This window comes from Triticum aestivum, chromosome 4B, assembly GCF_018294505.1.
Source record: "Triticum aestivum cultivar Chinese Spring chromosome 4B, IWGSC CS RefSeq v2.1, whole genome shotgun sequence".
Taxonomy (NCBI): Eukaryota; Viridiplantae; Streptophyta; class Magnoliopsida; order Poales; family Poaceae; genus Triticum; species Triticum aestivum.
In genome coordinates this window covers 412968971-413041059 of record NC_057804.1, presented here as the reverse complement: position 1 = coordinate 413041059, position 72089 = coordinate 412968971, and the positions used below count along the sequence as shown (strand labels likewise).

Genomic DNA, 72089 nt, shown 5'->3' with positions numbered 1-72089 from the left:
ACAGGGGGCGCCCCCCCTAGGGAGCGCCCTCCTATCTCGTGGGCCCTATGGACCTCCTCCGACCTCAACTCCAACTCCATATATACCGTCTCGGGGAGAAAAAAATAAAGGAGAAAGTTTCATCGCATTTTACGACACGGAGCCGCCGCCAAGCCCTAATCTCTCTCGGGAGGGCTGATCTGGAGTCCGTTCGGAGCTCCGGAGAGGGGGATTCGTCGCTGTCATCATCATCAACCATCCTCCATCACCAATTTCATGATGCTCACCGCCGTGCGTGAGTAATTCCATCGTAGGATTGTTGGATGGTGATGGGTTGGATGAGATTTACCATGTAATCAAGTTAGTTTTGTTAGGGTTTGATCCCTAGTATCCACTATGTTCTGAGATTGATGTTGCTATGACTTTGCTATGCTTAATGCTTGTCACTAGGGCCCGAGTGCCATGATTTCAGATCTGAACCTATTATGTTTTCATGAATATATGTGTGTTCTTGATCCTATCTTGCAAGTCTATAGTCACCTATTATGTGTTATGATCCGACAACACCGAAGTGACAATAATTGGGATACTTCTCGGTGATGACCGTAGTTTGAGGAGTTCATGTATTCACCATGTGTTAATGCTTTGGTCCGGTTCTCTATTAAAAGGAGGCCTTAATATCCCTTAGTTTCTGCTAGGACCCCACTGCCACGAGAGGGTAGGACAAAAGATGTCATGCAAGTTCTTTTCCATAAGCACGTACTATTTACGGAATACATGCCTACATTACAAATATGAATTGGAGCTAGTTATAAATCACCCTATGTTATAACTATTGCATGAGGAATCGCATCCGGCATAATTATCCATCAGTGATCCATTGCCTACAAGCTTTTCACATATTGTTCTTCCCTTATTTACTTTTCCGTTGCTACTGTTACAACTACTACAAAAACCCAAAAACATTTATCTTTACTGTTGCTACTGTTACCATTATTATCATACCACGTTTGTTATTAAACACTTTGCTACAGATACTAAGTTATCTAGGTGTGGTTGAATTGACAACTCAACTACTCAAGAATATTCTTTGGCACCCCTTGTGTCGAATCAATAAATTTGGGTTGTACTTCACCCTCGAAAGCTATTGCGATCCCCTACACTTGTGCGTTATCAGAGACCAAGTCAGAAGAGCCATGAGGTGGCGACAAGGGGGGAGGGCGCGCCCAGGGGGTAGGGCATGCCCCCTACCTAGTGGGCCCTTCGGTGACCCCTTGACCCACATCTTCCTCCTATATATTCACATATATTCCCAAACCACTAGAGGCATCCACAAAAACACTTTTCCACCATCGCAACCTTCTGTTCCCGTGAGATCCCATCTAAGGGCCTTTTCAGGCATCCTGTCGGAGGGGGGATCGATCATGGAGGGCTTCCACATCAACTCTATTGCCCTTTCGATGAAGCGTGAGTAGTTTACCTCAAACCTACGGGTCCATAGCTAGTAGCTAGATGGCTTCTTCTCTCTCTTTGATTCTCAATACCATGTTCTCCTCGATGTTCTCGGAGATCTATCCGATGCAATCTTATTTTCTGGTGTGTTTGTTGAGATCCGATGAATTGTGGATTTATGATCAGTTTATATATGAATATTATTTGAATCTTCTCTGAATTCTTATATGCATGATTTGATATCTTTGTAATTCTCTTCGAACTATCGGTTTAGTTTGGACAACTAGATTGGTTTTTCTTGAAATGGGGGAAGTGCATAGCTTTGGGTTCAATCTTGCGGTGTCCTTTCCCACTGATAGTAGGGGAAGCAAGGCACATATTGTATTGTTGCCATCGAGGATAAAAAGATGGGGTTTACATCATATTGCTTGACTTTATTCCTCTACATCATGTCATCTTACTTAAAGTGTTACTCTGTTCTTCATGAACTTAATACTCTAGATGCAGGTAGGAGTCAGTCGATGTGTGGAGTAATAGTAGTAGATGCAGGCAGGAGTTGGTATACTTGACACGGACGTGATGCCTATATTTCATAATCATTGCCTTGGATTCATCATAACTTTGCGCTTTTCTATCAATTGCTCGACAGTAATTTGTTCACCCACCATATTATTTGCCTTCATCAGAGAAGCCTCTAGTGAAAGCTATGGTCCCCGGGTCTATTTTCCATCATATTAGTTTCCGATCTACTATTTTGCAATATTTTACTTTCGGATCTATAAACCAAAAACCCAAATATTTTATCTTTTGTTTATCTATCTCTATCAGATCTCACTTTTGCAAGTGACCGTGAAGGGATTGACAACCCCTTTATCGCGTTGGGTGCAAGTTATTTGATTGTTTGTGCAAGTATTGGTGGCTTGTGCGTTGTCTCCTACTGGATTGATACCTTGGTTCTCTAACTGAGGGAAATACTTATATCTACTTTGCTGCATCACCCTTTCCTCTTCAAGGGAAAAACTAACGCAAGCTCAAGAAGTAGAAAGGGCTTGAGGGCCCCTCGGAGGTCTCCTAACCCTAACTATTGCTTTATAAATTCACAAATATTCCCAAACCACCAGAAGCATCCACCAAAATACTTTTCTGCCGTCGCAGGCCTCTGACCTCGTGATATCCCATCTTGGGACATTTTCCGACGATCTGCCGGAGGGGGATTCGATCATGGAGGGCCTCTACATCAAACCTATCACCCTATCGATCATGCGTGAGTAGTTTGCCACAGACCTACGGGTTGACAACTAGTAGCTAGATGCCTTTTTCTCTCTCTTTGATCTTCAATGCAAAGTTCTCCTCGATGTTCTTGGAGTTCTATCCGATGTAATACTTTTTTGTGGTGTGTTTGTTGAGACCCGATGAATTGTGGATTTATGATCAGATTATCTAAGAATATTATTTGAGTCTCCTCTGAATTCTTATATGCATGATTTGATATCTTTGTATTTCCCTTCGAACTATCGATTTGGTTTGGCCAACTAGATTGGTTTTTCTTGCAATGGGAGAGGTGCTTAGTTTTGGGTTCAATCTTGCGGTGTCCTGTCCAGTGACATAGTAGGGGTAGCGAGGCACATATTGTATTGTTGCCATCAAGGATAAAAAGATGGGGTTTACATCATATTGCTTGAGTTTATCCCTTTACATCATGTTGTCTTACTTAAAGAGTTACTCTGTTCTTAGGAACTTAATACTCTAGATGCATGCTGGATAGAAGTCGATGTGTGGAGTAATAGTAGTATATGCAGGCAGGAGTCAGCCTACTTATCACAGATGTGATGCCTATATTCATGATAATTAACTTAGATATCATCATAACTTTGCGCTTTTCTATCAATTGCTCAACAGTAATTTGTTTACTCATCGTATGCTTTCTTAAGAGAGAAGCCTCTAGTAGTGAAACCTATGGTCCCGGGGTCTATTTTTCATCATATATTTTCATATCTATAAACCAAAAAAACAAAAATACCCTGCTTAGTTTTATTTTCTTTTATTTTGTTTTACATTTTAGTAATCTTTTATATCTATCATATCTCATCCTTGCAAGTGACCATGAAGGGATTGACAACCCCTTTATCATGTTGGGTGCAAGTATTTGATTGTTTGTGCAGGTGCATAGATTGGAGACTTGCTTGTACCTCCTACTGGATTGATAGCTGGTTCTCAAACTGAGGGAAATACTTATCTCTACTTTGTTGCATCACCCTTTCCTCTTCAAGGGAAAAAACAACGGAAGATCAAGAACTAGCAGGAATAATTTCTGGCACCATTGCCGGGGAGGTTCTATATCAAGCTACCAAGTACCCATCATAAACTCTCATCTCTTGCATTACATTATTTGCCATTTGCCTCTCGTTTTCCTCTACCCCGGTTCTAAAACGTTTTCAGAAAAACACAAAAATATTTGCCTTTTTATTTGCCCTTCTTTTGTTCGTCTTTTCATTTGCTTGTGTGCTAGATTGTTTGTTTTGCTTCCATGGCTAGATGTGCTATCGTAATTGATACCCCAGAAAATGAAGTTCTTAATTTTAAACAAAGGGGTGGGGAGAATCTAAAAGATGCTTGGTATAGAATTTGCAGTACTCAAAATAGATCGACTCGTAAGCAATCCACTACCGTTCTTCTTAGAAATTTTTATGTGGGTGTTACTACTTGGTATAGATACGTGCTAGACACCATTACTGGGGGTAATTTCTTGGGTAGTCACCCGATGGATGCTTAAAATGCTATGATAAATGTAGTGGGATCACCACCACTTATGGTTAATGAAACAATTTTAACTCTGGAACATGTGATGCAACGGCTTGATATTATTAAAAATAAAATTTCCATCATAGATTTTATTGAGAATTTGGATTAAAAGATCCATAATCACATCACTCAACTTGGATCAAAGGTAGGGATTACCTTGAAATTTTTTGAGGAAAAAGAACCCATAGTCAATGAGAAAATTGATTAAGAATCTACTAGAATTGATAAATTAGAAGATATTATTACCAACTTGGGTTCCTCTCTTGCCGCTGTCAAAACTACTCTAAAACTTCCCTCTATTAAAAATACCAACTTTATTTATGTTCCTAAAAATAAGGGTAAATCATCTAGTAAAGCAAACGAAGATCTTAAGATGATAAGTATTTACCCTAACCTTATCAATATCATTAAGGAACCCATTGCTACAAGTGAATTTCTTGATTTCTTACCTAGGAGTGTTATTACCAGTAAACCTAAAGAATCTCCTAGGGGTTATAAATTTTCAATTGAAGGAGGAAATACCAAAGAGGACAATACCTAGATCGTTGCAATATGCCTAGCTAGGGGTGTTAAACAATAGCGCTTGTTGGGAGGAAACCCAATTTTAATTTTGTTTCTACTTTTTGTTCATGTTTTCCAACAAATATATCTGCTAGCCTCTGGTTATAGGTGTTTTCATTTTTTAAATTAGTGTTTGTTCCAAGTAAGACCTTTGGGATGATTTGGAAGATAGTTGATTTGATTTTGCTGAAAAACAAAAACTTTTGCATCCAGTAAACTAATTTTGATAATTCATAGGAACGTGATCTGGTTATGAATTTTTTACACAAGATTTATATACAAATTTACTAGATTTTCCTATTTTTCAGAATTTTTGGAGTTACAGCAGTATAGGAAGTTACCTGATTACTACAGACTGTTCTGTTTTAAACATATTTTGTTTTTATTGTGTTCTTTGCTTATTTTGATGAATCTATGGGTATTATCGGGGGTATGAACCATGGAGAAGTTGGAATACAATGGATATAACACCATATTAAATCTAGAATGAGATCACAACAGTACATAATTGGTGATTTACTTTTCTTATACTAATAGAGCTTATGAGTTTTCTGTTGAGTTTTGTGTTCTGAAGTTTTTCAAGTTTTGGGTAAAGATTTGATGGACAATAGAATAAGGAGTGGCAAGAGCCTAAGCTTGGGGATTCCCAAGGCACCCCAAGGTAATATTGAAGGACAACCAAGCATCTAAGCTTGAGGATGCCCTGGATGGCATCCCCTCTTTCGTCTTCAATCCATCGGTAAATTGACTTGAGGCTATATTTTTATTCACCACATGATATGTGTTTTGCTTGGAGAATCTTGTATGATATGAGTCTTTGCTTTTTAGTTTGTCACAATCATCCTTGCTGTACACACCTTTTGAGAGGGACACGCATTAATCGTGAATTTATTAGAATACTCTATGTGCTTCACTTATATCTTTTGAGCTAGGCAGTTTTGCTCCCATGCTTCACTTATACTCCCTCCGTTCCATATTGTACTAAATCAGTGACGAGTAATATGGAACGGAGGGAGTATCTTTTTAGAGCACGGCGGTGGCTTTATTTTATAAAAATTGATGAACTCTCATGCTTCACTTATTTTATTTTGAGTCTTAAAAGCGTGATAATTTGCTTAGGATATGAATTTAGTCCTAATATGATGGGCATCCAAGAGGGATATAATAAAAACTTTCATATAGAGTCAACTGAATATAACAGAAGTTGATTCCTTCCATTTGTTTTGAGATATAAAGATGGTGATAATAGAGTCATGCTAGTGAGTAATTGTGGATTTGTAGAAATACTTGTGTTAAAGTTTGTGATTCACATAGCATGCACGTAAGGTGAACCGTTATGTGATGAAGTTGGAGCATGATTTATTTTTTAATTGCCATACTTTGTGTGGAGGTCGGGATCGCGCGATGGTTAACTCCTACCAACCCTTCCCCTAGGAGCGTGCGTGTAGTACTTTGTTTCGATAACTAATAGACTTATGCAATAAGTATGTCAGTTCTTTATGAGTAATGTTGAGTCTATGGATTATACACACTCTCAGCCTTCCGCTATTTCTAGCCTCTCTAGTGCCATGCAACTTTCGTCGGTGCATTAAACCCACCATATATCCTTCCTCAAAACAGCCACCATAGCTACTTATTATGGCATTTCCATAGCCATTCCGAGATATATTGCCATGCAACTTCCACTGTTCCGTTTATTATGACACACACCATCATTGTCATATTGTTCTCATATGCATGAGGCATTCATATAGAGTCATATTTTGTTCTGCTATTGAGTTGTAAGAAAATAAAAGTCTGATGATCATCATTATTAGAGCATTGTCCCATGTGAGGAAATGATGATGGAAGCTATGACTCCCTCGCAAGTTGGGATGAGTCTCCGGACTTTAAAGAAAATAAAAGAGGCCAAAGAAGCCCAAATAAAAAAAGAGGCCAAAGAAGCCCAAACAAAAAAGAGAGAGAAAAAAGGGGAAAATTAGAGAAAAAGAGAGAAGGGAAAATGTTACCATCCTTTGTGCTTCAAAGTAGCACCATGATCTTCATGATAGAGTGTCTCCTATTTTGTCACTTTTATATACTAGTGGGATTTTTTCATTATATAACTTGGCTTGTATATTCCAATGATGGGCTTCCTCAAATTGCCCTAGGTCTTCATGAGCAAGCGAGTTGGATGCACACCCACTTAGTTTCTTCTTGAGCTTTCATAAACTTATAGCTCTAGTGCATCCGTTGCATGGCAATCCCTACTCACTCGCATTGATATCAATTGATGGGCATCTCCATAGCCCATTAATTTGCCTAGTTGATGTGATACTTTCTCCTTCTTTTTGCCTTCTCCGGAACCATCATATTCTATTCCACCCATAGTGCTATATCCATGGCTCATGGTCATGTATTGCGTGAAAGTTGAAAAAAATTTAGAACATAAAAGTGTGAAACAATTTCTTGGCTAATACGTGGGTTGTGCATGATGAAATACTTTGTGTGATGAAGATGGAGCATATCCAGACCAGATGATTTTGTAGGGATAACTTTCTTTGGTCATGTTATTAAGAGAAGACAAGATTGCCTTATTAGTATGCTTGAAGTATTATTGTTTTTATGTCAACATTAAACTTTTGTTTTGAATCTCATGGATCTGAACATTCATGCCATAATAAAGAAGATTACATTGATAAACATGTTAGGTAGCATTTCACATCAAAAAATTTGTTTTTATCATTTACCTATTCGAGGACGAGCAGGAATTAAGCTTGGGGATACTTGATACGCCTCCAACGTATCTATAATTTTTGATTGTTCCATGCTATTATATTATCTATTTTGGATGTTTTATATGCATTAATATACTATTTTATGTAATTTCTTGGGACTAACCTATTAACCTAGTGCCAAGTGCCAATTGTTGTTTTTCCCTTATTTTTTGGCTTTTTCATAGAGGTATATCAAACAGAGTCCAAACGGAATAAAATTTTCACGATGATTTTTCTTGGACCAGAAGACACCCATAGGACTTGGAGAGGGGGGCCAGAGCTTCCCAAGGAAGCCACAAGCCAGGGAGGCGCCCCGGGGGAGCGCCCGGAGGGCTTGTGAGCCCCTTGGAGGTCGCCTAACCCTAATTCTTGCTCTAAAATTCACAAATATTCCCAAACCACGAGAAGCGTCCATCAAAATACTTTTCTGCCGCCGCAAGCCTTTTACCTCATGAGATCCCATCTTGTGACCTTTTTTGGCGATCTGCCGGAGGGGGATTCGATCACGGAGAGCCTCTACATCAATCATATTGCCCTACCGATGATGTGTGAGTAGTTTACCACAGACCTACGGGTCCATAGCTAGTAGCTAGATGGCTTCTTCTCTCTCTTTTATCTTCACTACAAAGTTCTCCTCGATGTTCTTGGAGTTCTATCTGGTGTAATACTTTTTTGCGGTGTGTTTCTTGAGATCCGACGAATTGTGGATTTATGATCAGATTATCTATGCATATTATTTGAGTCTCCTCTGAATTCTTATGTGCATGATTTGATATCTTTTATTTATCTTCGAATGATCGATTTGGTTTGGCCAATTAGATAGGTTTTCTTGCAATAGGAGAGGTGCTTAGTTTTGGGTTCGATCTTGTGGTGTCCTAACCCAGTGACATAGTAGGGGTAGCGAGGCACATATTGTATTGTTGCCATTAAGGATAAAAAGACGGGGTTTATGTCATATTGCTTGGGTTTATCTCTCTACATCATGTCATCTTACTTAAAGCGTTACTCCGTTCTTATGAACTTAATACTCTAGATGCATGCTGGATAGAGGTCGATGTGTGGAGTAATACTAGTAGGTGCAGGCAGGAGTCGGCCTACTTATCACAGACGTGATGCCTATATTCATGATCATTCCCTTAGATATCTTCATAACACTACAAACAAAAGACACATCCGTGACATTTTGGGCCAAACGAAAAAAAAATCTGTCATACTTATGACACTTCTATGACGATAATTTTGAAAAAAAATCGGTATCATCATAGATGTGGTGGGCTCCTACTTCTATGACAAAAAATCATGACAGAAAATGGGTTTTTCGTCCTGGGCGGGCCGGAGACGCGGCTGCATGACATTCTTTGGGCCGTCCACGACGGAAAAAACCATGGTAGAAGCGAGGGCGAGGAAAATTTCGGGGAGTTCCCGGTTACGGTGGGTGGTCGGGGGCCGAGCGATGCGCGTTTCTCTCGTACACGTACACGCGTGTGTGCGAGGCGTTGGGCTCTAACTGAACCCGAGCGAGGCGTCGCCTAACTGAACCCGAGCGATTGCACTGCAGGCTACGCGTTACTGAACCCGAGCAATCAAGCGATTCCTTCGCTACTGCTGCTAACAGAAGCCGATCGATGCTTCCTCAGTGAGCATTGCAGGGGGGTTTGGATGAACAGTTAGCGTTGCGGGGGGTGGATGAACAGTGAGCGGTGGGGGTGGATGAACAGGACCCTGTGGCATTGCCTCTGGATGAACAGGACCCCGATCGATCGAGCCGGTTGGGGCTGGATGAACAGGACCCCGTGGAGGACTGGATGAATAGGATGACCCTGTGGAGGGCTGGATGAACAGTAGACGGTGGAGGGGTGGATGAACAGTAGCCTATGGAGGGGTGGTTGAACAGGAGCCCGTGGAGGGGTGGTTGAACAGTAGCCGGTGGAGTAGCGCGCGGTGGAGGATGGATGAACAGGAGCCCGTGGAGGCTGGAGGAGGTCGACGGTGGATGAATAGTAGCCCGTGGAGGCTGGAGGAGGTCGACGGTGGAGATGAACAGTATCCCGTGGAGTCCCGTTTTGCGGTACGCCACACCCCTCTTGATGAACAGGACCCTCGTTTCGACCGTAGCGCTCCAACACAAGTCTATTTCGTCCGTTTTGTGGTACGCCACACCCCTCCCGGTCAACAGGACCCCCGTTTCAACCATAGGAAGCCCGTTTCCTCCGTTCTGCGGTATGCCAGACCCCTCCCGATGAACAGGATCCTGTTTCGAACGTGGCCGGTCGAACACAAGGTCGTTTCCTCCGTTCTGCGGTATGCCAGGCCTCGTTTCCATCGCCTGTTCCGTCCAAGCCCTCCCGATGAACACGACGACGCATTCCGTTTCGACCCAGCCGGTTGGCTCCCCATGAACATGATGACGACGCTGTTTCTCCGTTCTGACCCAGCCATGTACACGAGCCCTAGCCGTACGTATGCGCGAGTAGGCGTTTGAGACCCCGCCCGTATGTATACATACGTGGCTGTATTTTCTTTCTTGCACACTGGCCGCTATACGTACGTGTACATGCTACGTGCACGCCTCTACTACGACACGTGTGCGCCTCTACATCCACCAGTATGTACGTACACATTCACGACCAGAATGACAACGCTACGTACGCTTCGACCAGGTGGGTCCTGACTGTCAGGCACTTCCTTGTGTGCGAAGATGTAGCTAGTGGGTCCCAGCAGTCAGGGGGGCGAATCGTTTTTTTTTCGGACGCTCTTCCTTGCATGCGAAGATGTAGCTGGTGGGTCCCAGCAGTCAGGGGGAAACGTTTTTTTCATGAAATATGGTGGCCTGTCCGGTGGGTCCCCGCTGTCAGGTGGAGGAATAATTATTTTGCACGTAATAAGGAGGCACTTCCTTGCTGCGGCCGCGGACCCAGCTGTCAGCCTCTCCAAGTACAGTCCACGTCCGATGGAAGCCATTCCTTCACCATGTTGACCACGCCGCACCAAGAGCACTAGGACAGTGGACGACGACGAGGCCTAGGAAGGGGACGACGTGGAGCCGGGGAAGACGCGGCAATGGATGCCCACACGTAGAGGAGTATGAGGGTTCACTGGTTCGGCTGCGGTGTGAGGCTGTCATCACCGCAGAATAACAGGGGGTGTGGGTGAGTAGAGGGATGGCCTGGCCAGCGGTGGGAGTAGTATGGGGGCGGTGACGCCTCCGCGGCCGCACAGCTGGTCACGGGAGGCAGGAGCCGGTGGCACGACTGGCGCTGCTTTGGGCGGCTGGAGCAAGAAGACCAGAGGTTGAAGAAGCACTATGGACGTTGGATGGACATCATACGGTCACTGGAGTATTGACTAAGTTGACAAAGCCCTCCATCCCCGTCAACTTAGTAGGCCCACAAGTCAGCCGCCCACTATGGTGGGTCCCAGCTAGCAAGGGGTTATTCATTTTTTTGTGCGTAATAAGGAGACACTTCCTTGCGTGCAAAGATATAGCTGGTGGGTCCGACTTGTCAGCGGGGGGAACGTTTTTTCGCGAAATACAGAGGCCCTTTCGGTGGGTCCCAGATGTCAGCTAGAGGAATCATTATTTTGCGCGTAATAAGGAGGCATTTCCTTGTGTGCGGCCATGGACCCAGCTGTCAGCCTCTCCACGTACAGTCCACGTTCAATGGAAGTCGTTCCATGACCATGTTGACCACGTCGCGCCGAGAGCACCGGGGCGATGGACAACGGCGAGGCCTAGGAAGGGGACGACGTGGAGCCAGGGAAGACGCGGCAGTCGATGCCCACACGGAGAGGAGTACGAGGGTTCACTGGTTCGGCTGCGGTTTGAGGCTGTCGTCGCCGCAGGGCCTGGCTAGCGGCGGGAGTAGTAGGGAGCGGTGAGGCCTCAACGGCAGCACAGCTGGCCATTGGAGGCAGGAGCAAGCGGTCTCGCCGGCGCTGGTTTGGGCGTCTGGTGCAAGAAGAGCAGCACTTGAAGAAGCAGCAGGACCGTTCGATTCAAATCCAACGGTTACTGCTGCTACAATTGTTTGTTGACTAAGTTGACAAGCCCTGCGTACGCGTCAACTTAGTAGGCCCACAGGTCAGCCTCCCAACCGGTGCGCCCCAGATGTCAGTGGGGGGAATCATTTTTTCGCGTAATAAGGAGGCAGTTGTTTGCGTGCGGCCAGGCCAGTGGAGGGAGTAGGGTGGGCCGGGGAAGCCTGTGCAGCATCACAGCGGGCAACAAGAGGAGGGAGCAGGCAATCCCGCCGGCGCTAGTTTAGGCGGCTGGAGCAGGAAGATCAGAGATTGAAGAAGCACGTCGGCCGTTGGATGGACATCCAACAGTCACTGCTGCTAGAATCGTGTGTTGACTGACAAAGCCTTGCGTAAACAAGTCAGCCTCGAAATCTGTGGCATGTACAGCCCATTTGCTATTATTTTTATAATTTTTACTCATTTTCTAATTCATATGGAAATTATTGCAGCCCGTTTTCCATTTTTAGAATTACTGCCCATTTTCTGGTGAGTACCAGGGTTAAAAATTAACTAAATATGTGCGAAATTTTAAAAATTCGCAAATTTTGGCTGGGGAACAAAATATTCCTAATCCAAAAATTAGTAGCCATACTAAAACAAATTTAAAAATAAATTAGTACTATGTCATGTTAAATCCAATGAAATACTATAAAATATCAGTGAAGAACAAAAACAAAAAAGAAACTAATATCCCATTTGCTATAATTTTTTTTGGAATTTTCAACCCCTTTGATATTACTTTTAACAGACACTGACCATACTCTTTGGCCAGGCCGGAATGCATCCCTCCTCGTCTTGAAAGATTTGCAGCCCAGTAAGTCGAAGAAAACAAATAGGCCTAGCTTGGGTATTCTTCAAAAAGAAATACTGGGCTACCTATTTTCCCAAAGAAAAACCTGCTGGGCTGGTCATGTTGTTAGACGGGCCACAGAGACCGCACAACCCAGTTTATAGCCTGCTCCTCCGAATTACTACTCAAAAAAAGTTGTGCAATTCTGTCGTTAATTGACTATACATTAAAAATGATGTGGGTCCCGGATATCAGCAGGGTGGATTAGAGTAAAAAAACGAGGGGTGCATCTGAGTAGTAAAAGAGGCGCTTGCTTGTGTTCGGGAGTGGACCTGGTGGGTCCGTACTGTCATACTCACAACTACAGTTCTCTCCCGATTCACTATGTTGACAGGGACCGTTTCGAGAAAAAACTATGTTGACAGGGCCGGACGGCGGCGCCGCGGCGAGCGCACCAAGGCGGAGGATAAAGTGTTGTCGCCAATGTGCTGGGCTGGGTTGGACATTCTTATTGAAAAATAAAAATGGACCAGAACTATTTACGACGTTGACTACGATTTGCATGGGTCCGCTGGTTGCAGGAAGAAAATGCTGGGAGAAAGAAGACTGGTCGCTATCTTTGCCTAAGAATAATATCGACTGAATGTAATGACACTATCATAGGAAATAATATCCTCCTGTTAAATCATGAATTTAAAGAACTGGTGCATGAGCATTTAGCTTTATTTATTTATTTACTTATTTATGTTTAGGGGACCATGAGCATGTACCTGGGCCGGATTCATGTGAGAGCCTCCCTTCCAGTTAATTATGGGCTCCTCTATTGGGCCTTCATCAGTGGGCTGCATGTTATCAACAAGTGGAAAATGTGTTCCATACAAAAAATAGTATGCGTTACGTACGGTACGGGGCACTAAGGATCGAACCGTGCAACGACTTCCAAAACATTGTGTTTGTCGTTCTAACAACACATTTATTCAACCAACAGACGAAATATACTACTGATTGTACATTGAAAACAGCAGCAGCAGCAACCAGGGCTGGGGGTGCAACAGAAGCAGTAAGCAGGCCAGAAGAGTGAAGACGCAGCTCTCTCTTCCAAACCAAACATCAGCCATTATTACAAAAGGGCTACCAAAAAAGAACAAGTGTATGCATCAAACTAAATAAAGATCCTACTACACCAAGTGTACGCATCTAACTAACTGGCTCAGTTAGATGTTACTATTTATTAAGCTGTAGAGATTGGCTGCCGGCTTGAACCATATGGGTGCCTGATGGGGGAAACTCCAGCCAGCAGGTCAAATTCTGATACTTGCGACCCTCTCTCCTACTTTGGGCAGCAGAGCGTGGCGGCACATATCAGGGTATGGTGCATGCAGAGACGCATGGTACGCTGTTTACACACAGTTTTGCCTGATGAACGAAACCGTGTTGCCATCATGATCATTGCCGTCGGTTATCTCCTGGTTAATCGGATAATTCGGCGACAAACAGAGAGCGTGTACCAAGGCTACTTACCAGCCTCCAGTCAAAAGTTCCTGAAGGCCCAGGAAGCTGGGATCCTGCTCAAAGACCTTGCAGTGACTGTGATTGTATTCCGTGAAACAACACGTCCGGTACGTGCGAACGATCATCAATTGTTCGCCGTCGTCTAATCGAGCCAGGAACCACCTGCAACTGTCATGCCACTTTTCTTTGAAAGGTTTTGGGATTAGGAAGGGTAGGGACACCAGGCGGCCTACAACATCATATCAAGTTGGAGTCAAATAAAAATGGGCTCTTGATGTAGTCAATCTTAAGAACAACATGTTATGAGTATGGATATTTTTCCAGTAAATGTTGACAATAATATAAGCAAGCCATCATGATATCATAGGAAAGTAACATACTGTTGTAACAGCCGATTGTAGCGATGAATGGAGTAGGCCAGCAATACGTCCAGCCATAGAAGGAGTCGACAGCGTAAATGAAGCCCTTGTGTTCAATGGCATCATAGAACCATGGAGGATGTATGATCCTGCGATGGACGTGCAGATTTATCCACTTATCGCAGTGACATGTCAGATAGGCGAGACCACGGTTGAAGAACCTAATTAGCCTGAAGTCTTTATAATTCGCAGATCTTGTGGGCACTTGGCAGATTACAACCTTGAGCAAATCAAACTTGGTATCATGTTGGCTACTCTAAGATTCTGAGTATTCTGGGCCACGGTGCCAAAGCAGTGCAGTGTTAATCGAAGGAAGGGGGATCAATCGCCGGGTGTAGACCTCCACGAGCATCCAGTTGCCGCGACCGTCGACGAGCACCATCCAAGACGTGTTCATGCCGACCAAGTACATTACCGTTAATGTAGTTGAGGATGACGGGGATCGGATCACAGTCAAGGGGGTTGATGCTCGCCACCCTATGATTGTTATGCTGCGTGACATGCCATTTCTGAAGATCAGGCGGCATCAGCAAGCAAGGAGCAGGCTTAAAAAGCTCCGACCTGAGGGCTTTGAGTAAACGGTACAGCCCCGATGAGCACGCGGCGAGCGGCATGGTACTGAGATTGTCCACACGCGAAACAATGATCTTGATTACCTCTGTGGGGAGCGAATTCCAGCCAGTCTTTAGGTTGACGATGCTCGGTTCTGCCCTTGTTAGTGCTTGGGTTTCGGATGAGGGGGAGGCGCCTTAGCGGGGATGGAAGATTGGACGAGATTATGTGTGGACAAAGATGGAGAAGCGAATATGTGCTGCGGGAAGTGGACATGTGATGATGACTACAGAACGCCGCTTGACTTACAAGACACATACCAGCAGCGTAGGTTCATATCGATGCGAGACAACTTGCTTGAGTGATCACAGTACTGGTACTCCCTACAGTACCTACTACTATGCCCTAACTTGCTTGATTAGAGTAGTAGAGTAGGACTCTGCTCTACTACTAGCATCAGAGGAGTAGTATATTCTAATCTAAAATAGTTACAAACTTCAATGCCCGAGCATGGAACGACTATGAACCATGCTCAAAGACCGTGTCTACGTGGTGTTTGGAATTATATGCAAAAAAATAGCAAGATGCCCGTGCATTGCACGGTACACCATCATCACCAACTCGTTTTTTTCTCTACTCCTACTCCTATAAAAGACTTAGTTGGTGATGATGGAGGCGAGGATGCGTGTTCATCCGGGTGTGCAGCAGACAGTGCAGTACTATTTGATTTGTTATAAAAACGAAAGAAGAGTAGTAGAGATAGAGATAAGAGTAGAGATAGAGACTTAGGGAGGAGCACGAGGTTGTGGGAGATAAGGATGAACGAGGCAAGGCCTTATCTGTAAATGTGGAGAGAGGTGCGGGTATCTTTTGTAAAATTGTCATAGTTGGCTTTCTATCCGTCAGATATAGATCAGATGGTCTATATTACAAGATGGCAGGCACACCATCATCACCAACTCGGTTTTCTATAAGAGTATATATAGATAGATAGAGACTAGGGAGTACTAGTAAGGACACCATCTACCGCTTCGTGCGCTACTCCTGCACTCCATTCGGCGGCCGCAACGTCCCCTACAGCCACTCCCTCCTGCGCTCCATTCGGCGGGCGCTGTTCAAATTTGGGGAGCGCACTCTCGCAACTGCTAGTAGCCACGACTTCACCGACGATGATTTCTTCCCCGACCTCAGCAACCTCTTCCTCAACGACATGGGCGACAACCTCAACGCCAACGGTGCTGCTCTCGTTGCATCGTATGTGTTTTTGTCCTTCCTGTTCTAAATCATGGTAGAATTCATGTTTATACTCTATATCCTACTACTATGCTAGTCCACATGATTAGTTTCATCTCTGTTATAGCCGTCATGATTTATTTTGTGCTTATTCGGATTAAATCTCGTAGTAACTTGCTCATATATTCAATTGGCGCAACGTCCCCTACAGCCACTCTCGTTCCATGGACGGCCTGGTCGATGCCTCCAAGGAGCCCTTCGTCTACTGCTATGAGTGCCTGATGCCGTTTTGGGGCTCGCCGGCGGACATGGTGCATCACCTCATGGATGCGTGCAGCGGTCACTACTGGCCCTTGGCGGAGAACATCAAGTACGAGACGTGCTACCCGTTCACCATGCCGGAGTCGCTGTAGGATCACCACCGCCTGCTAGTCTCGGAGGAGGACGACAACGTCTTCCTCTTGATCGTGGGCACCGGCGAGGCCCGCGTAGGCTGCCTCCCCGTCTCTGTAGTGTGCGTCAGGGACGACGCCGCTGACACTGACATTGACACGAGGCCGATGTACGGGTGCATGCTCAGTGTTACTACCCCTACGGGTCAGTGGGCGGCCATACCGGCCTCATTGAACGGACTTGGACTCTGCGGAGCTGGGACTTTCCCGCCGATGTGGACTTGGAAAACCAATGGTCTCCTTTACCCACCAACGCGGTGCACGGGACTCCAAGGAGGTTCACCTGGACATACGCATTATCAAGTTAAATGTTGATCATTAGTCTTCGCTCAATGTAATGTGCCGTTTAAGCATGTGGAGACTTCCATGCATGATCTTGCTCTATTGGAGTATCGTGCATGAATAAAAGTGTATCCTTTTATGGTTTAGTCTAGAATCTTCCATGTATGAACTTTTACTACAGTACTGGTGAAAGACTTACTATGAACCATTTCTTACATCTCCTCTGCCCCTTCCAAGTCATCCTGATTTAATCCCTCTGTCTAGGTGTATAAGGGCATGGTTAATACTTCATAGTATAGCCAATGGTTGACTACAAGAAAGTGCCATGTCATCTGTAGCCAACATGTATAACAATCGATACTCAAAAACTAATTCTTAAAGCCAACGGTGCTGCTCCCGTTGCACCGTATGTGTTTCTGTCCTTCCTGTTTGAAATCGTGGTAGAATTCATGTTTCTACTCTGTATCCTACTAGATTATATATGTTCATCTACTATGCTAGTCCACATGATTAGTTTCATCTCTGTTATAGCCATCATGATTTATTTTGTGCTTATTCGAATTAAATCTAGTAGTAACTTGCTCATATATTCAACTGGCGCAACGTCCCCTACAGCCACTCCCATTTCATGGATGGCCTGGTCGATGCCTCCAAGGAGCCCTTCATCTATTGCTATGAGTGCCCGATGCCGTTTTGGGGCACGCCGACGGACATGGTGCATCACCTCACGGATGCGTGCAGCGGTCACTACTGGCCCTTGGCGGAGAACATCAAGTATGAGACGTGCTACCCATTCACCATGCCGGAGTCGCTGGAGGATCACAACCGCCTGCTAGTCTCGGAGGAGGACGGCAACGTCTTCCTCTTGATCGTGGGCACCGGTGAGGCCCAGGCCGCCGCCCCGTCTCTGTAGTGTGCGTCAGGGGCGACGCCGCTGACGCTGACACTGACATGAGGCTGATGTATGGGTGCGTGCTCACTATTACTACCCCTCAGAGGTACGTGTGTGGCGACACCAGCTCCGTCATGCTGACTAGGACTATGCAGAACTGGGATCTTACCACCGATGTGGACATGGAAGACGCATGGTATAATTTACCCCGCAACACGGTGCACGGGGACTCCAAGGAGGTTCACCTGGACATATGCATTACCAAGTTAAATGTTGATCATTAGTCTTCGCTCAATGAAATCCGCTGTCTAAGCACGTAGAGACTTCCATGCATGATCTTGCTCTATTGGAGTATCGCGCATGAATAAAAGTGTATCCATTTATGGTTTAGTCTAGAGTCTTCCATGTATGAATTTTTACTACAGTACTGGTGAAAGACTTACGATGAACCATTTCTTACATCTCTCTGCCCCCTTCTGAGTCATCCTGATTTAATCCCTCTGTCTAGGTGTATAAGGGCATGGTTAATACTTAATACTATAGCCAACTATTGACTATAAGAAAGTTTCATGTCATCTGTAGCCAACATGTATAACAATCGATACTCAAAAACTAATTCTTAAAGATCATTTCTTGCAAAGCACAATAAGTGTTATTTCTTCACAAGTTTTGGATGCAGGTTGAACAGTTGAACGCTTTTGTTTGCAAAAGATACCTTTTTATCTATTTCACCCGGATGTTTGTGAGCTCTAGAGATGAAATAATATCCGAAGAAACCTATCGATACCCATTACACATGAGATGACCCCCACATCCTTTGTCAAAATAGACAACTCCCCGATCAATGCATTTCACTCTTCCATGCAACGCACGGGGACCTTACTATAGATTAGTATGACCAAAAATTGAACTAACATTATATATAGTACGATAAATGCTGATGCATGTCAACAAAATTATATCATTGAAAACTATGTTCAAATACGAATCCAACGATATAGTTTTTGTTGACATGCACTAACATTTTGTCAGTTAAATCTTCAGTCAAGTTACATGGGAGACTAATAAACCACGACTGAGGTAGTACTAGGGCGGCACTGCACGGGAGTCTCACCCCGCTTGTGGCGCGGCAGTAAAGCCGTCATATCACAAAACCCAACCACTGCTAGTAATAAGTGGCCTGGTAAAATAAACGGACAAGCAACCATCACATCCCTCCGTCTTTTTTGCATTTCATCTCTCTGCATTTACTTTCTCCGGTTCATCTCGCACACTCGATCCCTGGCTACTACTCCTAGTATCCCTAGCTACTACTCCTAGGGCCAGTTCTTTTGGCGGCTTAAAAAATAAGTCGTCTCTTTCGCGGCTTTTCCCATAAGACTAGTCATAGTGGAGAGTAACATTAAGGTGCCTCACTCATTTATTTGGGCTTTTAAACTACTAGTACTACTAGTACTCCCTTCATTTTATATACAAGGCCACAAACTCAAATTATAGGTACCAAGATAAAAATCAATGTGTGCTTTACAAGTCAATTTATTTTCTCGTTTACTGGGTTAATTAATAGGGTGCATGCACATTAGAAGAAATTGAGTGGCCGTGAGAGAGGAAGTAGATGAGTTTGTCATTATCATCCACTACATGCATGCTAGTAATTAGCCACGGGTTACTAGTACGAAGAAACATCATTAATATTTGTCTCGATTACTATTGGTGGCCTTGTATAGATGCAAAATGTATTTTTTATAGTGGCCTTGTATACAAAAATGGAGGGAGTACATCCGTCCTGGTTTATTCGTCACCATTGTAATTTGTGGTAAATTTTGACCAAAGATTTAACTGATAAAATGTTAGTGCATGTGACATCACAAACATTTCATTAGTTAAATTTATGATCAAAATTTGACACAGATTACAATGGGGACCAATAAACCAGGACGGAGCTAGTAGTAAAGGGATTAGTACTAATCTAGAAGCCTAAACGAACTGGCCCTTGGTACTCCTACTAGTAGTACTAGTACTCAAGTTGGAATTCCAATTGCACGGCACAACTTGTTAGGCAAAAAATTCGATACAGGGTGTAGGAAGCGGTTTGGGAATTTGCATGCCTTTCCGACCAGTGAGATACTCCATACAAAGTACGACAGAGAAATAACCACAGAGAAGGAAGCTAAAAGTAAACAATCAAACGAGCATTTTTTCATTTGTTTTGCATTGAATCGTTTGACAAGCTTGACTAGTGTTGTTTTTTTACTTTTACAAAAAAACGCATCGTAATGTTAAAACGTGCATTTGCCCGTACATAAGTAATAGTAGTAATCCCTCCGTCTAGGTGTATAAAGTCTTCCCTCCTACTTGGTCACGGTGCACAACCAAAGATGACTTATTCACCTTGACGGAGGGAGTAGCACAGTCTGCAAGCATATATAGAGAGAGACGTGTAGTGCGATAGTATATAGTACTAAAGTTTGTGTTGTATGCACCTACTTACAAAATGCGTATGGATACACAAGGTTTCCAAACTTTCCCTCTTACATACTTAATTAAGGACGCTAATAATTCCCGAACGTTCGGGATTTACCATTTGCGTCCCAAAACTAATGAGATCACCTTATGAAACTAAATTATACTCCCTACTAAAAGCCACAGCGCTCGCAGGAGCGCTTGCGGCGCGCCACGAGTGCCCTGGTACATGGCCATATTCCAGCGCGCCGACACAACGCCTCTTCCTCATCCTCGCAACTCGCGAGGTGCTGATTGGTGGCTTGCCGGCGGGCGAGCACGATCTCACCGGTGTGGTGATCCGGCGCCAGCAGGTACTCCTCCTTGCTGGAAGCGTGCACCCGGTCCATGTACCGCCAAGCGTATATGAGGCGCTTCGGCCCGACGGCACTCAAGGCTTTGGCACGGGCGTCCTCCGCCACCCTCACAGCCCTTGCACGAGCCTTCTGCCAAAGAGCCAATTGCCTCACTCTCTCGGACATGACATAGAGATGTCAGGCAGCTTGCCCCGCGGCGCGCTTCTCTTCCTCAACCTTCTTCTATGCCTCCATTTTGGCGTGCTCTGCCAGCGGCAAAGCCTCCCACATGGCGACATCCATTTCTTTCCAAAGCTCCTCAAGGCTGGGGGGGCACGGCGGGCGGCACAGCATTCTCCTCGTAGAGGGGAGCCGACGCGCGTGCTGGCGAGATTGGGAACATCGACGCGTCCACCTCGACGCGTCGCGACGAGGAGTGGAACACCGACGCGTCCTCCTCGACTAGTGGCGGCGAGGAATGGAATGGCGACGCGTGACCATCCGGGCGGTGCAGGGAGGGGCGCTTAGGGCTTGGGAGGGGCGATGCCATGGTGTTCGACATGAGAGGAAGGGGGAGGAGATAGCGATGAACATGAGCATTCTTCCGAATGCCATGGGAGGTGCAATATTTATAGTGAGCAATGGCACACCTACGTAAGATACGGACTGAGCTACACTGACTTAACTGCAGGTCCAGTTGCATCACTGACATGTGGGCCAGACCCTTGTTGGGCCCATATGTCAATGACCCAATGCACCTGCAGTTAAGTAACTGAAGCAGCGTCCCGGATGATATGTTGCGTGATTAATGTAACAACTACGTGGGCATATTTGTTGGAGTAAATTACGGGGGAGGGAAGGGATGGAATGTTGGTCACAATGGATTGGACGATCGTCGGGGGAGGAGAGTCATGCATGCAGATTTTTTCACACGGGGTGGAGTGGTGGGACCGCCGGAGGGAGAAGGAGAGTCTGGCAGGCATATTGTTTCCACACATGGAGAGGAAAAGATTTGGAGACGAATGGGCTTCCTGCAGGTATGAGGAACTGTGCATAATAAGTCATCTTGCATGTTGGGCTAGGTATAGTCTCAAGTCATTAAAAACATACACGCCCCATACATGTTCATATTTCAAGGTGCACTAAATTATTGCATGCGATGATTAAGGCTGGCCATAATGGTGGTATCTTAGCTGGTATCATGCACACGGGAATAGCAAACATGCTGATGTGCAAAGAATTAAAGAAGAGAGGGGGGTTAGAGTAACTAGTGTTCATGCAAGCATTGGTAAACACATTTTTTTGTGAAGAACGACAGCATTAGTTGAGTACTTTTGCAGACTTCAAAAACTATTCCACCGCCTCTACTATCTTGCTAAGAGTAGGTTTAATTTTTGAATCGAGCCCTTTAAGCTAGAAGGGAGGTAGTAGTACTCTAATAGCTAACCTTGTTGTGATGACAAGATAGGACATGGCACACACCTGGACGGAGGAACTAGTCTGCATTGTGCATTTAAGTTTTGTCTGAAGTCAATGTACCTCTACTTTCACCAAACCTATAGAAAAATGTATCAACATTCACATGTCAAATTAATATTTTTACACTCATTATAAAACATAGTTCTTATACTCATTATAATCAGTATTGTAGATATTGATATTTTTAGTATAAATTTGGTCAAACACTTTACAAACGGTTGACGGGAGTAAAAAGGACCAGAGGGAGTATCATGCATGCGGAGTAGGCAAAAAAATTGCTCATTTATAGCCGGTCGAAGTCTCAAAGGGCGCGACCGCACGAGGGGGGCGAAGGTCGTGGGAGGAGCGACGGTTGATGGAATTAAGTGAAGTTACATCCACGCGCCGGCATGGCGTGCGAACAGGCAGAAGCTATACCATCAGGCCTACGAGATGGGTCTAGTAGACATGACATCTAGTTGGTCCTGCATAGTTCTCGAGAAATCTTTGGGGGCTTGTAGCCATTTATCCACCGGGCAAGCCAGCAACCCCACGTCGTTCACATGCCCTACTTGTCCCCGTATTCTATCTTACAACAGTTCGCTCCCAGTCGTCCTGTCCTTTCACATTAGTTCGCTCCCAGTTTTTTTTGCGGGGTATAACAGTTCAACTTCTCCTAACCCTCCTCCAAAATCCATGGCCTCCCAAATCTCCATAGTCGCCGCTGAGTACCAGGTTAGAGCCATCACCGGCGATGAGTTCATTGTCATCTACACGCATAGATCCGCGATGGTGAAAGCATGGCTTGCTCGCTTCCTACGCATGTTCAACAGTTCAACGGATGAGTGGGTCGCTGGGCTAGATGTTGAGTACACCACAGTCCTGGAAAGAGAGAAGATTCTAGAGGAGGAAGAGAGCAAGAAGCCCGATGTGATCCAGGTTTGCGTACATAACGTTTCCTTGGTCTACCACATATGCCATGCCGACGTTGAGTGCCAGGATTTTAAGAACTTCCTCAAGGACAAAAGAGTGAAATTCGTTACTGTAGACTTTAAGAACGACAGGGATGTCCTGCGTCGGATAGGTCTCGTTGTAGGCCAGCCCTTCGATCTCCAAAAGGCAAGCCTGGTTGTAACGCCCCAGATTCGATGCGCCAGGTGTCTGCCAGTTATTCACCGTCGTTGCTATGTCATTTACTTGCGTGTTTCATTTTACCATGTCATCATGTGCATCTCATTTTGCATACGTGTTCGTCTCATGCATCCGAGCATTTTCCCCGTTGTCCGTTTTGCAATCCGGCACTCCTATGCCCTCCGGCGTCCCCCTTTTGTCTCTCGTTGTGAGCGGGTATTAAACATTCTCGAAATAGACCGAATCTTGCCAAGCGGCCTTGGTATAGCACCGGTAGACCGCCTGTCAAGTTTCGTTCCATTTGGAGTCGGTTTGATACTCCAACGGTTAACCGCGTAGCCCGAAACCCCTCTTTGTGTTGCAGCCCAACACCCCTCCAAAGTGGCCCAAAACCCATTCTAACCCCTCCATGCTCTCGGTCATTCGATCACTATCGTGTGGGCGAAAACCGCTCCTCATTTGGACTCTCCTAGCTCCCTCTACCTATAAATATGTGCTCCTCGTCCAAATTCCGGATCAAATCCACCCTAACCTAAAAAATCGCCCTCCATCGCCACCGGACGCGTCCGCCCCGCGCCGGACACGTCCGCTGCCGCCCCCTCGTCCAACCACAGCGCGACAAGTGTCCCCACCGGCCTCTCTCTCTCCTCCCGCCGCCGTCGGCCCGCCCGAGCCCACGCGGGGCCCGCCGAAGCCCATCTGGGCCCGGGTCAGCCGAGCGCGCGCCGCCCCACCCGTCCTCTTCGCTGCCGGCGGCGATCTGCCCTGCCGCGGTGTGCTCTGGCGCCGAGCACGCGCCGCCGCCCGGGCGCATGGCTTCGGCGTCACCACGCGCCCGCCGCCGTCCGCGACCGCCTCCGTCTCCCCGCGCCGCCTGTCTTCGTTCTCGCCGGACCCCGCCGCCTGCTCCGCCCGCTCGCCGACGCCGCCCGCGCCCCGAGCGCGCCGCCGCCTCCGCCTGTGCACCCCCGCGCCGGATCCGCGCCCTTCCCAAGGTCTGTCCGACCTTTTCCCCGACCACGCTACCCCGTCGCCTCTTCTTCCTCTCCGGTGGAAATCCGGCGACCTCCCCGGCGATCCTCGGTTCCGTGGCGCCCGGATCCAGATCTGGAAGACAAAGGTTGACCCTGTTTTTTGCCCAAGTCCCGAAATATTTTAGCATAATGTTGCCCTGTTCATCACATCATAACTTGTTGCATACTGCTCCGTTTTGTGCGTGTATATGTCAAATCGTTCATTGAGGGATGCTCTTCATTTTGTTCCATTGCACCATGTTCATTTGAGTTCATCTTGATGCCTGAATCATCGTTGCAAGAGTGCTATATAATGTTGTCTGCTGTCTGTTAACAGAACTTGCTCATTTGTCATTTTTGCCATGTTTGATGTGTGCATCCTATGAGGTTGATGTCTACATGTGTTTTGTGCAACATCATGCTATCTTTACAGGTGTGTATGCCATGTATTTTTGTGATCAATGTGGTTATTAGAACAAGCATGCAAACTAGGCTTCGTGATGTTGCTGATTTCAGTCCCTGTTCTGCTGTTATTTTTATGTCATGTAAACTTGATGCTACAGAAATATCCAAGAATATTTTGAGATACTTCAGTAAGGATGTTTTGAACATATGGTTATTAGCTATCCATTCATGCCCTTGTTTGCAATTATGGAATAGTCTAGCATGTCATTTTCTTGCTCTACTTTTGCTATAAAATGTTTCCTGGTAGATTGTTTACATATTCAATTTTACCAAGGTTGTTGTAGTTGGTCCTTGCATGCTATCAACTTGTTCTTGCCTTGGTTAGTTTCATAAACATGTCTTATTTCTTATGCTATGCTTATCTTGTCATGCAATGGCTTGTGGTGAGTGATTCGAGCTCGTTAAGTAGTGTACTTGTTGTTACTGTTTTGCTAGGCTGAATCTGTTATTTTGTGATGCTATGTAAACCTGCTCCTACGAGTCATTCCATGCATAATCTGGAGATGTTCACTAAGGATGTTTTGTTATAAATGTCATGCTATATCCATAAATGCCTCTGGTTGCATTTATAGCTTGTCGTAACTTGTTGTATTCTTGCTCCAAATTTGCTAAATAATGTTGCTGTCAGCCTGTTAACATTAAGTTCAGTTTTGCCATGTGTTTTGCTAGTGATACAGGCACCCTATGAACTTGATCTTGCCATTCTTAGCTTCATAAATATGCCATCTTACTATTGGTTGCCTTGTCATGCCATGTATTGCTCTGTGGTGAGTTGCACGAGCTCACCAACATGCCTACTTATCATTGTTCCTGCCATGTATGAATCTGTCATATCTTATGCCATGTTTACATGGGTGCCATCATATCTTCTGATCATTTTTGGCTCATGGTCAGTAAAGGACTTTTGTTCTATGCAATTAGTAGATTCATTCCATGCCTTTGTTTGCCATGATAATTTCCTGTAACATGTTGTTTGATAGCTCTAAACATTGCAACCTGATGTTATTTCTGCAAAGTCTGGAACTGTTATTATTTGCAATCTTGCCATGTCCTTTGGAGCATGTTCTAGTGATTTCTGGAGATAGCTCAGTGTTCATGTTTTGTAATGCTTTACCTATACATAATGCCCATGCCTTTTGTTTTCATATTATGGTGATGTAGCATGTTGTTTTGATGCTTGCAATATGCCTAGTTGCTGTTTTGGACAGATTGTTGCTATAACTTGTATAGTGTATGTGTTGCACCGTTGCTCCGTTTTGAGTGTGCTCTATATGAAACTTGCTTGATTTTGCATGTAGTTTCATATTATCGTGTTGAATCTTTGATTTTAGGTGTTTGCTTGATGTTTGTATGCATTTTGCATCAATGCCATGTTTATCTTGTTTTGCTCATATCTTCTAGGTCGTAGCTCCGAATTAAATGAACTTTATATGTAACTTGACTAGAATCTTGTGTAGATCATCTTGGTGCATCTCAACTTGCTGTTTAACAACTTGAACATAAGTTTTATTCAGATCTGGACCAATTTCGAAATTTGCATATGAGGACTTACCGGAATTGTTATATGTTGTTTCCGGCCTCATTTAAACTTGCCTTGATGTGTTGCTCTTGTTTGCATCATCTCTTGCCATGAGTACCTTCATGTAGCCTTGTCTTGCATCATGCTTGGTTGAGCATTATGCCTTGTTCATGTGTGGTGTGTTTACCATGTTGTGTGCTTCTTCTCGATAGTTCCCGTTTCGTTGCGATCGTGAGGATTCGTTCGTCTACACTTGGTTCAGCTTGATCCGTTCATCTTCTTCATGGACTCGTTCTTCTTCCTAGTGGGATTTCAGGCAAGATGACCGCTACCCTGGATCTCACTACTATCATTGCTATACTAGTTGCTTCGTTCTATCGCTTTGCTACGCTACCTATCATTTACTCTTCAAGCCTCCCTATTTGCCATGTCAGCCTCTAACCTTTTTCACCCTTCCTAGCAAACTGTTGTTTGGCTATGTTACCGCTTTGCTCAGCCCTCTTATAGCGTTGCTAGTTGCAGGTGAAGTTGAAGATTGCTCCATGGTGGACAGGATTATGTTGGTATATCACAGTATCTCTTATTTAATTAATGCATCTATATACTTGGTAAAGGGTGGAAGGCTCGGCCTTATGCCTGGTATTTTGTTCCACTCTTTCTGCCCCTAGTTTCCATCATACCGGTGTTATGTTTCTGGATTTTGTGTTCCTTACGCGGTTGGGTGATTTATGGGACCCCCTTGACAGTTCGCTTTGAATAAAACTCCTCCAGCAAGGCCCAACCTTGGTTTTACCATTTGCCTCACCTAGCCCTTTTTCCCTTGGGAGTCGCGCTCTCGAGGGTCATCTTTATTTTACCCCCCCCCCCCGGGCCAGTGCTCCTCCGAGTGTTGGTCCAAACTAGAGCACCATGCAGGACCATTCCTTGGCAACTTGGATTACGTCGGTACCTGTACGCTTAGCTTATCCGGTGTGCCCTGAGAACGAGATATGTGCAGCTCCTATCGGGATTTGTCAGCACATCCGGGCGGTCTTGCTGGTCTTGTTTTACCATTGTCGAAATGTCTTGTAACCGGGATTTCGAGTCTGATCGGGTCTTCTTGGGAGAAGGAATATCCTTCGTTGATCGCGAGAGCTTATCATGGGCTAAATTGGGACACCCCTGCAGGGTATAAACTTTCGAAAGCCGTGCCCGCAGTTATGGGCAGATGGGAGTTTGTTAATGTCCGGTTGTAGATAACTTGACACCAGATCCGAATTAAAACGCATCAACCGCGTGTGTAGCCGTGATGGTCTCTTCTCGGCGGAGTTCGGAAAGTGAACATGGTCTTTGGGTTATGTTTGATGTAAGTAGGAGTTCAGGATCACTTCTTGATCATTGCTAGTTTCATGACCGTTCCGTTTGCTCTCTTCTCGCTCTTATTTGCGTACGTTAGCCACCATATATGCTTAGTCGCTGCTGCAACCTCACCACTTTACCCCTTCCTTTCCCATTAAGCTTTGCTAGTCTTGATACCCATGGTAATGGGATTGCTGAGTCCTCGTGGCTCACAGTTTACTACACCAATAGTTGCAGGTACAGGTTATGCGATGATCTTGACGCGAGAGCGATGTTACTTGTTTTGGAGTTCTTCTTCTGCTTCTTCTTCGATCAGGGGATAGGTTCCAGGTCGGCAACCTAGGCTAGCAGGGTGGATGTCGTTTGAGTTTCTGTTTGTGTTTCATCTGTAGTCGGATGATGCTCTCTTGTATTGTGATGTTGTATTCGTGTGGCATTGTATGCCTCTTGTATGTATCCCCATCTATTATGTAATGTTGGTGTAATGTTATCCACCTTCAAAAGCGTTTCAATATGCGGTTCTATCCTTGGTGGGACCTTCAAGTCTCTTTAGGATAGTATCGCATATTGGGCGTGACAAGTTGGTATCAGAGCCTCGACCGACCTTAGGAGCCCCCTTGATTGTTCGTGTAGTTTGATCGTTGTTGAGTCTAGAAGAAAACTATTTTCGGAGTCTAGTTATATCGAGAGTAGGAATTCTTTTTTACTCCTCAGCCCCTTCGTCGCTCTGGTAAGGAATCTTGACATAGATGTTTTGAATTATTCCTCTTCCCTTTCAAACTTTATTTAGGATCACGCAGTTGGTTTTCCGATCGTTGGTTCTCAGCTCTTTTCATCCGGTGCATTTCTCGTCAAGTCGACTCGAGCCTCTTCATCTTTGCAAGTTCAATCCTCAGTTGTTTTCTTTTCCCACCCGCCCACCCTTTTTCATCTCGGAACCGGAGTCTGTAATCGAGTATCCATCCTACTCGTGTGAAGCCTTTGCCTTCTTTCTACCGGTGTTTTCTCTTCAAGATATTCGTCGGTTCTCCCTTCCAGGTGCCTTTGTTTTTCCCACCCTCCCACCCTTTTCGTCCCAGAGTCTGAGTCTCTTTCGACCATCAATTTCATTCGTGTGGAGCCTCTTTAGCCTTTCGTCAATTGTTTCAACCGGTGAATTCTCTTTTGTTTGACATTCTTCATCTCTTTTTCTTCTCTGGTTGATTCAATTCTAATTTTTGGTAGTGATTATATTATTTTCCTTCGATCAAGTGTTCTCCCTGCTTGTTCGCCTCTCGCCATTTTATCCTTCCGGAGTGTTCAGGACATCTCAGGAGATTCGTCAATGTTCCAATTAATTCGAGGTTGTCACCTCATTCAAATATTTCAATTGTTCCGGTGCTTCATCTATCTGTTCATCATCCCTTTCCAACGGTGTTTTTCTCTCTAGTGTGCCCTAACCCACAGGTCTTTTCCCAGGATCTTACCTGACTCTTCTAATTTCCCGGAGCTATTCTCAAATCCGTTTTGAAGTTTGACGTAAGTATGAATTTCATCAGTCAGATGCTTTTCCAAGATCAATTTCAAATTCTTTTCATTGTTAGCTCAACATCTTCGCTTTTCATTCTCCCGGAGTATCTTAGTAATTTTGGTGGTGTTTCCCGTTGTCTTTTGAAGACTGAAGAAGAGTTTTTCCTCTAAATCTTGTCCGTTCTCTCGAAGATTCATGGTTCTAGCTTCATGTTATCAGTCTTGAATTATTCCATTTGTCAGATATTCTTTTCATCCATCCGGAGTACTTCAGAAGTTGTTCTCCCGTTTCTTTTCACCGGAGGCCATCTTTCCATAAGAATTCTTCGTCCTCACATTTTAGCTACCATTATCCAATTATCCCGGTGCTTCGTTCAAGTGTTCTTCAATCAGCTCATGATCTCCCTGTTCTTTTGCATCTAAATCCCCTCAAGCATATTTGTTCCTCTAATTCTTCCCGGTGATTCATTCTCTTTCGTCAGTCATTTTTGAATTCTTACGATGGTTCATTCAAGATTCTTTTTCCTTGATTATCATTTTAATTCATTCGTTCTTTTCAATCCTACCGGTGGTTCATGAAGACTTTCTCAAGTTTTGCGGCATATTCCCCTTAATCATTTGCAATAAGAATATGTAGTATGCAAAATCCATTGCTTGTCATCAATTTAATTTGATGAAGGATAAGCATACAATAAATCTTATTCTTATTTCCTCAAAATGAGTAATCCCTTCCTTCGGAGTTTGTTCTTGAGGAACAAATTCTAGTTCCAAGTGTTTTCATCTTTTCTTTTCCGGAGTTCAAATTTCCTCGGCCATTTTGTCGGAACCTCCATCTAAGTCACCGCAAGGCTAATCTTATCCATTTCATCCTTCAATTTTATCTCGCCACCCTTTTTGTCACCGGAGTTCTTCATGGTGGATCTTCATGATTTTAATCATTCTTCAAGTGTTCATCAAGATTCTTGTCGGTGGAGTTCAAGTATCTTTACTTCTCGCATCTCGAAGTGCAATTAATTCTCCGTATTCTTTTGAAGTGGAGTTTTGCATTTCTTTGTTATTCCCAGATATTTAAGCATTTGGTTGTGGCGTAATTTCACCTCAAGTTTTTGAGTTGTTTTTGGATAAGACCACAACAAGCTTATTCTTTTCGTTGTTGATTTTCTCAACAACTCCGTTTAAACCTCCCGTCTAAAGATGCTTTCTATTTCATTCGTGGCACAAGCTGTCATTTTCTTCTACGTTCTTTCATTAAACTCTTTCAATTCTTTCCGGAGGTTTTGTGTCATGCCTTAATCAAGTATCATTCCATCCTCTCAAGTTCATGTTCTATTCCTTCCATTTGCAGCCAGAGTGCTGCCTAAATCGTTTCAGTCTTATTTGTTTCTTATCTCGTTCTAACCGGAGTGGTTTCATAGTCTATCTGATTCCGTGAGCTTTTGATTCTCGTCATTCTCGTCGTTCCTTTCTTCTTCTCGAGTGCTCTCGATTCTTTGCTTCTTCTCTTGATTTCTTGTTTCACCTCATCCCTTTTCCCTTCCGTCTCGGTCCTAAGATCTCGGGACGAGATCTCTTGCTAGTGGAGGAGTGTTGTAACGCCCCAGATTCGATGCGCCTGGTGTCTGCCAGTTATTCGCCGTCATTGCCATGTCATTTACTTGCGTGTTTCATTTTGCCATGTCATCATATACATCTCATTTTGCATACGTGTTCGTCTCATGCATCCGAGCATTTTCCCCGTTGTCCGTTTTGCAATCCGGCACTCCTATGCCCTCCGGCGTCCCCCTTTTGTCTCTCGCTGTGAGCGGGTGTTAAACATTCTCGGAATGGACCGAGTCTTGCCAAGCGGCCTTGGTATAGCACCGGTAAACCGCCTGTCAAGTTTCATTCCATTTGGAGTCCGTTTGATACTCCAACGGTTAACCGCGTAGCCTGAAACCCCTCTTTGTGTTGCAGCCCAACACCCCTCCAAAGTGGCCCAAAACCCATTCTAACCCCCTCCATGCTCTCGGTCGTTCGATCATGATCGTGTGGGCGAAAACCGCTCCTCATTTGGACTCTCCTAGCTCCCTCCACCTATAAATATGTGCTCCTCATCCAAATTCTGGATCAAATCCACCCTAACCCTAAAAAATCGCCCTCCGCCGCCACCGGACGCATCCGCCCCGCGCCGGACACGTCCGCCGCCGCCCCCTCGTCCAACCACAGCGCGACAAGTATCCCCGCCGGCCTCTCTCTCTCCTCCCGCCGCCGCCGGCCCGCCCGAGCCCGCGCGGGGCCTTCTGAAGCCCATCTGGGCCCAAGTCGACCCGAGCGCGTGCCGCCGCCCCGCCCGTCCTCTCCGCCGCCGGCGGCGATCTGCCCCGCCGCCCGGGCGCCTGGCTCCGGCTTCGCCCGCGCCCCCGCCCTCCGTCCGCGACCGCCTCCGTCTCCCCGCGCCGCCTGTCTCCGTCCTCGCCGGACCCCGCCGCCTGCTCCGCCCGCTCGCCGGCGCCGCCCGTGCCCCGAGCGCGCCGCCGCCTCCGCCTGCGCACCGGCGACCGCCCCGCGCCGGATCCGCGCCCTCCCCAAGGTCCGGCCGACCTCCTCCCCGACCACGCTACCCCGCTGCCTCTTCTTCCTCTCCGGTGGAACTCCGGCGACCTCCCCGGCGATCCTCGGTTCCCGTGCCGCCACGGATCCAGATCAGGAAGACAAAGGTTGGCCCCGTTTTTTGCCTAACTCCCAAAATATTTTAGTATAATGTTGCCCTGTTCATCGCATCATAACTTGTTGCATACTGCTCCGTTTTGTGCATGTAATATGTCAAATTGTTCATTGAGAGATGCTCTTCATTTTGTTCCATTGCACCATGTTCATTTGAGTTCATCTTGATGCCTGAATAATCGTTGCAAGAGTGCTATATAATGTTGTCTGCTGTCTGTTAGCAGAACTTGCTCATTTGTCATTTTTGCCATGTTTAATGTGTGCATCCTATGAGATTGATGTCTACATGTGTTTTGTGCTACATCATGCCATCTTTATAGTTGTGTATGCCATGTATTTTTGTGATCAATGTGGTGACTAGAATAAGCATGCAAACTAGGCTTCATGATGTTGCTGATTTCAGTCCCTGTTCTGCTGTTATTTTTATGCCATGTAAACTTGATGCTATAGAGATATCCAAGCATATTTTGATATACTTCAGTAAGGATGTTTTAAATATGTGGTTATTATTTATCCATTCATGCCCCTGTTTGAAATTATGGAGTAGTCTAGCATGTCATTTTCTTGCAATACTTTTGCTATAAAATGTTTCCTGGCAGATTTTTTACATGTTATTCAATTTTACCAAGGTTGTTGTAGTTGGTCCTTTCATGCTATGAACTTGTTCTTGCCTCGGTTCGTTTCATAAATATGTCTTATTGTTGATTGTATGTTTATCTTGTCATGCAATGACTTGTGGTGAGTGATTCGAGCTCGTTAAGTAGTGTACTTGTTGTTACTGTTTTGCTAGGCTGAATCTGTTATTTTATGATGTTATGTAAACCTGCTGCTATAAGTCATTCAATGCATAATCTGGAGATGTTCACTAAGGATGTTTTGTTTTATATGTCATGTTGTATCCATCCGTGCCTCTAGTCGCATTTATAGCTAGCTTTAACTTGTTGTATTCTTGCTCCAAATTTGCTAAATAATGTTGCTGTCAGCCTGTTAACATTAAGTTCAGTTTTGTCATGTGTTTTTCTAGTGATCGAGGCACCCTATGAACTTTCTCTTGCCATGCTTAGCTTCATAAATATGCCATCTTACTGTTGGTTTCCTTTTCATGCCATGTATTGCTCTGTGGTGAGTTGTACGAGCTCACCAACATGCCTACTTATCGTTGTTCCTGCCATGTATGAATATGTCATATCTTTTGCCATGTTTGCATGGGTGCCATCATATCTTCTGATCCTTTTTGGCTCATGGTCAGTAAAGGACTTTTGTTCTATGTAATTAGTAGATTCATGCCATGCCTTTTTTTACCATGATAATTTCCTGTAACATGTTGTTTGATAGCTCTAAATATTGCAACCTGATGTTATTTCTGCAAAGTCTGAAACTGTTATTATGTGCAATCTTGCCATGTCCTTTGGAGCATGTTCTAGTGATTTATGGAGATAGCTCAGTGTTCATGCTTTGTTATGCTTTACCTGTACATAATGTCCATGCCTTTTGTTTTCATATTGTGGTGCTGTAGCATGTTGTTTTGATGCTTGCAATATGCCTAGTTGCTGTTTTGGACAGATTGTTGTTATAACTAGTATAGAGTATGTGTTGCACCGTTGCTCCGTTTTGAGTGTGCTCTATATGAAACTTGCTTGACTTTGCATGTAGTTTCATATTATCGTGTTGAATCCTTGTTTTGAGGTGTTTCCTTGATGTTTGTATGCATTTTGCATCAATGTCATGTTTATCTTGTTTTGCTCATATCTTCTAGGCCGTAGCTCCGAATTAAATGAACTTCATATGTAACTTGACTAGAATCTTGTGTAGATCATCTTAGTGCATCTCAACTTGCTGTTTAACAACTTGAACATAAGGTTTATTTAGATCTGGACCAATTTCGAAATTTGCATATGAGGACTTACCGGAATTGTTATATGTTGTTTCCGGCCTCATTTAAACTTACCTTGATGTGTTGCTCTTGTTTGCATCATCTCTTGCCATGAGTAGCTTCATGTAGCCTTGTCTTGCATCATGCTTGGTTGAGCATTATGCCTTGTTCATGTGTGGTGTGTTTACCATGTTGTGTGCTTCTTCTCGATAGTTCCCGTTTTGTTGCGATCATGAGGATTCGTTCGTCCACGCTTGGTTCAGCTTCATCCGTTCATCTTCTTCATGGACTCGTTCTTCTTCCTAGCGGGATTTCAGGCAAGATGACCGCTACCCTGGATCTCACTACTATCATTGCTATTTTAGTTGCTTCGTTCTATCGCTTTGCTACGCTACCTATCATTTACTCTACAAGCCTCCCTATTTGCCATGTCAGCCTCTAACCTTTTTCACCCTTCCTAGCAAACCGTTGTTTGGCTATGTTACCGTTTTGCTCAGCCCTCTTATAGCGTTGCTAGTTGCAGGTGAAGTTGAAGATTGCTCCATGGTGGACAGGATTATGTTGGGATATCACAATATCTCTTATTTAATTAATGCATCTATATACTTGGTAAAGGGTGGAAGGCTCGGCCTTATGCCTGGTGTTTTGTTCCACTCTTGCCGCCCCTAGTTTCCGTCATACCGGTGTTATGTTCCCGGATTTTGCGTTCCTTACGCGGTTCGGTGATTTATGGGACCCCCTTGACAGTTCGCTTTGAATAAAACTCCTCCAGCAAGGCCCAACCTTGGTTTTACCATTTGCCTCACCTAGCCTTTTTTCCCTTGGGAGTCGCGCTCTCGAGGGTCATCTTTATTTACCCCCCCCCCCCCGGCCAGTGCTCCTCCGAGTGTTGGTCCAAACTAGAGCACCGTGCGGGACCATTCCTTGGCAACTTGGATTACGTCGGTACCTGTACGCTTAGCTTATCCGGTGTGCCCTGAGAACGAGATATGTGCAGCTCCTATCGGGATTTGTCGGCACATCCGGGCGGTCTTGCTGGTCTTGTTTTACCATTATCGAAATGTCTTGTAACCGGGATTTCGAGTCTGATCGGGTCTTCTTGGGAGAAGGAATATCCTTCGTTGATCGTGAGATCTTATCATGGGCTAAGTTGGGACACCCTTGCAGGGTATAAACTTTCGAAAGCCGTGCCCGCGGTTATGGGCAGATGGGAATTTGTTAATGTCCGGTTGTAGATAACTTGACACCAGATCCGAATTAAAACGCATCAACCGCTTGTGTAGCCATGATGGTCTCTTCTCGGTGGAGTCCGGGAAGTGAACACGATCTTTGGGTTATGTTTGACGTAAGTAGGAGTTAAGGATCACTTCTTGATCATTGCTAGTTTCACGATCGTTCTATTTGCTCTCTTCTCGCTCTTATTTGCGTATGTTAGCCACCATATATGCTTAGTCGCTGCTGCAACCTCACCACTTTACCCCTTCCTTTCCCATTAAGCTTTGCTAGTCTTGATACCCATGGTAATGGGATTGCTGAGTCCTCGTGGCTCACAGTTTACTACAACAACAGTTGCAGGTACAGGTTATGGGATGATCTTGACGCGAGAGCGATGTTACTTGTTTTGGAGTTCTTCTTCTGCTTCTTCTTCGATCAGGGGATAGGTTCCAGGTCGGCGGCCTGGGCTAGCAGGGTGGATGTCGTTTGAGTTTCTGTTTGTGTTTCATCTGTAGACGGATGATGCTCGCATGTATTGTGATGTTGTATTCGTGTGGCATTGTATGCCTCTTGTATGTATCCCCATCTATTATGTAATGTTGATGTAATGATATCCACCTTGCAAAAGCGTTTCAATATGCGGTTCTATCCTTGGTGGGACCTTCAAGTCTCTTTAGGATAGTATCGCATATTGGGCGTGACACTGGTGTCCTCCTCTCAACCTTCAATGCTGACCCTGGCAGAGCCATGATTGATCCTTCGTGCGCTAAACTGAAGAAACCTCATCACGAGTTTCATCATGCATGGGAGTCGAAGACATTAGATGAAGATAACATCCTGTACGCAACAATGGATGCCTACCTTTGTTTAAATATCTACAAGGGTTGGATGAAGAAGCAGAGCCCACTGTCCGGTTCAAGCAAAGAAGCGTCGGCGAAGAGGAAGAGGAAGAGGGACGAGGACGAAGTCGAGGACGTGGACTCGGACTCCGAGTAGGTGGTAGTGCCGTCACTCATGCTGGTTCTACTGTAGTGTCAAGCGGACTAGTTGCTTAGTTTATTTTCAAGGGTGTGTTGTGCTGAGGCCCCAGCAGAACTATGTTTATGTTCTTTCTTGTTATTTGAACTCTTTAGTACGTACAGTAGTACTAGTACTATGTCTTACTACTGTTCTTCTTGCAGTTGGTACTACTCCTCGTATCTTCGTGTTCCTACTGTACTTAATACGTTCATACTAGTAGTATAATTTGGGTCAGTTAATACGTTCGTACTAGTAGTATAATTTGGGTCAGTCAATTTGTGAAAGAAGTTCGACGGAGCGAAGGAAGAAGACGGCAGAAGAGGTGGAAGAAGCCCTTCTAGCCATCCATGTTGCATCAAACGGCTCACAAGAGTCGACTGACCCAAATTGCTCCTTCAGATTGCAGGATCCACGTAGCACTCAAGGTCTCGGAGGTAGATTTCGCATCCGCACCCGGTTTGCAGGCTCGACGCGCGCGCGACCGGCTTTCGCCGCGACAGCCACCATGCGTGCCTCCTACGCGCGGGCGGAGACGACAATGACACGCTAGTTCCTCCTCGTCGGCGTGCTGGAGCACGCGCTCGTCCTCCTCTTCGTGCGCTGCGTGCATAGACGCGGCTCCACCAACTGCTCGCGTGCTTGGCAGCGCGGTGGCATCGCGAGGAGGGACTGCAGACGACGTGAGCGGGCAAGCCTTCGGCTTCATGGCACAGGGATGGCGGCGACACGGCGGTGATGGGTGAGAAATTGTTGGCCGGAGTAGGCGGGCGCCGGCATGCGCAACGGCGGCGGCGGCATATTGATGAGTGCGCGTATGGGAGCTTACTTTAGTTTTATATAAGGTTGGTCAAACTTAAAAGAAAACCGTACTAGTACACGTAAACATTATACTTAGGGAGCGCTTTTATTAGTTAGTACCACAACCACGATGCGGAATCCTGTGCAAGCACGTGAACCGCGGCCGCGTGGTCGATCGAACGGTGCATCGCCGTGTCACGCTCGAAGGACATCCACCGAACCTTTTTGTGTGTGTGAAAACAATCCCTGAATATTACTCAACTTTTTTTCCTGGAAAAGTTCTTGATGCTGCAATATTTCCATATATTTGAATTTAGCTCCAGTTCATGTTTATTTGGATTTGGACGTTTTAGGTGCACCCTAGTTTTTTTTAATACTGATTTTGTGTGTGTGACTGAGAGAGAACATGTGTATGTGTCCATATGTGTGTTGTGGCGGAAGGGCAATGTGGAGACAGTGTGCGTGTGATATAGACATAGAGAGGTGTGAATGTGCAAATGATCATGCATGAGTGAAACATAGACAGATGCTGATACGTTGTGTATACATGAGAGAACGTTCTTCTAGTTTACTTGTGTGTGGGTGTGTGTGTGTGTGTGTGGGTGTGTGTGAGAGAGAGAGAGAGGAGCATCCGTAAAACAACAATCATCTCTCTCGATTCGCCCGTCCCTCGCACGATCGCATGTAACACATGCATCAACGCGCACATTTTGACACCCTCACCCGGCCCCTGCCCACCTCAAGGCCCGCACAATCTCTTCGTGAATACCCATTTCTCTCCTTAGGTTTGTTTTCTCTCAATATCTGACACACACACACACACAGAGACACACACATCACAACACACACACACACAGAGACACACACATCACAACACACACACACACACCCTCCCCCGAGCACACAATTCATCCCCATCCAAGGTTATACGGCGACCACTCTCGCTTGTGCTTCTTTGCACCCCAACATGCACAACACCTCAATCTTCAAAGAGGGCATCGAGGAGATCGAAGACGACGACCACACCGTGCTAGAGAATGCGGGGCCATTTGGAAGCAGGATGATGTGACGACGGCTGACTGACTCCTCCCCCCCCCCCACCCTCTCTCTCTCTCTCTATCTATCTATCTATCTCTCGCACAAAATTACCAATCCCTCTCTCCCCCGCACAAAATTATCAATCCCTCAACCCACGAGAGCCTTCCCCTCTCATCCATGTTTTTCCAGCTCTCTCATCAAACATGTTGTCTCTTCTCCTTCCACGTATACAGAATCCGGATGCACACGCATCTCACATATATTACATGTCTCCATCTTTCTCACATACCTCACTTCTTCCTCTCTCTTTCTCTATCGATCTCTCTCTCTGTCTCGTTAGGTTTGTCTCCTACTCTCTCGTCCACATACATACAATCTTTCCCGCCCTATCTGCTCCATCTTCGCAAGCTCTCTCTACATGTTTCATTCACACATTGGGATATGTTCAAAATGTTGCTTCTATAATGGCTGATGTAGAGTTATGGTTGGTTTTGTTGCATCCTACAAAGTAATAACTATGAAATGCACTTAGATTCTCATTTGACTGGGATTATGTGAGTTTGAGCATGTTGTGAAGTACTATAGACCTTGTATACATCTTGGGATTCGACAATGATTGTAACTATTGAATTGTATAGACCATTACATTTGAAGTCAATAGCCTAATATATTTATTTCACAATTTCAACAAATGATTAGTTCACTACAAACTAAGAAAACAAATGTGTACTCCCTCCGTTTTTATTTAAGTCCGCGTATTAGCATTGGTCAAAGTCAAGTTTTGTAAACTCTCAGAAAGCTTATAACAAAAAATATTAACATATACAATAACAAATAAATACCATTAGATTAATTATTGAATGTACTTTCACATCATACATATTTGTTATGGTAAATGTTTATATTTTTCTATAAACTTGGTCAAAGTTTAGGAAGTTTGACTTTGGTGAAACCTAATATGCAGAGTTTACTACTACTACTCGCTAGTTGCTTAGCCGAATCACTCAACATGCCACACGGGGAGTTCAGTGTCACAAAATTTTGAGGTCGGCGGGAAAATCTCCCGCGACCCTGATTCGAGCAGTGGGAAGTTACCATCATAGCCTTCGGAATAGGCCTACGGATGACGCTTGGTAGGGGGCTGTTTTCGTAACTTCAGGTTCACCCTACCCAGCCAACCCCACCCAGGCACCCAAGTAGTACACCTGAATACTCCCCAGTTTCTATCCCCACCGCAAAATAGACTTCTCCACGGCACCGCAGCCTTCGTGCCCCTCCCCTTTACATCGACGCACTCGTCCACCACAGCGCATCTGCCTCATCGATGACCTTGTACGCCGCACTGGAGCCAGTCCACCGTCGTCGTCGTACACGGAGCCTCTTCCCCGGCATCGTCTTCCACGGTCTCGGATCTGCTTCCTTGAAGCTGATGCCAAGCGCAGAAGCACCACCGTCATGGACAATGAACTGACTCCCGTTGCTGACCATGACTCACACAGGCCGCCGCGGCCATCGTTCTCGTCCTTGATCGGTAATGTGTGTATTGAATCACTTAGCAGTACATGTGTAGTTCCAATTTTGTTCATACCTACCCTTCAAATTTCCTAGGTGCTATTGTTCCCGTAAAAGTAATTGGTTATAACCTCCATTGTCCAACAGAATATCAGCTTGTAATTGTGCATCGCTCCTGTATCGCGCTGTGCTTGGGTAGGTTTTTCATCTGCAACCAGTAGTATGGCAAATGACGGAAAGTTTTTTAGAACTAGCAAGATGCCCATGCGTTGCACGCATCAAGATGCATTTGTATGAGTAGTTTATCTTGTGGGAGAAAAGGATGAACAAGGGAAGGCCTTATTTGCAAATTTGGAGAGGGGTAAGGGTATCTTTTTGCAAAATTACCATTGTTTCATTCCTATCTGTCAGATATAAATTAGACGGCCTATATTGCAGGATGGCAGGCACACCATCATCACCAACTCTGTTTTTTTAATAAGAAAAAAAGTATAGAGAAAAAAGTAGACAGTAGAGAAGTAGAGATAAATATTAAATATTAAATATTAAATAAATATAACAATAGAGAAGAGAGTAGAGATAGCAGAGACGTCGGGAAAGGATTGCGCGCACACGGGAAAAAGCGGCCGGGCGTGCGCTAGTTTTGGCGCGCGGCGTCCGACGCGCTTTATAAAATCCAACGCCCTCCCATCGCTCTGTGCCTTGCCACCGCTCTCTCCCCGCTCAGTGCCTCACCACCGCTCTCTCCCCGCTCTTTCTCGCCTCACCGCCGCCGCGCCACCATGCCGCCGCGTCGCTGGGAAACTTGGGGATACCGCGGCATCCGCGCGCGCCCCTCCGGCGGCTTCTCTGCCGAGATCCGGTTCCGCGGGATGCGCCTCGGCCTCGGCAATTTTGACACTGCCAACAAGGCCGCCCGCGCGTATGACGTGGCAGCGTGGCGCCTCCAGTGGCCTCATAGAACATTGAACTTCCCCAACATGCCGACGCGGGATCGGGCGCAGGAGCTCGCGCCTCTGCCGCGGCTTAGCACCGATGAGGATCGTCACGACAACCAGAGGCAGGAGCACCATCTCGGCATCGCCGAGATGGACGAGGAAGCCATGGCACTGTGGCGCCCACACTTCCCACAGGACATCATCAACGAGCGCGAGTTCTATGCACAAAGGAGGGCGGAGCAAGCCGCCTATCGCGAGGACAAGCATAGGCGAAAAGCGGACGCTCGATTCAACACGAGGCTAGGTGCAGCATCGCCCTGGGAATCCGACAACGATCGGTATCTTCACGCCTACAGTCAGACGTCGGAGGAGGACATCACCGAGGAGGATTTGGACGACGAGGAGTAGTTGAATTACCTTTTTTTATCTATCTATGCTAAGAACTATCCTCTACTCTCTAGTCTCTACTCTCTATCTCTACTTCTCGATCTCAGCACTATAAACGCTTTTTTAAAGCGCCATGCATTGCGATTCTGTTGGAGATGCTCTAACATGGCAGCCGAGTGCTTTAATGTTGCCCACAAGATGCGCGAGTGTTACTAGTAGTATATTTTTCCTGCCATGTTGAGATTTTAAAACCACGAGTGCGAACATGCAGAGGAGCAATGAAGACCAAACACGGGATATTGGGGACATCTTCAAGGAGCATGGCAAGTTAAAGAGGAGTTGCACCAAACCTGTAAAACGAGCTTTGGTAAGTAACACCCTATCAATTACTTTCGTTTAGCCTCGTGTTCTTCGATGTATATATGTTGTAGTTTCTGTTTCTCTTAGGCCTGGTGTTCTTCGATGTGTAATAAGAAGAGTCTTAGTCGTCCTAATGCTTTCGTTTTTAGCTTGATGTAGGAAGTGGGTGTTCTCACCTTGTAGTCTGTTTTTATATTATTTTTTCCTTTTGAATTCACTTCTCCGAGTTCCGTTTATCTGGCTTCTACTAAATGGATCTGGGTTGCTCTGAGTATTGATCTAAAAAAGAAGTAACTTCATGTCAGGATGCAGTTCCTGCGAGGAAGGAACAATGGTCAACCTCGAGATCATGTTTCCAAAATGAGGCTGGATTACACATAAGGTGCCAGTTCCCTAATGATGCTGGATTAGACACAAGGTGCAAATTCCCAGATGATGCTGGATTACACACAAGCCAGGTGGAGTCGACAGATGTTCGTGTCCTCGTGGCTCTAGTAAAGGCTGAAAGAAAGCGTGGAGCAGCCCTTGAGAATGTAGCTGAGTTCCTAAAGAATAGAAAAGAGCAATCAGATGCTCTCTTCACCCAAGCCAAAGAAGGGATGGAAGAAGTCAGAAATAAGCTAGCAGTGGCAGAGCAGGCTAGGCGTCTCCTGCTATCTAAAACTGTTGTCAATACAAAATTTCCTTCATAATAGCTAGGTTCAAATGTTTATCCAGTCAGCATGCCTGTTGTGATGTCCATGCATCTACTGATGTGGCACAAAATATATTTTTCGGGTCATGTAATAATAGCGATTACTTTCCAAACAATAACAGATGAAGCATTGGACATGGTATAGTTCACACGCAAGCCCGACATTCCAAGTTCAACTTCCACATCAAACTCATGTTCACAGATATCTGCACGTTCATACATAATGTCCACAACCATGTTTCACTTCAAAGCCAAAAAAATGTGAGGAGAGTTATAAATAAAGAAAAACCTCTACTAGTTCCTGCTACCAGTGCGAGCACAACAAGTCAAGACCATGCATAAACTAATTATATTTTAGTCATTTTTTGTATTCTAAAATGCATGTCGGCTCGCAAAAGGACGTGTTGCCGGCACACGCGCGGATTCAACGAAGGCAGGAGGGGTAGTCTTCAGCTGGTTGCATGCGGCAAGGAGGCGTGCTCAGCCGGGCTTGCAACGAGTGGGGCCCTTTTGGCCGGCCCACCGGTTCAATGCCTGCGCTATGAGAGGTCGTGTCCGTGTCAGAGCAATCACTCCCTCCAGTCCTTTTTTGTTTGGGTATAACAAAATCTCGTTTTCCATTCACATTTTACAAGTAAAATTCGTGGACAAACTTTGACCCAAAATACGATGGGGACTAGTAAACCAGAATGGAGGTAGTAGTTTTTTTAATCAAAGAAGGGTTTCCCCTTCCGATTTTCATTACTGAAAACCATCATCTAAATCTAAACCATAGTATTTGCCCTAGAACTACCAGGTTCAACATCTCGCAACATAAACCCATACAACCATACGCCAAGGAGGTACGTAGTACTATGAATTCCATTTTTTCTCCATACCAATCGTTCTAAAAACTACTTAGTACTTATAACGCGCCATTGAAAATCGGAACTCTTAACCCCGCTAAAAATGATATTTTAAACGTGGCTACTCGATCTGTGGCAACTGGCGAGCCACCGCGCTCCAAGTCATTCACCTGTGGTCCCGACCATCAACTCCTATGGATCAAATTATCACGCGAGCTGACTATTCCTACAAAGGTGCTCCACCACGTACCTGGTACTCGCGAATGCAGCAATCGTGCACCTAGGGTTTTAGGGTTTATTTGTTAACGTCACCTTTACGTAACACTCATGTGTGCGAGACAGCGAGAGGCCGACTGCGTGCGTGCGCCTCTTGTCTTTGTATAGATACAAGGAGCGGGAGAGAGACATGTATGCGATAGTGGAAGCATGAGTGTGCGGGTGTATAAACCTATCTAGAGGCTAGTCGATAAATGTTTGTGAGAGAAATATGAGTCGGGGTGCGAAAGCGAGAGTTTTGTGTGTGAGAGAGAGACGATAGTCGGGAAGGGGAGTGGAAGCAGGAGTTGTGTGTGTGTCTATGAGAGAGAGGGGGGTTGTCTGATCGGTAAACAAATGAATAATGTCAGTCTGGGATGGAGACGAAAAGGAGACCGCAACAAATGTTGTGTCTACAGGAGAGAGAGAGAGAGTAATTTTAGTGGTATGAGTCATATGCAGAGACATATAGGGTGTGTGAGAGAATCCCGTAGAGAGAAAGACAAGTGGAGAATGTGTGTATGGCGGTGAAAAAGAAAGCTTAGGTACCGATTGATACCAGAGAACAGTAGAGACGTGAGAGATAATGAAAACCGTGTAATGTATAATGATAGGGAGAGTGTGACACTTCTCAAGGGAGATGTCGAGAGACCAGGTTTGCGAGGATAGGAAAAACATGAAGTGAGCATGCGGGTGAGCTGGAGAAAAGAGAGTGATAGCTACATGAAGGAGCATGCATGCGAGAGAGATGGGCATGAAAGGAGTGAACATAAAAGGGATTCAAATATTTGAATTCGAGATGATGATACATGTAATCCATACTCGAACCAAAATTTATCTATAAAACATGCATACTCATATGAATTCACGCACATCTATGTTATTTAATATGTAGATATTACTGATCTATACATTTTAGTAGAACATAATTTGGTTAAATTTTTTGAATTCAACCTTAAGATTTTGAGATCACTGTATTTGTAAATCATATTATACATATAAAGGAGCAAAATTCTTTTATGTGCTTTTGAAAGTATATATAAAAAATGATGTATATAGAATTTAATTCCAATTGAAAATGGATCCCGCTCGAAAAAAATAGAATACAAATGGGATTCGAATTGAGTTGGCACGGTAAACGTGCACTCTGCAAAATTTGAACGAAGCGGGGAAAGCTGAAGTAACCGCCCGAAACCAAAATCTACGAGATGGAAATTACTACTGCCTATCCCTGCCACGCAAAGCCTATCTGCTGGATTTCTATAGGTTTCAATAGGGGTAGGTTTGTAATTTCACCCAAACGTGGTAACCGCCTCTCACCCGGATTCATACACGGTGGGCGCCAAAACACGGTGTGTCCTCGGTCGAAATCGACTCCCTCCCCGATTCATATTCATACACGGTGGGCGCCAAAAATAAACTCTCATCGGCAAATATTCGGTGTATGCGAGATTACCGTCCTATCCCCAACCGACTAATATTGCTGTGATGTAGGAAATTTGAAACGGGGGCTAAGTTTGTAAATTTCCTCGCATTTGAGACAAGTGCGCCCTGAATACATTGTTCCCCCTTCCTCTCTACCTTCCTTTTCCCCATTCATACTCTGTGGGCGCCAAAACACCCTCTCCACCCCACCATCCTTCGTCCGCCGCCGTCCGCCACCCCATCCACCGCCATCCTCTTCCACCATGCCGGAGCTGATAACCCGACGCCGCCGTCCATTACAAGAGATCGACCTCTCTCATCCACGGCTTCGGACCGGGATCCTTGCATCCCATCCTATCGCTTCATCCCCGCCGTCGTCCACCTTGCCGGCGCCGCTCCTACAACCGTCTCATCCACTGCGCCCCGCCGCCAGCGTCTACCCTCCTAGATCTGCTTCCACACCGCTGACAGCCATCACTACCGCAGCACCGTCAAATTCTTAGTAGATGCATACATGGCGCCGCACCAGAGGCGGTACTCTTTCGTATCTGCTCAACTTATTTATCGCAGAAAGAAAATAGATCGTCACTGCTTTACTCTAATTTCTTGTCTTGGTTGTGAAGTTGCCTTTGTATGGTTTGCACCTTTAGATCTGCCATGGCACGCTCAACACTATACTCCCAATGCTTATGGTTTTCCCCTTTTATATTCCATACTAGTTAAATCACAGTAGACTAAATTTCAAAATTGGGTCAGTCAATTTTTCAGAGCTCACCGGAGTTCGTCGGTGCGAACAAAGGGGCTCGGGTGGTTGTGGGGCCTCGCCGAACGAAGAAAACTCGACGCGGGTGGGGGTTGGGGCGGGGGTGGGGTGGGGTGGCGGAGGAACACAGGCGATGGTGGCCGGTGGTCCGGCCGGCGGCCCGTGCGGTGTTCTGTGTGGGAAGAATCAGAGACGAGGAAGAAGAAGGGTTAGGAGATGTAGGATCTTCATCCAACCGCCTGAAATGGTCGAGAGACAGCTGGGAGTTGCATTCTTAATGCGCTCTGGTTCATCATGTGTGGGCACTGCGCAACCAACATTTTATTATCCAAAATCTGATTGCTCTTGTTTACCATGTTCCTCTTACGTTCTTCTTTAATATGTACTCTCTCCGTTCCTAAATACAAGTATTTGTATAGATTCCACCATGGACTACATATGGAGCAAAATGAGTGAATCTACACTCTAAAATGTATCTGGATACATCTGTATGTGATCCATAGTGGAAATCTCTACCAAGACTTATATTTTGGAACGGAGGGAGTATGATAGTAGTACAGTATGTTCCTTGTACTGAAGATGAGCAGGGACATTTGCAGTGTAGAAGTCTATATGGTCGGTTGTGATGGACACTTTGAGCCTCTTTGATTCGTAGGATTTTGTAGTGACCTGCCCACTTGAATCATATAAGAATAGCAAGGAAATGCAGGGAGCTGTGTCGCCTTTGAGAGTTACACTGATATTAACAGTACCGCACCTTCGGTTGAAGAGAACTGGTATCCGAAGCCTTTCTAGCCGTATCGGCAGTACTAGCACATATATTCCAGCAAGTTCCACTTTGCTGATTTTACTCTGATGCTTACGGTTTTCCGTGTTATATCTACACTATGATCTGTGTAGTTGCTTTTGTCGCACTAGCAGCAGTCCACTCTTGAAGCTAAACACTGCAATGACTTACAAAATTGGCACCAAGGCATTGAGTGCCATTCTGGATGCAATGAAACGCATATGCTCCCCACCTGTTGATTCTTGTTCAGAATATGATCCTAATGTCTATTCTAACCTCGAGGAGTCAAAGGCAGATGGCCTGTCCTGTTCACCCATCAAGGTGTCTGTTCTAATATGGCAAGGTTTTATTGATTGCGTGTATCTTGCATATGTTGTCTTGCATTTCTTCTACTTTGTTGCACCGCCATCTGCTTAGTTTGCTCGTCATATATGTCGAGATGCCATGCCCATCCATTATCAATACATATTCCATCTGTCATCATACCATGTTTTTCACTCAAATGTTGTTCTTGTGCATCAGACATCAAAAAGGAAGAGGGTGATTGTCGAACCTAAAGGAGCACCAGCAAAGTCCTTGAAAAATGTGGTGGTGCCGGAGAAATCAGACAGCACCCCACTTATATTGGTTGTACAACCAGTGACACAAAACGTAGGACCGACTCCAGCAGACTGTACCCATACTTCACTGGCCACACCACTAGCCCCACCACACAGGACCTGCACTCCAGCAAAAGATATACTGATTTCATTTGCCATAGCACCAGTCGTACCACAGAAAAATCCCACTCCAACAAAAAGTACAGCAAGTCCACCGGCTGAAGACTTATCCCAACTGCAGAGACGGCCTATTCCTGCAGATTGGAACCCATTCCATTTATTCCCAGTTTAAAAGACAATGCTTTCAATGTTGTTAGGGACTACGTGCATATATTCCCATCATGGGAAGATTATAGTGAAGATAAACACCATTTTCACATCTTCCTGTCCAACTTACGTGTAAGTGCTATTATTCATGGTTATTATTTTCCTATTTTCTGCTGATTGAACACATCAATGATTTACATTACATGTTGTAACTAGGCGAGGGTCAATCTGGATAGTCATGACGAGCAAAGCTAGCTTGTGCTTTTCAAGGAAGCATTGTAGCAGTATCGGTGTTACCCGAGGAAATCACAGTTTGATGGCAAGTCTATAAATGAATTTCCAGTGAAGTCTCATGTGCTAAATTTAGAAGACATTGAATGGAAAAACCTTGTTATGCACTGGTCTCATTCCCAGGACGAGGTACTGTCTATGAAATCACATGACAATTTGAACTTCTACTTTTCCGCATGTGCCTTACGGATCTTTTTTGCAGGAAATCTGCTCGAAGAAGAATTCCGATTTGAAAAGAACGACAGGATATCGCAAATATGCTGCCCGCTGCTTTGCTCTTGTTAGTATATGTTGTCCTGTATCACTGCACTTGCATACATACCTAGTTCATTATGTGACAGCAGTATGCATGATATCTTGCTTATCAATTGTTCGCTCCAAATTATCTGATCTGTATGAATGGTTACATTAGTGTAGAATATATCCAATGCCAATGAATTTTTTAGCTCTGCATTGTTCTTATAAGTACATGTTGTCCTTTATCAGGGTACCTATATTTACTGGTAGTTGTTCATGCACCATCACTCTGCAGCTTATTTTCCTTTGTCGTCCACTTTCTACACACCAGATCTATATTTACTCTTACCATAAGGTTGGTACTGAAGAAGTTTAGCTGTGCATTGCTCTTGGTTGTATCTTTTAACTGTATCGCTGCACTTACATTTATAGCTACTTGGTTATGTAGCATCACTCTTCATCTTATCTTAAATATTCTCCATTTTTTCGTATGTTATCACATCTATATTTACTCTTAACAAAATGTAGAATAAAGGCAATGCTTATGAAGAAGATTCTGTGGTAAACTTCTTGAATTGTCCCCCCCCCCATCAGCATGGACAAGGGCTTTATAGAGCCTGTCTTCACAAATAATGTAAGTTTGTCCTTCTCAAGCCTTCAAACTTTGTTGTGTATATTTGGTTAGGCATGACTGCAACAGCTGTTTATTTTTGGTGTTTGCATCAAATTGCATGTTTAAAGTTTATTATGTAGTTCATAAACAAAAGTTTGTCCTTCTCAATTTAAAGTTTCAGTTGTACAACCAAGTTCCTTCTTCATACCATATAAATTAAACTACACAGAGCAAGTGATCTTCTTTTGCACTGCATGTATGCTTTTGTTCTTCATCCGTAATTCAGTGGTGTGGTGAACCTACCCACTACAGCATAATGTCATACTCTGTAATGTCTTAACTATGAACAATGTCATATCATTCTACTATTATTTAAACCGTCTCTTTATTTGCCAATCTGAAATGGGATAAATTGACAGCACACTAACCATTGATACTTATGAGTTCTTGATCTGTAATCCAGTGGTGTCGTGAAGCTGCCAACTCCTTCACAATGTCATTTCCTGCCATGTCTTGACCTGAACAATACCATATTGTGTTAATGCAATTTTAAACTATGTCACTTTATTCGTCAGTAAGAAATGTGATGAATTGTCAGCACTGATACTTTTATGTGCAAAACATGTCATCTATCTGTTTGTTTATCTTTCAGAGTGAGGAAGATATAAGTGTTGAACAAGCGCAGTCTCATCAGCTTGCTCAGCTGCTTGCGCTGCAGCTCCCTAGCAGGGCTAACCTTTCTTGAACTCTATTGAAGTGCTATCAGTTTTGTATATTATTTTGTTGGCATGTTTATTTGCACTGGGTGGCGATCTTTGATGCACAGTGTATGTAATCTGCTGTCTGCTTGTCTTTATTATCATAGTGGCGAACTTGATGCCCATTGGATGTAATATGCCGTAATTTCTTTATTGTATAGTCTAGGTTTTTTCTTATTCACGATGCTGCAGTTATTTTACTGTATATATATCCTGTCTTCGCAGTAAACCGGCCAAACCGTAAAATTACGGTACATAATCGGGTCGTCATGCAATCATGATGTATGATCCGCATCATGGGCCCCGTCATCTTGGTCCGTTAAAAGGCCAAAAGTAAACTGTCCCACTAGTAGATTCGGGCCTTTAATAGGCTGAGTAACCCCCGGCCATCTTTTCGCAAGAAAACTCAATGGGCTTTTAGGAGGCTGAGAAGTAGGTTGGGCCTGAAACGTGCCGAACAACTCACGAGCCGGCAGCAGCCCGAAATGGACCCCGGCCCATGATTGTGCGAATCAAATCACGGGCTTTTAACAGGCCAAAATTGTCTCGGTCCTTGTTTGGCCCAATCAGATATCGGTTGTGAGCAGGCCGGATGCAAACCGGGCCATAGTTAGGCCCAACTATATGACAGGCTTTTAACATGCCGAAATAAATATAGGGCCAAAATGTTAAACGGGCCCTTAACAGGCAGAAACTAATATCAGGCCGAATTACTAAATGGGCTTTTAGCAAGCGGTCCCAAAAGCATAGCGTCCAGTTGACGGGCCGAATCTGATATGGGCCATAATTTAGCCCAAAGCCTCTTAAAGGGCCGGACCTGATCTAGGCCGTAATTTGGCCCAGAACGTGGTAGGATTTTAACGGGCCGGATCTCACATGGGCCATTATTAGGCCCGGAACATGGTAGGCCATTAATGGACTGGATCAAATATGGGACGGCATTTGGTCCAAAACATGGCAGCCAGTTAATGGGCCGTCCTACTAGGGTCCTCAAAATCTTGTGGGCCTACAGCTGGGTCGGCCCATTAATATCGGCGAAATCTCGTGGGCCTTTAGCTGGGCCGGCCCATTATGATCTGCAAGAATCTTGTGGGCCTTTACCTGGGCCGGCCCATTATGGCACACAAAAATCTTGTGGGCATTTACCTAGGCCGGCCCATTATGGCCCGCAAAATCTTATGGGCCTTTAGCTGGGCCGACCCATTATGGTCCGCAAAATCTCATGGGCCTTTAGCTGGGCCGGCCCATTATGGTCCGCAAAATCTTGTGGGCCTTTAGTTGGGCCGGCCCATTTAAACTTGATGGGCCGGTCCACGTTTCAACATATCATAGGCGCGTCTCGCCCATTGGATGAGTGACACATGTGACAACGCGGAGCTGACACGTGTCTACTCCAGCCAATGATGATTTTACACGTGGAAAATCCCCATTGGTCGGAGCTATTAACGGGTTATTGGATCCAAAATCCAACCCGATAGCTTAATGGCGTTTCGTTACGGTGGATGCCACGTGTTGGTCACCCTTGACGGAAGCACTTCTATGACGCGCGATTTATCGTCATGGAAGTGGACACTTCCATGATGATAATTTTGGTAATGTCATGGAACACTTCTACAACAGCACATGTATGACTATCTTGATTCTGTCATAAAATCGTCATGGATGTACATGCATGACAAAAAACGCGACCTACTATGACAAACACGTATCATCACGGAAGTGTATTTTTTTGTAGTGTAACTTTGCGCTTTTCTATCAATTGCTCAGCAGTAATTTGTTTTTCCACGATATGCTTTCTTAAGAGAGATCTAGTGAAACCTATGGCCCCCGGGTCTATTTTTCATCATATATTTTCAGATTTATAAACCAAAAACCCAAAAATACCTCGTTGAGTTCTATTTGCTTTTATTTTGTTTTATGTTTTAGTAGTCTTTTATATCTATCTCTATCATATCTCATCCTTGCAAGTGACCGTGAAGGGATTGACAACCCCTTTATCGCGTTGGGTGCAAGTGTTTGATTGTTTGTGCAGGTGCATAGATTGGAGACTTGCTTGTACCTCCTACTAGATTGATACCTTGGTTCCCAAACTGAGGGAAATACTTATCTCTACTTCGCTGCATCACCATTTCCTCTTCAAGGGAAAAACCAACGCAAGCTCAAGAAGTAGAAGCCACCAATGTTAGTGCTAAAACTTGCAGATCTCAAGTAGGGGCTCCCAAGCTTGGTGATCTGTGGTAACAGGGAGAGTAGGGACACGATGTTTTACTCAGGTTCATTCTTAATGGGGTAAACCCTAAGTCCCGCTTCTTATATATTGGTTGTAATGGGATACAAAGTGCATATTGATCTTCCTCGAGATTGTATGAGTTTTTCTAAGCTCTAAACCTTGCGAATGTGTCTACATACTAAACCATACAGACGCTGGGGGTACCTAGGGTTTACACATGGTCGGTTACAACGTAGGAATAAACATGCCAACTATTCAAATGCGTTTGAAGTGTGCGCCTTCAGGAGATCTTCATCTTGATTACGCCGAGGGCAAGGGCGAGCATGGCCATTCATCAATCTTCGGTGGGTCCTCGGCCTTGTCCATAGCCGGCGTACTGGCGTGGCAAAGACCCCCTAATCCAGGACACAGTAGGCACGAGGACCCAGCGATGGTCGGGGACACCCTCCAGAGCAGTAGAGAAGGCAGAGAGGGGCACATGGTACGGTGGACTGGGAGGGGCGTGGAGAGCCCGGAGCTGCATGGTGAGACATGCCGGGAGCGTTGTGCGCACTGCGTCACCGGGCGGCGGGAACGGCGCGGAGCCAGAGCTTCCGCCTCCGCCCCTTTCAAAATCCATGACCGACGTAAAAGTGATGTAGACAGTGAGCTCCTCCATGTCGCCCGGCCCCGCCCCGCGCAACAACGACTCCCAGTCTCCGTCCTCGGCGGACGTTGCGCTGTTGTCGGAACACGACATGGATCAGAAGGGGAGAGGACGAGACGGAAAGGGGGCGGCCGAGAGTGGAGTGAGCTTTGACTGCGGTCTAGGCCTCTAGGGTTTGTCTGGAATGGGGTTATATGTGCGGTCCGTGTGAGCCAAGGTGGGTCGGTACGATGTGGTCGACAGGCCCGAGCGCGTCTGTCCCTCTTCATAACTGCCCTAGATTAGGGTTGGGTTTGAGTGGTGTCGGCCAGACGGAGCAAGCCCATATTTAAGCGCTCATAATTCGCTCATACACTAACCCCTATGAACAAACAAGCACACCCTACCCCTAAGAGCACATTCGAGAGATTTAGCCGGCATATCTTGAGATATACGAAGCCATCATAGATGCCTCGTAGTCGACGAGAATGTCTCCTCCCATTGAACGTGCATCGTCGAAAATACTAAAATAAATCAAGAAAAAATGCATGCACCATGATTTAAACCCTGAGGCATTGTTCGGTTAATCCCCACCACAAGAGGATTGGAGAGGATTGGAGGGGTCTGATGTGGATTTTGACTTGCTGGGGATTTAATCCCTGCCAATGTGCTCCAAACCCCTTGAAACCCAGTGAAACCGAACAAGGCCTGATGGGATGGGGATACCACTCTTCTCCTGACTAGCCAACCACTGATTGGTTCGTGCGCATGTGATGCGTTGGATGTGTTCTCTTCGTTCTTGGCCACCCCCCTCCATTTCCTCCCCACATCAAGGATCAGTCCTGCCCCAATCGCTCTCTCTCCAAACACACACCTACTCGTTTTTGCTGTGCCCAATTAAGTCCCTCCTCTGTTTCTCTGTTCCATCCTCCCTTCTCAAAGATTCAAACAAAAGCTTCACAAGGACAAGGATGAGCTCCTTGAGCTCCATTGCCGTCTCAAGAAGTATAGGAGACGGTACACGAAGCCACATGTTGTGACTTGTGATCCCTCACGACACCGCCATTGGTGACTGGTGATCCTAAGCACCCCGCATTCTCTTCTTCCACCTTGTCTTTAGATCGGGTCCGGCGGGAGCCGTGAGCCACCACACCATGCATGCTGCCATCAACTACGCAGCCCTGTCGCCCCTGCAGCTCCCGCTCCCCTACCTGCCACCCCCACTGCCGCCATTACTGCCGCTGCTGTCGCCGCCGCCTCCGGCGACCGTCGATGCAGGCTTTCAGAGCAGGATCAGCCCCAAGATCCTTCTCATCGTCTTGATCTTGGCCGTGATCTTCTTTGTCTCCGGCCTCCTCCACTTGCTCGTCTGGTTGTTGTTCCGCCCGACGCCGCGTGACCCTGGCGACGCCGGGAGCAGCGCCGCGAACGCGACCGCCTTCCACGGGCAGCTTCAGCAGCTGTTCCATCTCCATGACGCCGGCGTCGACCAGTCTTTCATCGACGCGCTGCCGGTATTTCTCTACGGCGCGGTCGTGGGCGCTGGAGGGAAGGACCCCTTCGATTGTGCGGTCTGCTTGTGTGAGTTCGCCGACGACGACCGCCTCCGCCTGCTCCCCAAGTGCAGCCACGCCTTCCACGTCGAATGCATCGACACGTGGCTTCTATCGCACTCTACGTGCCCGCTCTGCCGCTGCAGCCTCCTGGCCGACTTCTCGCCGTGCGGCGGGGGCTGCAGCTCGCTGGTGTTTGTGCTCGAGTCTGGCTCGGAGGGCTCCGTCTCCGGCCGCGTCGACCGGCCGCCCCCTGCTCACCTCAGCCTGGTCATGGAGCAAGACGAAGGATGTGAAAGTCAGACGCACTCAGATGTCAAGGAGAAGGACGAGGTAGTCGTCCCCGTGAAGCTCGGCAAGTTCAGGAGCCAGGCGACGGAAGGAGGCGCGGGATGCAGCTCCAACCCCGACCAAGATGTGAGGCGGTGCTACTCCATGGGGACCTATGAGTACGTCATGGACCAGAGCTCCCTGCTCCGTGTATCCGTGAAGCCGCCGGCGGCCATGCTGTCGAAGCCCACGATGGACAAGAAAGAGAGCTTTTCCATCTCCAAGATATGGATGCGGGGTGGGCTGCGGAGGAAGGACGGCAGCGCGGCCCCGTCAGGCTCGTCGTCGCGCCGCGCGTCGTCGTTCCGGCTGCCCTCGGCGCTCCAGCGCGCGGCGAGCGACATCGGGGCGCCGAAGCGGCGGGCGGACGTGGTGAGCCCCGTCACCGAGTCCGAGTACAACGTGTCGGCGTGGGACAAGAGCGGGAGCGGCAGCGTCGTGGATTGGGACGTGGAATCCGGCACGGCCGCCGGCGGGCTGAGGTCGAGGGCGGACGAGGCGCCTTCGTTCGCGAGGCGGACGCTGCTGTGGATCAGAGGCCACCAGTGAGAAGAGAAGGTCGCAGAGTTCTTTGCTCCCCTGCTCCGAGCTGGGATGGATCCAGATTATCAGCGCGCTGGTTTGCTCTTTTTCTGTTCGATCCGTGAGATTTGAACCATTTTGCGTGGGTGGAATGCAGGGTTAATGGTTTTACAGCTCAGAGTTTTTGAGATGTCTCTGCATCCGCAGAGCGTTCCTTTCACTATCGTGTGTTAATGTGCATTGCTTCGACTAGGTTTTCTCCGATCAAAGGTGCCGGCCTGCACCGATATCCCGCGTTATGAATTTCAAGGTTGAGAGAGCAAACATGCTTGCAAAAAACAACATTCAGAGTGCGGCAATTTAGAATGTCAGCCATCTCAATTACGCATTCAACTCCTTAGTTTTTCATTCATGGCTGGGCTCTACCCTGGATCCGGACGCGCAAGAGCTGCCGGATTTTGAAAAGCAAATTTCTTTCATAATAATAATAATGCGTGGGGTGGCCATCCCACTTGTGCTGCTGGCTAGTACCTACTTTCCTGCATCACATTGAATCCTCCTCGCCTACTTCAATCGAAGAACACTCGCATAATTGCGGCCTTGAATGCCAGAGACGGTTGGCTGGTGGACTTTTTTTGGTTGGTCGACGCTTTAATGTCTCGTCCTCCATAGTAATAACTTCTCCAACCCGAAACGAGTAAATATCTGTATTTTTGGGGAGCTTCAGTGCCGAATTGGCGCTAAAACACGCGATGGGCGCTGCCCATTTAGCACCTCCCTTCCCACGATCAGGTTTTCAACCTACTTTTCTCTATTTTCCTGACGGCTGCCAAGCATTTGAGTAATATGATGCGGAGAGAGTAGTCTCTTATGTTGTACCGCTAAGGCGGTGTCTGTAACCAAACTCTCTTCTTAATTAATGACATGGAAAATCTTTTGCCTCATTTCGAAAGAAAAACTTTTCTGTATTTTCAGATGCTTTTTTATGAACCCCTGAAAAGGGTTTTTTTAATTAAATATGAATCTCATGAAGTTCAACAATCCTACAAAATGTGAATGAATTTTAAAAAATCCCCATAGTTTAAAAAATATTTATGTATTCCAAAATATCCACAAATTTAAAAAATGTGCATGAAGGGTTCATCAATTTAAAAAATATTCACAAAAAATGACAATACTCAGACATTTAAGAATTATCACGAATTAAAAAATAAAAGGAGAAAATAAAACAAAATGAAAAAAAGAAAGAAAATACCAAAAAGAAAAGAAACAAGGCTAAAGCTTTTGGAATCTTCCCAAAACCAGTGAAAGAGAGACTACATGGGCCTGTTGACGAGTCCAATTTTTGCGTCATGTTTTACATTTTATTTTGTACCTTAGTATTAGGATTTTCGTGGATTTTATCGCATTCCCGCAGCCTTTTATTTGTTTTCACCAGGATTTTAGCTGCGGGATTATTTTGAGGCACAAGAGAAGAATCCCAAGGATAAGGTGTAAAAATCATGTTAATTGGCGTGATAAAAGACTACCATAAAAAGGAGAAGTCGAATGGAGAAGAAAGAAAACACAACAGAGGTTCAAAGAGCAGTGAGATGATAATAAAGTGCGCCAAATGAGTAGGGAATTTTGGAGGACGAGCTCCATCGAGCTAAATTTTTTTTAAAGAAAAATCGCATTTTGAAGTTAGAGAAATATGTAAAACACATTCTACACTTCATATGGATATATTCTACATGTGTATAAATTCTAAAGATGAAATACATTATGATAGAGATACACAAAAAAGACAAATTCATGCATTTTTAATAGTGAACCGTGTGTGTACTGGCCACCATTTCAAAATCACAATTTTGTCTTTTTAGTGTAGCTCTCACCATAATGTATGTCATCTTCAAATTTCACACACATTTGTATGAAGGTGTGTGACTTTTTCAAAAAAGAATAGAACTTCAAAGTGTGATTATTTATTATTATTATTAAACTTCAAAATGTGCTTTTTGATGATTATTATTATTATTATTATTATTATTATTATTATTATTATTATTATTATTACTATATTGTATATTATTTTAAACGAGCTCCATGGAGCTCGTCCTCCATTTAGCATTTTCTGCGGCAAATGGCTTTCCCTCCGAAGAAAAAACAGGTTAGGTACCAGCATTACCGTAACTCGCTTTATTATGGAGTGGAATACATTTCCTTAGTTAATCCGGACAGAAGGATGAAACTGTCCTATGTTGACGTATATGGGTATGATTGGGACCCGAACGGAAGCATATAAGTTATCAATTGTCATTAGCCCGCGCCCTCTTAGTCCTGTCGTCGACGCCATCATTGAGCACGAAATCGCCGGAGTTGTAGCCGACACGGTTGCCTGCCTCCGCCGCCTGTCGTGCGGTTGGATAGCCACGGCCCGGCTGTTTGTGTTGGCAAATCTTTGGAGGACGTCCCTTGTACGCCTTGCAGATGTAGGCTACGAAGTCCCCGAAGTTCTGAAACGAACGATCTCGTCACTATTTAACAAGTACTACATGTGCGTAAACTGGATTTAAAACTTGATTTAAAACTTGAGAAGAGTGGCTGTTGCTCACGTCGTACAGCGGCTTGCTATCAACCACCACCCACGGAACGGACGTGTGCCGAGGCAGGAGCGCGTCTGTCTGTCTCCCGTACTTGAGCGAAAGCTGGAAGGAGCAAACAAAGTGCCAACACTATGGTTAGTTATTATCTAGCCATAAAATGTAGTATGCGACTGATACCACAACGCAGCGGCATAGGATTAGTACCGGACCTTGTGGCCATGCTCACTCTTGTAGCACTCCATGACAGGCTTGGGGTTAAGCCCTTGCTTCTGGAAGCACGACTGCCACTCCTGGTGCTTGTACTCCATCGCCAGCTCCTCCACGCAGTTGATGAAACCGAAATGCACTTTCTGCAACCAGCAACAGCTAGCTATCAGCATCATATCCGGCATGAAGCTGTGAGGAGAGACGATGATGGATGAGACGCGAATGAATTACCACATCCGGCCAGGCGTCGATGGCGCAAGCCTCCACGGTGTTGAGAAGGCATTCATCGGGGCCATGCTGCATGCAACAAGCCAGTATCCCAACAACGTTTTTATGAGTATCAGCACCATGCACCGCCAAACAGTCGGTAATTAGACAGTGCTAATTCACACCTCAGAAACCCAGAACCCAAAAAGATCTAGCACTATAGTGCGGCGATGGCGCACCTGACATGTGATGGCGCCGTGCGCGTCGACCTTGGCGTTGCCGTAGGGAACCAGGGTGAGGTCCGCGGCGTCGAGGAGCCCGTCCTTGAAGACTCTGGCGAGGCTGTCCACCATGAACTGAAATGAGTCGGAGCACAGAGACTCGTAGTAGAGCTCCATGCGCACCTTCCCGTTTCCCGCCGCGACGACGTCGCCCGCTGAGGAGGCGCCGCCGATCAGCAGGAGGAGCGCGGCGAGGAGGAGGAAATGGTGCAGCAGGCGGGCGGCCATGGTTTTCGCTCCTCCGGTTGATCAATGGGCAGAGGGTGCAAGGCGAAAGTCGCCGTCGGGAGCTCCGAGCCTTGATGAAGTGGAGGAGCTTGGCAATGGGGGGTTTATATTGGCGATTAGCGTGAGGCTGGTGGCCAGCGAGGTGGTTTAAAGGTCAAACTACAATTACTCCACTCCATGTTCTACACAATCTAATGAACCTTGTTTCTATTGGAAGAAGTTTGCCACTCTAGGCAAGAACTCAATGCGAACATTTCCTTTCAGAACGGGATCGCGTAAACCAGTAGGCAAATGACCGCTAGAGGATTGCCAGTAGTGGCGTTTCTACTTCTAGAAGCTAGCAAAATACAAAACCTCAAAGGAAGTGGCTTGCAATTAATTAGTAAACCATTCCGTAAGATGGAAACTGCAAGAGAATTCTACGGTAGCACGGCTGGTAGTGGAGCCTAAACTTGTGTTGTGCACATAAACCAAGCCATTACTCAACCCGGACTCTCGGAGGAATATAGGCGGCAACTGCTGGCCATGTCATCTTATCTTTCCTTTTTTTAGAGTCACAAAACCATGTTTTTTGTTGGCCATTTCATCAGAATATGTAAATGATCTCGCTGTTATATGATGAATAGTGTTTTTTCATGTAACTGAAAACCAAATCGGGTAATTTTCGTACGAACGGAAGCAAAAGATTTGGCTCATCCATCATGCTTAATGACTCCCCAGCACTTCTTGAAAAAAAACGTATGGGAATCCGTCCGGACCGAAAGCCTTGTCACTAGGCATCTTCTTAATAGCCTCCCAAACCTCCTCTGCCCGGTGATAGCAACATCAAAGACTTGCATGAAATGCAAGTCAAGTGGTTGTAAGTTGAGCTCATCCCAATTAACGTCAAAGTTGCTCTTGTCCCCTTTCTCCATGACCTTGAAGAAGTGGTCATGTATAATCTTCTGTTTTTCCCCATGCTCGGTTACCCATCCGTCTGCATGATTGAACTGGTGGATGTTGTTTTTCCTTCTTCGAGCATTGATGTGGCGGTGCAAAAGTTCATGTGGGTGTCACCATCTTTAAGATTTGCAATCCTAGCACATTGGCTCTTTCTAGCCCTTTGAAGCACGACCAAACTAATCACCCTCTGCGTGAGCCCAGCGTGGAGATCAAGCTCCTGAGGGGAGAGGAAGCACACTTCATGCGCAATGTCGAGTCGAAGTATCACAAGAAGGGTCGCATCAAAATGGATCTTGGCCTTGGAGAAAAGGTTTTTACTCCACTCGGTGAACGAAGCACTGTTTTCTTGTGCTTATGATGCAAGATAGGATATGGCTCCGTGTGGGGCACATGTTCACTCCACGCCTTTTGGACGACCTCATGAAATCAAGGCAAAGAAACCCAAAAATTCTCAAACTTGAAGGATCGCGGTCTCCTAGGCCCCTTGTCATCGTCAAGCAGAAGAGGGCAATGGTCGGAGAGGGAAGAAGACAAAGTGTGCAACACATGGGTGTTGAAGGTTGTGTCCCACTCGGCATTGCAAAAAGAGTCGAAGCTTGCATAAGGTTGGGTCAGCCCTCTCATTGCTCCACGTGAAATGCCTATTCTGAAAACGAATCTCCTTGAGCTCGCAAGACTGCAAGGTGGCTCGGCAGCGCAAGGTGGCTCGGCAGCGGTTAATCCTACTAATTTTAACATTCCGCTTGTTCTTGTCCCAAGCACGATAAATCTCATTGAAGTCCCCAGAGGCTAGTCACGCCACACCCGGCAAGGGCTTGTGGCTGATCATCTTGGCAAAGAAGGCATCTTTGCAAGCGGACTTGGTGGGACCATAGACGGACGTGATTTTGAAGCCCATCACCATAGCGTACGTTGGATACTGCAGAGGGGGTGATTAGGGTTGCACAGTGATTACCCCCTCTTAAAAGCAAAATAATTCATACTATATATTTAACATAAATCATCTATAGGGTTGGAATTTAAATTCAAAATTCATGAGGTAAACGAGCAACTTGTTACTCGACTCGAGTCGACTTGAACTCGGTGACTAACAAGCCAAGTTGAGTTCTAATCTGAGCTCTTTAACAGAATGAGTTTAATGAGATGAGCTATTGTTACTCGTTTTGCTCATTAAGCTCATTAAACAGAAAGGGCGCGAGATGAGTAATAATATTGTTGTTGATTGTTATAATTTGTGGAGTGCACCAAGTGTCCCTTTAGTGTAAAATTTGTAAATTGTTGTGATCTGTGAAAAGAAAACTATGTTTGTAGATACATTTTTGTAGATTAATTGTATACATAATACGTATATTTTGTTCTTTACGTTTATAACGAGTTAAACGAGCTAGCTCGAGGGTTACACAAGTTGAGCAGGATGATATTGAGCTTGTTATGTTAGTCGAGCCAAGCTAATGTGTTATCTTAACCACCTCTAACTAGTCTGAGCCGAGCTGGTTCAACTCGACTTGAATTCCAGCTGCAATCATCTAATAAATCATTACTACTTTAGAACTATTTATTGGAATTATGATGAGGTTTAGACATGTTACTTCCAAGGGCGTTCCCCTCTTTACGAAAAAATAATTATAGTGTTACTTTCAGAAAATTTGAACTGGTGTATGGAAGTTATGTTGTACAGTGTATGTATTGTATATGTAAACCACGCCAGGCCCCACTGCTAAGATCGTAGGTCCACCACTGTCTGTGCACCTCCGTACGTATTAACATGAACAGAAAGATAAAACTGCCAATGCTCTCCATATTAACTTGTACAGTAATTGACATCACCATAGCCCACTTTATTATCGGGTGATGTACATCTCCATAATTAACCTGAACAGAACAGTGAAACTGCCCTATATTCACGTATATCGACGTATGTATATTAGCCCCGAAAGGCAAACATGATAATTTATCAGTTGTCATCAGCCCGCGGCACCTCAATCTCGTCCACAACGCCATCGTCGAGCTCGAAACCGCCGGAGTTGTAGCTGACACCGTTGCCTGCCTCCACCACGGTCGGATAGTGACGGTCCGGCTCCTGGCAAATCTTGGGAGGACGTCCCTTGTATGCCTTGCAGACGTAAGATACGAAGTCCCCGTCGTCCTATAACAAACGAGCTCTTCATAATTCAAGAAGTGGCATGTGCATACATGGTGAAATTCAGACATGATAAACAAAACTGGATCTAAAACTCGTGGGAAGGAAGAGTGGGTGTCGCTTACCCGCGGCTTGCCATCTACCACCACCTGTGGGACCCGCTGAGCGGAGGCACAAGCGCACCAGTCTGTTTCCCATACTTGAGTGAAAGCTGGATGGAGCAAACAACACTCTGGTTAGCAATGCAACTATAAAATGTAGAGTACGTACTACAGTATTACTAATATGTGATTGATACTAGTAGTACAATACAACGCAACTTCATAGGAACAGAACGGACCTTGTGGCCGTGCTCACTCTTGTAGCACTCCGTGACAGCCTTGGGGTCGAGCCCCAGTTTGTTTTCGATAAAGGGCTTTTCATTGAATTGAACTATCGAGTTGATACAACCGCATCAAAAATAACCCGGCCTCTGCATATCTAGATGCACACAGCCAAAGTATCAGATCCCAAAAAACAAAACAAAAAGGCGGAACGCCAGCAGTAGCGAAAAAAAGATAAAAGAGGCCTAAGGTGATGCCGGGCCTATCCGAAGGTCACACCGCCATCCATAGGGGTAGAAAATGTCCCTGGCCGAGCACTCCAACCGGGTAGAAGCCATCATAAATAAGTCTCTGTCCTCCGGCCTCTGCAGGATAGACCACATACGGAGCCATCACGAGCATATATGAATTACCTGCATAGGAGATGAAACACTTTTATGATTAAAAACAATATCATTCCTGGTTAGCCACAACGCCCAACATAAGGCAGCCGCCCCCGCAAGAATGTGCTTAGAAAATTGTTTATCTATTCCCCTCAGCCAATTCCCGAACATATTCCGTACGCTGCATGGAGGGTATAGATTCGAAGCAATTTGGACTATTGCCCATACCGATCTAGCGAATTTGCAATCAAAAAATAGGTGTTTAATGGATTCATTATGATTGCAAAAAACACATTTTTTGCTGCCTTGCCAGTTTCGTCGAGCTAAATTATCCCTAGTTAAGATAACTCCTTTGTTGAGAAACCAAAGGAAAATCTTCACTCTTAGAGGAATCTTAAGCTTCCACAATTTTCTATTATCAGATGGAACCTCGTTATGAACCAGTGCATCGTACATGGATTTAACCGAAAATCTTCCGTTCAGATGCAGGTTCCATTTAAAGATGTCCGATTCAGCCGACAGTTGGACAGCTTCCAAACGAGTCAGCAGATCGTTCCATGCATTCAAACGAGGTCCAGAAATCGTTCTGCGAAAAGAAATATCCGGGTTTACTTGTCCCAATACCTGCTTGATCGTGACAAACTTATGTCTAACTATTCGATATAAGCTTGGGTATTGCACATTTAGAGGAGTAGTCCCTAGCCAGGTGTCTTCCCAGAATCGAATCTGGGAGCCATCCCTGACAGAGAAGGTGCCAAATTGGAAGAAGAATTCCTTAGCTTTCATAACCCCACTCCAAAAATGAGAGTCGCCTGGTTTCCAGTAAACCTGGGAGATTGCTTTGGACCCAACGTATTTATTACGAATGATCTCCTGCCAAACACCATCCTCAGTGAGTAATTTGTATACCCATTTGCTGAGCAATGAAATGTTTTTGATCTCAAGATCCTGGATTCCGAGTCCCCCTTGACTTTTGGGCCGACATATAATATTCCACCTAGCCAAGCGATATTTCTTTTTTTTCATTTTCACTCTGCCAAAAAAACCTTGATCTAAAATAATCAAGGCGTTGGAGAACACCTTTTGGCAGATGAAAAAAAGATAGCATATAAAGAACCATGTTGGTAAGTACCGAGTTGATAAGAACTAGTCGGCCCCCATAGGACAGGAGTTTGGCCTTCCAGCTCGCCAACCGTTTCTCCAGTCTTTCTTCAACATGTTTCCATTCAGCGATTGTCAAACGCCGATAATGAATAGGAATACCTAGATATCTAATCGGAAAATGGCCTAAATGGCATCCAAATATCTCTGCATAATCTTGTGAATTTTCTGCGGCTTCGCCAAAACAGAATAGTTCACTCTTACGAAAGTTTATCTTCAGGCCCGAGAGCTCCTCAAAAGCACATAATACCAATTTCAGGTTTCTGGCCTTTTCAAGGTCGTGATCCAAAAACAGAATTGTGTCGTCCGCGTACTGCAAAATTGAGAGGCCTCCTTCTACTAGATGAGGAATGACCCCGGTGATTAGTCCAGCTAGTTTGGCCCTCTCGATGAGAGTAACTAGCATATCAGCCACGATGTTGAAAAGGATAGGAGATGCGGGGTCGCCTTGACGAAGCCCCTTCCTAGTCTGGAAATAATTGCCTATGTCATCGTTGACCTTGATAGCCACACTACCTCCAGACACAAAACTCTCAACCCATCGGCACCAAGTGTCAGAAAACCCTTTCATGCGAAGAGTTTGGAGCAAAAAAGGCCACTTCACCTTATCATAAGCTTTCTCGAAGTCAATCTTAAAGATGACACCGTTCAACTTTTACGGTGAAGCTCATGAACTGTTTCATGGAGAACAGCAACACCGTCTAAGATGTTCCGTCCTTGCATGAAAGCCGTCTGAGAAGGTTTCACTACATGGTCTGCGACCCCATTCAGACGGTTGGTCGCGACCTTGGTGAAAATCTTAAAGCTCACGTTTAATAAGCAAATCGGTCTATACTGTTGAATCCGATTGGCATCCTTTGTCTTTGGTAAAAGAATAATTTCACCAAAATTTATTCTGGAGATGTCTAGTCTATGAGCATGCAGTTCATTAAACAATTGAACTAGATCAGACTTTAACATATCCCAAAAAAATTGATAAAACTCCGCCAGAAAACCATCCGGTCCCGGAGATTTGTTATGATCCATTTGGAAAACCGCAGTCCGAATTTCCTCCTCGGTGAATGTAGAGGTTAGGAATTCATTTTCCGCAGCCGAAACTTGCTGAATGTCATGACAAAGAGACTCATCCAACTCCAGCGTAGTTTCCGAGGACGGACCAAACAAGTCTTTATAGTATTTTGTAATAAAGTCCTTGAGCGGACCGTCCCCCTCAATGCGGCCCTCATCCTGATCCAGGGTGAAAATTCGTTTCTTTCTATGTCTACCATTGGCTAACATTTGGAAGTACTTCGTGTTATCATCCCCAAGTACCAGCGAGTCAGTCTTGCACCGTTGGTACCATTTGATCTCCTCTTCGCGTAAGAGATGGGCTAGCTGCTCATTGAGATGACTTTTTTGTTCAATCTCGTCCGCAGATAAAAGCCTCACCTCCGCGGTTTTATCTAAGGAGTCTATCAAGACGGATAGTCGCAACTTCTCTTTCTTATAAATCCCGGCGGTATGTTTAGCCCAGCCACGGAGGAATTGGCGCAACACCCTAATGCGATTGTTCCAACGCTGAATCGGTGTATCGCCCCGTGTTGGGCGTAACCACACCTTTTTAACCAAATCCGGGAAGCCCTCTCTAGTGAGCCACCCCAGTTCAAATTTAAACTGATGGCGGCTCGACGTGGTAGCAGGTTGGCCAAAATCAGTGAGCAAAGGAGCATGGTCCGATAAGGCCTCAATTCTCTCCAAAGCTCTTACTGATGCTAATGGATATTTAAATTCCCAGTCTGTAGTGACTAGGACCCGATCGAGTTTTTCGAAAGTCGGGGTAGATCTATTGTTGGCCCAGGTAAATTGACGCCCCGAGAGGGAGAGTTCCCGCAGATCAAGACTGTCAATGACCACATTAAAAAGAAAGGGCCATCGAGTGTCGAACCTGTCATTGTTTTTATCCTGCCTATACCGCAGAATATTGAAGTCCCCTCCAAGTAACATGGGGTGAGGATTTTCTCTGCAGGTGTTGACAAGTTCTTTTAGGAAGGCCGCTTTAAATTCATCTTGAGCGGCTCCATATACGGCAACCAGATTCCAAATGAAATTATCAGACTTATTTCTCAGGTGGAATTTAATATGATACTCCCCCTTTGAAGTTGACAGAAGTTCCAAGTAAGTAGAGTGTATTCCTAAAAGGATACCTCCGAACCTCCCTGAAGGCGGCAGGATATGCCATTCGTAATCTTTGCCACATGAAAAATGGTCCAAATCACGCGATAGAAAGTCGCGCTTACTGCACTTAGATATTGCCACGAAGTCGAGGGCATGATCTCTAACGCAATCGGAAATATGTTTATACTTAGCCAAGTCCCCAAGACCTCTACTATTCCAAAACATTCCTTTCATGGGGAAACTTTGTTACGTTTGGATACTTTGGTCTTCTTCTTAGGGCGCCCCTTTTTACTGCCAGAGTTAGACTTGTTCTTACGAACCGATGCAACGAGCTCATAAAGCATCGTATCACGCATGGTGTCTTCAAAGTCTACCTCTGTAGTATCATTAACTAGATGAGGGAGGAGTCTGCCTCCAGGGTTGGCATCGGACTCCTCATCCTCCTCATCTGAAACTAATGGGTCCGCCATGATAAGCGTTTTAGGAGCAACCGTAAACCGGTCGACCTCCATTTGCTTAAGAGCTTTAACTGAGAAATCAACTACTGCATCATTTTTACCCAAAGATATACCAAGACTAGCAATATTTGAAGACATTTTGGCTTTATCAAAAGATAGAAATGATTTGCATGAAGACGTACCATCAAAGTCGAGATTCCGCGATGCCGTTCTACGCATGGCCCTCTGCATGGAATCCTCATCGGTGGCAGAGGCCCCATCAGCCCCCACGACGTGGCGGCCGCTACGTCTAGGCGTTGAAGACAGCTCCGAAGCAGCCCGCATCGCAGAGGTCCGGAAGGGAGGAGTAGACGGCTCCGGCAACACAGCGGTAATCGAAGAACAGAGCAGATGGCCCTCCAAAACAGGGGCGGCAAGAGCAGCCTCCTCGTCCCCCGGTGGCGACGCTTGAGACAGCGCCGGCCTCGGCGATGCAGAGGGGGACCGTGAAGGCTGCAGCTCACTCTCCGGGGCAGCGATCGAAGGAGCAGCCTGCTCAACCTGCGACGGCGGTACTGAAGACATCACCCGAAGCGTCGCCAACACCGACTCATGATCTGCACGCACCGCCGGTGAAAAGATGACACCCCGACGACCTGAAGAGCGGGAAGAAGCTGATGTCGGTGTCGTGAGGTGCTCGATAGCATCGTCCGCCGGTGATCCCAGCGCCAAGGGCGTCACTGGCCCATCCTCCCGTGTCCGAATAGCTGCCATGGGCATAGCCTCCGGTTGAGAGGGTGGTGGCGGTGCAAAGCCAGCAGGCGGTGAAGGGATGCGGGACGGCTCAAGCTCCGAAGCCGCCGGAGGCTCCCCCAACGAACGTCGCGATGTCAAGCATGGAGGAGTGCTGGCATAAGCGGGCACGGAAGCAGTGGTTTGCATTGGAACCACACCTCCCGAGGAAGAGGATGCCGCCGCATTGGCGGACGCCGAAGACGCTTTCGGCCTCTTGCTCTTATCAACAGCCCCAGAAGTGTCCTCTCGATCGAAATCCTTGTCCCCATCCATATCATCTCCATGTTCCCACACACGAGGCACAAAGTCAGCATCCACACGGAAATTATCATCTTCCAGGGTGTACCGGAATTCATAGCCCTTCTTCTGAACAACCACGTCCGACGTGAGGGAGTTAACAGGGCTCATCTTAAAAGCATCAAGATTTAGCACTCCAACCTGAATTCTCATGATACCTCGACGGCGCAAGCATAGGAGGTCGACGTCAAGGGTGGCACCAATGACAGAGCCAACTGCCCAGAGACCCAAGAAATGCCGGAGTGCATGAGGAACTCCATGTACATGCACCCAAACTGGAAGAAGCTCAAAACGATTCGGTATTTCCTCGGAATGACAAGCCTTGAACTCCAGAGTGACATTGTGCGATTTGATGAAGACCGTGAAACCAGTAACTCTCAGAAGCACCTCGTCGCTGGGAAAAGACATGATAAAGGCATTCTGGCCATGCGGAATAGCCTCCCACGTCCATTGTTGCTGATATTGAGCGATCTTAGCAACCTCGGCCTCCACTATGCTTGAAGAGATAGAGCCTCCCGATATCGTAACGATGGCCGTTGGTGAGGATTGCGGTGCGAGGTCTGCCCTGCAAACGTTGTCAGGCATCAGAAAGAAGGCCATGCTCTCAGTCCCATAGCCACAAAGCATCGCCGTCGGCTTCGGCATCTTGAGAGCTGGGCACCGCCTAGTAGTCATCGGGTGGTTCGCTTTGTTGCAGATGAAGCAATACTGCTGAGTTACACAATCTGAAGCCACATGTCCTGCCGACTGACACTTAGTACACCATAACTTGGTCAGAACCGTGTTTGCCCCGGGAGCAGGTGCAACCTAAGTCGCGTCCTGTTGCTGTTGAGGCGGTGCCATAGAACGAGCAGCATTCACATTAGTCCCCGGGACCGAGGCCGTAGCGCCTTGCACAACATGATAAGGAAGAGTGGGAGGAGGAGCGATAAACGGGGCGTTTCCGGCACGGTTCTTAGGCCGGTTACCTTTTCCACCCTTCGGTTTCCTAGGACGGATAGTTCCTGTCTGGACTCCGGTCGCCGAGTTTGCCAGGACGGCGTTAAAAGCCATAGGATGGACAGCATTGGGGCCTTGGTTCTGTTGCAATGGAGGTCCGGCTGGTTGATATTGGTACACCGGTGCCATCTGCTGCATATACCCCGGCGACGCATGATACATCGGCTGCTGCTGAAAAAACTGCTGCGGCATCTGGTACATGTGATGTAGCTGCTGCCCCGGCGCTGTAGGCTGTTGGGGAATCGGCATGGGACCTGTAGAAGAGGAAGAAGGCATGACGGGAGGGAACACCCCCGGCGCGAAGCCAGGGGCGCCGCCCGACGAGGAACCGTCAGCGGGGTTGGGCGCGGCGGCTGCAGGTCGAGGCAACCCGAAGCCTGGCGGTGCGGACGCATCACGGGCCATCCCCGAGCAAACGGCGGCCAGGAAAGAACGAGGTAGACTAGGGTTGGATCGAAGCTTGTCCCTGTTCCACATATGAGACAGCCAACGGTTAAGATTAACCATGCGTAACGAACAGTTAGGATGCGACGTACCTGAGGCTGGGAGTGGGCCCAGGCCCATCAATCGCGCCGACTCTGCCGGCGAAACACCAGACGACGGCGTGGTCGACGTCGCGGGCTGCATGAACGCCGTCGCCCTCGCCAGACCGGCCAAAGGCAAGGCATCGCCCAGGGTTCGGGTGGGAGAGATTCTGGGGGGAGGAAGAGGCCCGATCCATGGCCGAACCAGAGATTTGGATGTAGCCGGCGCCCTCACGAGATGACGAGCAGCCGCCGGTGACCCCATCGAATGAGAAACCGGCGAGGTCGAGGGGCCGCTAGCCTCCAGAGCGCAGGTCGTCTGGGCCGAAACTCGCCGAGAAGACGGTCGCTCTCAAACTCGAGAGGCCGGAGTAGGATACCCGATATCCGCCCAGAACTCGGCGGCCAGCTCCTCGTCGGTCTTGCGCCGACGAGATGCCTCAGATGTCTCGGCTGTGGAGGAGTCATCTTCGCCATCCTGAGCGCGAAGACAGGAGAAGCGCGATCCAGATCCAGCAGGCGCCGGCGCAGACCACCCCGGTGCCAAGGTCAGACGCCGGCGGGTGGAGACCCGCATCAGATCAGATCTCAGCCAAGACTGACTCCAACATGGCTGCCCATTTCCTTCTTTCAGCCCCAGTTTGTGGAAGCACGACTCCCACTCCCCTTGTGTTTCGTTCAACACGAGGCCCTCCACGCAGTTGATGAAACCGAAATGCACATTCTGCAACCAACAACAGCTACTGGCTATCATATCCGGACAGGACAGGGGTGAAGAAGCTGTGAGGAGGGAGAGACGATGATGAGATGCGAACTGACTGAATTACCACGTCCGGCCATGCGTCGATGGCGCAAGCCTCCACGGTGTTGAGAAGGCATTCCTCGGGGCCATGCTGCATGCAACAAGCCAGTATCATCCCAACGTTAGTATATCAGCATCTCCCGAAACGAACCGAGAACGTACTTATAAATAACCAAAGGAAGAAGGAGAAGAGAGCACAATTGATAGGTGAACGATGGCGCACCTCACAGGTGATCGTGCCGTCCTTGCCGACCTCGGCGTTGCCGTAGGGGACGAGAGCCACGTCCGCGGCCTCCAGGAGGCGGTCTTCCAAGGCTTCGGCGAGGCGGTCCGTCACGAACAGCGCTGAGGGGGGGCACAGGGACTCGTAGTAGATCTCAACGGGCACCTTCCCGTTCCCTGACGCGACGGCGTCGCCGGCCGCGCTAGCTGAAGAGGGGGCGCCGATCAACAGAAGGAGCGCGGCGAGGAGGCGGAAATGGTGCAGGCGGGCGGCCATGGTGGACAATGTAGAGGGAGGCGAAGGTTGCCGTCGGGAGCTCGGAGCTTGGATGAATGGAGGAAAGAGCTTGGCAGCGGTGGGTTTATATAGGCGATTAGGGTCGCCACGTGTTTAGCGAGGTAGTTTAAAGGCCAAACTGACGACCATCCTCTCTGTGCCTGTCAGTGTGCAGCGACGTTGTGCATGTCTGAAGGGTGTCAATTGATGAGTGGTTCCCACCATTTTATCTTACGAGCATCTGCCATCTGCACTATAAAACGATGACCCAAATCGGCAGAAATGGTTCCCACAACACTATTAATCAAAGTGAACCTTGTTTCTTCTGGAAGAGTTTGTACTCGGTGCCAAACATTTCCTTCATAACATCGAGATGGCAAATGATCGATGGAGGATTGGTATTGGCGTTTCTAAAAGCTAGAAAAAACAAAACCTCAAAGGAGATGGCTTACATTTTTTAATTTGTAACCATTCCATAAGCCGAAAACTTCAAGAGAATTCTACGGTAGCATGGTTGGTGGTGGAGCCTAAACTCGTATTCTGCCCATCAACCAAGACATACACGGTAATTGTTGACTGGCACTATGTTTTATCTTTCATTTTTAGAATCGCAAACCATGATTCTCTGCCGGCTCGTTGTAGCGTGTTAGCATAGCATTAATACTACTTCATAGAGATAATGAAGGATAACACTCGTCTTAGCTCTAGAGTAATTAAGACAAGGCAACCAAGCGTGTTGCGTTGCACTACAAATATATTCAGTGTTTTTTTTTGCAGGAATAAATATATATTCAATGGATCTTCCTACAAGGCAGAAACAAACATTTCCTTCATAACATCAAGATGGCAAATGATCTATGGAGGATTGGTAGTGGCGTTTCTATAAAAGCTAGAAAAAACAAAACCTTTTTTTTCGAGGGTACGCAAATTGCGTACCTTAGCTTTATAGAAGGAGAGAAATACAGCCATACAACCACATCTACCTCTCGCTGCGAACAACGAGCGTAGCACAACTCCACACCCGACACAAACAAGGACAACCACACACGACTACACACTACGACATACAAGAGCCTACCCAAAACCGAAAGCCTCGCCACGTCTCGCCCGACGCCGGTGATCACCGAAAAACAGCAACTCCAGCTTTCTTGGTAGAGCCAGCGACGACCGTACATAGCGCCAGAGAAGAACAGTCCGAGCAGCGGTGCACGCCAGAGGAACGCAACATAGGGCCTCTTATCTCCCAGCACAAAGCTCCCAACAGAGAAACGGCGTCAGAAGACACCGCCATCGTGCTGATCCTACGAATCAAGGCTTTCGCCCCGGAGATGGTTGCCGATACAAGGCAACGTGGAAAATGGCGCTACACTCGGCGACGCCTCTAGGACGGGGAATGACACTCACGGGTGTCATCGACGCCGGTCCGACCAAGGCCGAACAGAATTTTCATCCGTAGCATTGCACATTTCCACGCCTCCAAGATTTCGGCCAGCCCCGAAAGATGTCTCTCACCGCCAACACCACAGCCACTTGCAGTCGGAGCCACACATCACTGCCGAGGAAGCACGCCTCAAGCCACCACCTTCAGCACACTAGAAACCACAGCAACCACCAATCGATGCAGGGACCAGATCCGTCGCGATGGCCTTCACCCACACCTAGGGACTGCCACACAGATGGATCTGACCCGCACCATCAACCACACTTCGACGCCCACTTCACCGAGGCATCACCGCCGGCACCTCACACGTAGGTGGTCGGGCGCCCGCTGCTCACCAGGGCCCTGCCTAGCCGAGCCTCGCGGCGCCGCCGCCTCCGACGAAATCAGCGCACCACCCACATCCACTCTCCCGCTGCACCCCTCGTGCAGATCCAGGGAAGCGTCGTCAAGCATCCCGCCGTGAACCAGCCTCCCGCAGCACCCCACCGGGAGCCATCCGACGCGCCAGATCTGACCTGACCTGGCCGAAGAACAGCAGCCCCTCCACACCTCCAGACAGGGCCAGGACCGTCCGTGACGGCCATCACCTACTCCAAGGGACGGCCTTGCAAGGACCCCAGCACCAAGGGCCCAGATCGGACCCGAAACGCCCAGATCTGACCAGCTCCACTGTGGACAGCATCACGCCGGCACCACTAGGAGAGCTCCGCCGCTCACCACGCGGCCCACAGGTGGCCGGCCGCTTGCTGCTCGCCAGGAGCACCCGCCTAGCCGATCCATCGAAGCACCGCCACCAACCTGGCATGTAGCTCGCGCCGCCGCCTCTAGCACGCCGCCGAGCCCGTCCGCCACCAGCGCATGGCTGCCCTTCTCCGCCAGGTCCGCCGCTCCTCCGCGCCTCCTGCCGTGCGCCGGCGACGCCGCGCCACTGCCCACACCGCCACCCGCGCCGCCCATGGGACAACCCGCCTCCGTGCGAAGGGGAACCGTCGAGGCGCGCCGTCCTCGCCCGCCGCCTTTGGCAGCCGGGCATGGCCGCCACCGCCGGCACCGGCGGCAGCAGCGGCCGGGGGAGGGAGGGGGGAAACGGCTGCTCGCTCGATCTAGGGTTGGGGCCTCCGGAGTCGCTCGCAAAAAAAACTCAAAGGAGGTGGCTTGCAGTTAATTTGTAACCATTCCATAAGCCGAAAACTTCAAGAGAATTCTACGGAAGCATGGTTGGTGGTGGAGCCCAAACTTGTGTTTTGCCCATCAACCAAGACATATGCGGCAATTGCTGACTGGCACTATGTTTTATCTTCCATTTTTAGAATCGCAAACCATGATTCTTTGCCGGCTCGTTGTAGCGTGTTAGCATAGCATTAGTACTACTTCATAGAGATAATGAGGGATAACACTCGTCTTAGCTCTAGAGTAATTAAGACAAGGCAACCAAGCATGTTGCGTTGCACTACAAATTTATTTCCTGTTTTTCTTTGCGGGAAAAAATATATATTCAATGGATCTTCGTACAAGGCAGAAACAAACATTTTCTTCATAACATCAAGATGGCAAATGACCGATGGAGGATTGGTAGTGGCGTTTCTAAAAGCTAGAAAAAACAAAACCTCAAAGGAGGTGGCTTGTAGTTAATTTGTAACCATTTCATAAGCCGAAAACTTCAAGAGAATTCTACGGTAGCATGGTTGGTGGTGGAGCCTAAACTTGTGTTCTGCCCATCAATCAAGACATACGCTGCAATTGCTGACTGGCACTATGTTTTATCTTTCATTTTTAGAATCGCAAACCATGATTCTCTGCCGGCTTGTTGTAGCGTGTTAGCATAGCATTAGTACTATTTTATAGAGATAATGAGGGACAACACTCGTCTTAGCTCTAGAGTAATTAAGACAAGGCAACCAAGTGTGTTGTGTTGCACTACAAATTTATTCAGTGTTTTTTCTTTGCGGGGAAAAATATATATTCATTTGATCTTCATACAAGGCAGGAACAAACATTTCCTTCATAACATCAAGATGGCAAATGACCGATGGAGGATTGGTAGCAGAGTTTCTAAAAGTTAGAAAAAACAAAACCTCAAAGGGGGTGGCTTGCAGTTAATTTGTAACCATTC

The 72089-nt window shown here is 46.4% G+C and overlaps 2 protein-coding genes and 1 pseudogene across 2 annotated transcripts; 1 reads left to right on the top strand and 2 right to left on the bottom strand.

The window, feature by feature from the left end:
* Positions 1-51701: 51701 nt before the first annotated feature.
* LOC123092430 (RING-H2 finger protein ATL13) lies at positions 51702-54127 on the top strand. Its single transcript, XM_044514208.1, has one exon. It carries the CDS (start codon positions 52321-52323, stop codon positions 53596-53598), a length of 1278 nt encoding a protein of 425 aa, XP_044370143.1. The 5' UTR covers positions 51702-52320; the 3' UTR covers positions 53599-54127.
* A 1599-nt stretch (positions 54128-55726) lies between these two features.
* LOC123094911 (gamma-interferon-responsive lysosomal thiol protein) lies at positions 55727-57165 on the bottom strand. The gene is made up of 5 exons (XM_044516781.1): positions 56810-57165; positions 56595-56660; positions 56366-56506; positions 56166-56258; positions 55727-56066 (listed from the first exon to the last, which is right to left on the bottom strand). Exons 1-5 carry the CDS (start codon positions 57077-57079, stop codon positions 55860-55862), a joined length of 777 nt encoding a protein of 258 aa, XP_044372716.1. The 5' UTR covers positions 57080-57165; the 3' UTR covers positions 55727-55859.
* A 2698-nt stretch (positions 57166-59863) lies between these two features.
* Positions 59864-68535, bottom strand: LOC123094910 (gamma-interferon-responsive lysosomal thiol protein-like; annotated as a pseudogene).
* Between the last annotated feature and the right edge of the window lie 3554 nt (positions 68536-72089).

What these genes read in the sequence shown, in the direction of transcription:
- LOC123092430 (XM_044514208.1), top strand. Translation starts at nt 52,321, where the DNA reads ATGCATGCTGCCATCAACTACGCAGCCCTGTCGCCCCTGCAGCTCCCG.
- LOC123094911 (XM_044516781.1), bottom strand. Translation starts at nt 57,079, where the DNA reads ATGGCCGCCCGCCTGCTGCACCATTTCCTCCTCCTCGCCGCGCTCCTC. An exon ending in ACGGCGCCATCACATGTCAG is followed by an intron (nt 56,661 to 56,809) that starts GTGCGCCATCGC and finishes TGTTGCATGCAG; the next exon opens with CATGGCCCCGATGAATGCCT. An exon ending in ATAGCAAGCCGCTGTACGAC is followed by an intron (nt 56,067 to 56,165) that starts GTGAGCAACAGC and finishes CGTTCGTTTCAG; the next exon opens with AACTTCGGGGACTTCGTAGC.